The 66769-nt window shown below is 41.9% G+C and overlaps 1 protein-coding gene across 1 annotated transcript; it reads left to right on the top strand.

Annotated features, from left to right (window-relative positions):
• Positions 1-10640: 10640 nt before the first annotated feature.
• Positions 10641-62407, top strand: LOC121549549 (coagulation factor XIII A chain-like). The gene is made up of 11 exons (XM_041861348.1): positions 10641-10734; positions 11150-11262; positions 11428-11535; positions 15350-15521; positions 55651-55798; positions 56194-56303; positions 58695-58783; positions 60367-60529; positions 61254-61547; positions 62029-62189; positions 62375-62407. Exons 1-11 carry the CDS (start codon positions 10641-10643, stop codon positions 62405-62407), a joined length of 1485 nt encoding a protein of 494 aa, XP_041717282.1.
• Positions 62408-66769: the final 4362 nt, after the last annotated feature.

The following is a 66769-nucleotide window of genomic DNA, read 5'->3' as shown; positions in this document are numbered from 1 at the left end:
TACAAATATGTTTTACAAAGACACGGCGGTTGGAACCAAAAATATCAATTTTGGACTCCAGACCAAAGGACAAATTTCCACCAGTCTAATGTCCATTGCTCGTGTTTCTTGGCCCAAGCAGGTCTCTTCTTCATATTGGTGTCCTTTAGTAGTGGTTTCTTTGCAGCAATAGTGGTTTCTTTGCAGCAATTCAACCATGAAGGCCTGATTCACACAGTCCCCTCTGAACAGTTGATGTTGAGATGTGTCTGTGACTTGAACTCTGTGAAGCATTTATTTGGGCTGCAATTTCTGAGGCAGGTAACTCTAATGAACTTAACCTCTGCAGCAGGGGTAACTCTGGGTCTTCCATTCCTGTGGCGGTCCTCATGAGAGCCAGTTTCATCATAGCGCTTGATGGTTTTTGCGATTGCACTTGAAGAAACTTTCAATGTTCTTGACATTTTCCGTATTGACTGACCTTCATGTCTTAAAGTAATGATGGACTGTCGTTTCTCTTTGTTTATTTGAGCTGTTCTTGCCATAATATGGACTTGGTCTTTTACCAAATTGGGCTATCTTCTGTGTATCCCCCCTACCCTGTCACAACACAACTGATTAGCTGAAACGCATTAAGAAGGAAATAAATTCCATACAGTGCCTTGCAAAAGTATTCATCCCCCTTGGCGTTTTTCCTATTTTGTTGCATTACAACCTGTAATATATATTGATTTTTATTTGGATTTCTTGTAATGGACATACACAAAATAGTCCAAGTTGGTGAAGTGAAATGAAAAAAATAACTTGTTTCAAAAAATTCTAACAAATAAATAACGGAAAAGTGGTGCGTGCATATGTATTCACCCCCTTTGCTATGAAGCCCCTAAATAAGATCTGGTGCAACCAATTACCTTCAGAAGTAACATAATTAGTTAAATAAAGTCCACCTGTGTGCAATCTAAGTGTCACATGATTTCAGTATATATACACCTGTTCTGAAAGGCCCCAGAGTCTGCAACACCACTAAGCAAGGGGCACCCCCAAGCAAGCGGCACCATGAAGACCAAGGAGCAAGCCAAACAGGTCAGGGAAAAGTTGTGGAGAAGTACAGATCAGGGTTGGGTAATAAAAAAATATCAGAAACTTGGAACATCCCACGGAGCACCATTAAATCCATTATTAAACATTTTTAAGAATATGGCACCACAACAAACCTGCCAAGAGAGGGCCGCCCACCAAAACTCATGGACCAGGCAAGGAGGGCATTAATCAGAGAGGCAACAAAGAGACCAAAGATAACCTTGAAGGAGCTGCAAAGCTCCACAGCGGAGATTGGAGTATCTGTCCATAGGACCACTTTAAGCCGTACACTCCACAGAGCTGGCCTTTACGGAAGAGTGGCCAGAAAAAAAACATTGCTTAAAGAAAAAATTAACTAACACGTTTGGTGTTCGCCAAAAGGCATGTGGGAGACTCCCCAAACATATGGTAGAAGGTCCTAAAATTGAGCTTTTTGGCCTTCAAGGAAAGCGCTATGTCTGGCGCAAACCCAACACCTCTCATCACCCCAAAAACACCATTCCCACAGTGAAGCATGCTGGTGGCAGCATCATGCTGTGGGGATGTTTTTAATCGGCAGGGACTGGGAAACCTGTCAGAATTGAAGGAATGATGGATGGCGCTAAATACAGGGAAATTCTTGAGGGAAACCTGTTTCAGTCTTCCAGAGATTTGAGACTGGGACGGAGGTTCACCTTCCAGCAGGACAATGACCCTAAGCATACTACTAAAGCAACACTCGAGTGGTTTAAGGGGAAACATTTAAATGTCTTGGAATGGCCTAGTCAAAGCCCAGACCTCAATCCAATTGGGAATCTGTGGTATGACTTAAAGATTGCTGTACACCAGCGGAACCCATCCAACTTGAAGGAGCTGGAGCAGTTTTGCCTTGAAGAATGGGCAAAAATCCCAGTGGCTTGATGTGCCAAGCTTATAGAGACATACCCCAAGAGACTTGCAGCTGTAATTGCTGCAAAATGTGGCTCTACAAAGTATTGACTTTGGGGGAGTGAATAGTTATGCATGCTGAAGTTCTGTTTTTTTGCTTATTTCTTGTTTGTTTCACAAAAAAATGTTTTGGGTAGGCATGTTGTGTAAATCAAATGATACAAACCCCCCAAAAAATCCATTTTTAATTCCAGGTTGTAAGGCAACAAAATAGGAAAATGGCGGGTGAATACTTTCGCAAGCCACTGTACTTACTATGTTCTTACTTCTATCTCAGGATTGTGTCATGTCATCTAATGGCCGCTTCTCTGCTTCAACAGAGAAACACAACCCCTGTCTCCAACCAGGATACTTCTACTTCAACAAAAAGATCCCAATCGAAGATACATTGGAGATAATATAAGGCAAGTATTGGAAAAAATAGAACACTATGGAAAATCTGGGAAACCAGGCCTGCTATTCATAGCAGACTTTGAAAAGGCATTTGATAAAGTACGACTGGGGTTTATATATAAATGCCTGTTGCATTTCAATTTTGGAGAATCTCTTATAAAATGGGTCAAAATCATGTATAGTAATCCTAGGTGTAAAATAGTAAATAATGGCTATTTCTCAGAAAGTTTTAAACTGTCAAGAGGAGTGAAACAAGGTTGTCCACTATCGGCATATCTATTTATTGTGGCCATCGAGATGTTAGCTATTAAAATCAGAACCAACAATAATATCAGGGGATTAGAAATCCAGGGCTTAAAAACAATCCTGCAATTTCCATACAACTGACTTCCTGCAGACAACGGTGACATCAGCATGATGTTAAACTGCAGTCAGGTCAAGACCCTGGTGAGGACAACGTGCAAGCAGATGAGCTTCCCTGACAGTTTGTGCAGAAATTCTTCGGTTGTGCAAACCCACAGTTTCAGCTGTCCGGGTGGCTGGTCTCAGATGATCCCGAAGGTGAAGAAGCCGGATGTGGAAGTCCTGGGCAGGTGTGGTTACACGTGGTCTGCGGTTGTGAGGCCGGTTGGACGCACTGCCAAATTCTCTAAAACAACGTTGGAGGAGGCATATGGTAGAGAAATTAACATTACTGCAGTCAGCATGCCAATTGCACTCTCCCTCAAAACTTGAGACATCTGTGGCATTGTGTTGTGTGACAAAACTGCACATTTTAGAGTGGCCTTGTATTGTCCCCAGCACAAGGTGCACCTGTGTAATGATCATGCTGTTTAATCAGCTTCTTCATATGCCACACCTGTCAGGTGTATGGATTATCTTGGCAAAGGAGAAATGCTCACCAACAGTGATGTAAATACATTTGTGCACAACATTTGAGAGAAATAAGCTTTTTGTGCATATGGAAAATATTTTTGTTCATTGTAGTTCTGACTATGCTCTTCAAGAGGTGATGATATTACAATCAAATAGTTAACATTTATTTTAAATGAAACACTTCATGTGAGCCAATGAGCTCATGTTGTGCAACATTTCTATAGGCTATGCAATTGGGCGAGAAAACAGAGTGATGGCCTCTACTTAAATGAGGAGGATCCCATCAGCTTTCTATAGGCTAGGCCTACTAAATTAATTTCTCAACTTTCCTAATATTAAGCACATTGCTTATATTTACAACAGGAAAATAGCCTACCTGGCTGGCATGAAAATGAACCATGCTAAAAGCGTCCTCCATTCGCTATTTAAGTGCATAGATGACATGTATTTTTTCCCACTGCCCCTGTTTCGACACAGGTGCATGATAATGGTCCATTGTAAATCAAAACAAATTTCACACATATATTATTTAGGATATATAAAGACAAGATTAAATCAAGAATAGTCTGATTGGTGACAATATTAGCCTATCACTTGTGAATTATATATTATCACTTGTGAATGATGCCCAGCATAAGAAACAATGCCTTTTTTTTGGCTGCTTTTTCTAATCATAGTCGCACACCTCATGTAGCCTAGCCCATACTCCTACAGTGGGGAGAACAAGTATTTAATACACTGGCGATTTTGCAGGTTTTCCTACTTACAAAGCATGCAGAGGTCTGTCATTTTTATCATAGGTACACTTCAACTGTGAAAGGCGGAATCTAAAACAAAAATCCAGAAAATCACATTGTATGATTTTTAAGTAATTAATTTGCATTTTATGGCATGACATAAGTATTTGATACATCAGAAAAGCAGAACTTAATATTTGGTACAGAAACCTTTGTTTGCAATTACAGAGATCATACGTTTCCTGTAGGTCTTGACCAGGTTTGCACACACTGCAGCAGGGATTTTGGCCCACTCCTCCATACAGACCTTCTCCAGATCCTTCAGGTTTCGGGGCTGTCGCTGGGCAATATGGATTTTCAGCTCCCTCCAAAGATTTTCTATTGGGTTCAGGTCTGGAGACTGGCTAGGCCACTCCAGGACCTTGAGATGCTTCTTACGGAGCCACTCCTTAGTTGCCCTGGCTGTGTGTTTCGGGTCGTTGTCATGCTGGAAGGCCCAGCCACGACCCATCTTCAATGCTCTTACTGAGGGAAGGAGGTTGTTGGCCAAGATCTCGCGATACATGGCCCCATCCATCCTCCCCTCAATGCGGTGCAGTCGTCCTGTCCCCCTTTGCAGAAAAGCATCCCCAAAGAATGATGTTTCCACCTCCATGTTTCACGGTTGGGATGATGTTCTTGGGGTTGTACTCATCCTTCTTCTTCCTCCAAACACGGCGAGTGGAGTTTAGACCAAAAAGCTTTATTTTTGTCTCATCAGACCACATGACCTTCTCCCATTCCTCCTCTGGATCATCCAGATGGTCATTGGCAAACTTCAGACGGGCCTGGACATGCGCTGGCTTGAGCAGGGGGACCTTGCGTGCGCTGCAGGATTTTAATCCATGACGGCGTAGTTTGTTACTAATGGTTTTCTTTGAGACTGTGGTCCCAGCTCTCTTCAGGTCATTGACCAGGTCCTGCCGTGTAGTTATGGGCTGATCCCTCACCTTCCTCATGATCATCGATGCCCCACGAGGTGAGATCTTGCATGGAGCCCCAGACCGAGGGGGATTGACCCTCATCTTGAACTTCTTCCATTTTCTAATAATTGCGCCAACAGTTGTTGCCTTCTCACCAAGCTGCTTGCCTATTGTCCTGTAGCCCATCCCAGCCTTGTGCAGGTCTACAATTTTATCCCTGTTGTCCTTACACAGCTCTCTGGTCTTAGCCATTGAGGAGAGGTTGGAGTCTGTTTGATTGAGTGTGTGGACAGGTGTCTTTAAAACAGGTAACGAGTTCAAACAGGTGCAGTTAATACAGGTAATGAGTGGAGAACAGGAGGGCTTCTTAAAGAAAAACTAACAGGTCTGTGAGAGCCGGAATTCTTACTGGTTGGTAGGTGATCAAATACTTATGTCATGCAATAAAATCCAAATTAATTACTTAAAAATCATACAATGTGATGTTCTAGATTTTTGTTTTAGATTCCGTCTCTCACAGTTGAAGTGTACCTATGATAAAAATGATAGACCTCTACATGCTTTGTAAGTAGAAAAACCTGCAAAATCGGCAGTGTATCAAAAACTTGTTCTCCCCACTGTATATGTTTTGATAAGCTTTGTATCACAACTAAAGTGGCCAAATAACTTCTTAAAATTAACTACATTAATCAGTTTTACAAGGGGTGTGGAGCCTAACTGGCATACATAAGCAGCGTGTGAGTTTCATGTTTGGGGAAGATCATTTTCACCATAAAAATGCACCTTTATAATAAAAGCATTAAATGCATAATTGCATTTGCGGTCACTTTTTATAACGGTGTTTTCCGCTAATGGAACATTCGCGCTTATAGCCTACTATCATGTGCGCATTGCTGTGCTTATAATGTGAAGGAACAGTCTAATAATCTATCAACATTTTAAATTCAACATTCTGATCGGTTGCATCAGCCACATTGCGTAAACATTTTTGGGGGATGCTAGTGGTTGTATTAATGTGGGATCTATCGCATCCCACAACTGTCCCAGACTATTTTTGGAATATTTATTTCTCGCACAGAATAGAATAGGTCAAATTTAGTACTATGGGGGATAGTGGATTGACATAGGCTAGTGCTTTTGCTGTTCATTAGGTCTACTCATCTTGTTGGCTGACGATAAGTAAATGTGGACAGTTCTTCCGATATCTTCAATATGCACCTCGGAATTGGATAAGGACGCGTTCAGTTGCGTCCCTGATGTGTCTGTCTTCACTTGTAGCCTGTGAGAAAAACCCGATCACGTGATGGAGAGCCATGTGAGTGAGAAGTGATTCGGAGCGCTCAAAACTCAGAACGGCCACTGGCCGCAAAAGGCAATTCTTTTTTTAGGGTGCATTACGGCCACACAAAGGGGATGCCTCTAGGCATTATCAAGTGCTTGTCAAATTGTGAATGAGTGACTGGAGTAGTGTGTACGTCCTGCGCAAAAAACTAAGCAGAACTCATGCCTTTCAAGCGTCTTTTTTCAAATCATCATTAGAGTCACATCATGCAGCCTTACAATGTATCAAAATTCACAACATATAGCCCATCTTTTGTAGAACAACTAAAGTTACATTAATAACTCTAAATTAAGCATATAGGAATGCCTATTTCTTTGTTAACTGCTCAACAAAGAATTGCCATATGTGCGCACTCCCTCAAAACGTTTGGAGAAAATATCCTTTCTATTTTATTCAGCTTTGTTCAATTATATTCTTCATGTTTTAAAATAATGCCACAGAATTCTAAGCAAATCTTGTCTGCTAAGTGAACTAGTGTAGCCCACAGCTATTTGGCATAGCCAGATCAGGACCTCACATAAGGACAACTCAGAGTATGCTATTTTGTTCTTCTGAAATAGACTACATTTTCTTCATATGATGCTTCTTTAGACCTGTCTAAAATAAATAATGGATTTATTTTGAAGGTGTAGGCTATATTACATGGATTTATTAGACTTTTTAAAATGTAAATGTTCCAAAGGTCTGCATCAGTGGCTTTTAGGCTATTTGTGGAAGCCAGCAGATGCTAAATGTGTTTATGTTCATTAACGGTAAATGACTGTGAGACTGACAGTTATTTGCTTGACAATCACCGGCTGACGGAATTTCGTGACTGCCACAGTCCTACATGGGACCAACACTTTACATTTGTAGATGAAGTTGACCATTTTTAACAGATTGACCAATGGTGTCTATATAAGTAGTGAAGAGAACAGTTCCCAACATCGGGTTTTGAAATGTAGGACCCCTTTAAGTATCTATTTAATTTAATTTTGATCAAATATTGAATTTGGCCTTTACTACTTTAGCCCACAAAAACGTATTGAATAACAAATTCATAAATGGCAAAAAAAGACGTTTAAAAAATCATAAGGAATAAGGTTTTGAAGTGTCTGTCCTTTATCTAGGAGATATAAGAAAGCTCAGGATTCAATTTCATTTTTTTACACATATTGAACCCCTTTTTTTGGGTTGGCACAAAACTACATCCATACTTCCATTCATTTTTTTAACCGGTACCGGTTACCTTCAGACAAGTCCCGTGACACTTGTGGGGGCTATAGAGCAAAACGGAAACCACCATGGTATTCATGAGAGTCTCATAATTGTTTGTAGGTTTACAGACGTTTTCATGAGAAGACAGATTTTCGGGATGTCTCATGGTTTGACAAACACCGCTCTAGCTCTGCCACCTTTCACCGCAGATGCGGAAGTGCGACATCGGCGGATGCAGTGGATTGAGATGCATCCAATGCTTTTCTAGCTTAAACTGACGGATTGTTACTTAGATTGACGCACCGGTGTGTCAATCGACTCTAGGGGGTTAATAACCAAAGTTGAACCAAAACCACACCCATCATTATCATATTTCCAAGCATGTTCTACTGCAGGTGGATTTTTTTTAATTGTTTGTTTCAATATCTATGTTTTTGCTCATTGTACATTGATTGATTCAACCCTAGCAGTCATTCTGAATGCAGGTTGCGGGTGAATAAAAATTCTAAATGTTGGATATCCCCACTCTGGCTGGATTCCAATAGAAATTACAAGTCACTTTGCAAGCCAGCATAATGTGACTTGTAGGCCTGATGTGGGCTGTAAACTATGAATTGCAGGCCACTGTATTAGGGTAAAACTAGGCCCAAAAAAGGTGTTATAAAATATGGATTGTCTTAAAGAATTTAATTTTAATGACAACATATTCACTTAGGATCTCACTTGGTAAAGGACAAAGGACTGAAAATGAATGAATATAACAACCATATCTCTATAACTAGCAAACGCAGGTGGTACTGGTAACTCTAAAATTAACTCGAAAGGCACCTTGGGAAATATGCAAATAAGGCTTAAAACCGTACAGCAGGGCTATTCAAATTTGGTCCTGGAGGGCTGAAACATATCTGGTTTGAGAGTTTTGTATGGTTCTTCAAAGAACCATCCCATTTATGGTTCTTCAGGGTACCCTAAAATGGTTACCCTATGGCATTGCTCTCAATAACCTTATTTGCTTCCAACGTGCACCTTTATTTTTTAGTGTAGAGCAGCCGCGCAACATCTATGCTTTACACACACGCCGATGTAGCAGGTAACATTGACTACAGGAGGACTCTATCAACTCCATATCACACAAGTCTCACAGATGTGGATTTCACGCACGGTGCAGCTGGGCCATAAACGTTAGCCAATAGTGTTAGCGGGACTCTCTAAAAACTTGCCACTTCGATACATCTACGACCGGAAGTGACTTTTTGTAGCAGGTTAGGAGACCTTTTTTTCGATAACCCTAACCCTTTTCGAAGTTGAAGTTTAATTAATGGAACGGGTGTGTGGTATATTGTATATCTTAAATGTATGCCTACATTCAGATATACTGTAGATCTCTCTGTTTAATATCACTTACACTTACATTTCTTGACCAGTTGTCTGGGACAGGAATGTTGTTTCGATGTGCCAGTTCGTAGGCAGGTTCTCTGCATTTGAGGCTACTATGTCATCAGATAAGAATACCTTGTGTGCCTCTACTACTCTATCATAGTCTCTCATTCATACAGGTACATGTTTTTTTTAAATTATTGTCAATGTACCTCTTCAGTGTCATTCAGTCTATTTTTATACAGAATACAGTACCATACCATAGTTTTGGAATCTAAAAACGTTCCCTGTAAATCTACAGTAATTTACTGGCTACTGCGCTGTCAATAATTTATTGTTGTTCAGTACCATACTGTATTTTTGGAGTGCCAAAAACCTTTTGAACAATAGTGGATGCATGGTATTGTTGTTTCTGGCTCATTAACATAGTGAAAATGCTGTACTAATTGAACTGATATGTGGTAGTAGTGCCTTAACAATTTAATGTCTATAGGCGACAGATCAGAGTGGCAGCAAGTCTTAAACCATTCCCGGTTGAGTGTTTTGCCAATTCCTTTTGGTCTGTTTTGCCCTGTAATCACGGTCAGTTTGGAAGCCTTTGTTTAGGTCTCTAGAAGTGCAAGTGATATAAAACACAAAATATTAATAAATATGCTGTAATATACAAATACCTAGCAACCAACCAACAATTACAGTAGAATTTACTTTCTTACAGTATATTAGGCTAATTATACAGTATTGTACTGTTGCGCTGATATTACAGGAACTTTCAGGAAGCTGATGGCAAGTAACTGTGAATATTACTGTAAAGTACTTTGTACTAGTCAGAGATGGGCAAAGATATTTTGTTACAAATACAAAATACCTTGAAGACCAGTGTATCCTTAACTGCAAAAACATTCTCAGTAACAGTTACAGAAATGTTTTACTGTAAGTCGCTCTGTACAAGAGCGTCTGCTAAATGAACAAAATGTAAATTTTCAAATGAATACTTGCAAAGCACACTGTTGGGTATTATTCTAATGAGCTGCACCCTCAAACTATTTGTATTTTTATCAAATTTGGCATTGTTAGGGGGGCAGAGCTCATTAGAATAATACCCAGCAGCGTGCTTTGCAAGTGTTCATTTTTGCATTTACATTTTGGTCATTTAGCAGACTTGCAAAAAAATACAAATTAGATCAATTATAATTACACTTTTAAAAAAATAAATAAATTGTACTTCAAGCCAGTGAAAAACAAATTACAATATAGGTATTGAAACTATTGAAACACCCATATCAAATACATGTAACCAAACTATTACCCATCATTGGCACTAGCTGCTTGCACTGTAACAAAAAAAAGCACTGTAAATTCTAGAGATACAGAATGTTGATGTAGTCAGGTGTTCCAGTAATATGCTGTAAATTTGTGCACGCAGAGGCCCACAGTCATTAGGGAGACGCATCCCCAAGGCCTCCTTCGGTTCCACATTCATAAAGAAGTCGCACACAAAAAGTAGCTGGTAGCATAGTTCTCCAACGCAGCACACAGGTAGGCAGCTCCATCCATCCCATTTGGATAACCAGCACGTCAGAGAGCAGAGTTCTCCCACTCGAGCATGCCCCAATCAGCCACGTAGCAAGAATTGTTGTCGCATCCAAGTTATAGAATCCAAGGCTCGGGCCTGTCCAGAATGGCGGGAGAAGCCCCATTCCCATTACATCCACAAAGCAAAAGAAAGGTCCAATATGTGTAAAAGTCTGGGTAAAATGTATTTAGTTGGTAATGACGTTTCAGAGATGTGGACAGTCTAGTACCCGTCCGACAGCTAGCAGTGAGGGAGATGATAGTGCAGAGAAAGCTGCCCACGCTCCACTTCGTATGCTAGCTCCACAGGGCTAGTAGTGGGCCTGCATGCAGCCTAGCGTGGTCACGTCCCACAGAGGTTAAAAAAGCTCAAAAACACAGCTGCCATCAATGTAACGCGCCATTTGGAGGCTTAGGAGAGCGGAACATCAGCTCTATGAAAGCTAAGACTTGGACACCAGACAGCATACGGAGCTCAACAGGACGTTACTTTATTCCAGGACATGCGACCACCATCTCAATTAGGTTATGTGACACAAATGAATTTATAGACACAGGTCTGGCATTAGTAATCAATGATGATCATCCGATTTTCATCCTTACGCTTAAGGTCAATTCTTTGGACAATTGAAGAATGAAGTCACATCTAAAGCAACAGATGACCAGATTCTGGTAATAAGGCTGCAATTTATTTCTGTTTTCTGTAGATGATGAAGTGTACATGCCCAATGATACAGACAGGCAGGAGTATGTGATGAACGAAAATGGCTGCATATACCAGGTGGAATCAGGTGGTGGAAGGCAATGGTTTTATGGTCAGGTACAGTAAAAGGCTACACGCCCCACGCCCACACTCGCTCGCATGCACACACACACGCACACACTGATCAGATACTGTAATATACTGTATACTTTACACACACATTTACAGTTGTGTCTATATTGTTCCTTTTTTAAGGTTGGGGGCTCTATTTCTCTCTTGTAGTTTGGGGAAGGGATTCTCGATGCCTGTTTCCAAATCTTGGATGACTCACACATGCCTCTAGCAAACAGGGGTGATGCTGTCAAAGTCTGCAGGAGAGGCTCTGCAATGGTGAGTGATATTTGCTGATAACATAAGCACACTACACAAATTCCAAAATGAGCCCTAGTAATTTATAAGCACTAAGAAGAGCCAAGTGCTTTTCACACCCACAAGACATACCAAGCATTTAACCTGTACTTCAGTCTGCATTCACAGAATGTGATTTGCAGTAGATACTGTACATATACATATTGAATGAGATATTGCCTCAATTGTATAGTTTAATATACACTACCATTCAAAAGTTTGGGGTCACTTATTTGTCCATTAAAATGACATCATATTGATCAGAAATACAGCGTAGACATTGTTAATGTTGTAAATGGCTACTGTAGCTGGAAACGGCAGTTTTTTAATGGAATATCTACATAGGCGTACAGAGGCCCATTATCAGCAACCATCAGTCCTGTGTTCCAATGGCACGTTGTGTTTGCTAATCCAAGTTCATAATTTTAAAAGTCTAATTGATCATTAGAAAACCCTTTTGCAATTATGCTAGCACAGCTGAAAACGGTTGTGCTGATTAAAGAAGCAATAAAACTGGCCTTCTTGAGACTAGTTGAGTATCTGGAGCATCAGCAATTGTGGGTTCGATTACAGGCTCAAAATGGCCAGAAACAAATAACTTTCTTCTGAAAATTGTCAGTCTATTCTTGTTCAGAGAAATTAAGGCTATTCCATGCAAGAAATTGCCAAGAACCTGAAGATCTCGTTCAACGCTGTGTACTACTCCCTTCACTGAACAGCTCAAACTGGCTCTAACCAGAATAGAAAGAGGAGCGGGAGGCCCCGGTGCACAACTGAGCAAGTGGACAAATACATTAGAGTGTCTAGTTTGAGAAACAGACGCCTCACAGGTCCTCAACTGGCAGCTTCATTAAATAGTACCCGCAAAACACCAGTCTCAACGTCAACAGTTAAGAGGCGACTCCGGGATGCTGACCTTCTAGGCAGAGTTGCTAAGAAAAAGTCATATCTCAGACTGCCTATCTTAATCTTTTTTTTTTATTGGCCAGTCTGAGATATGGCTTTTTCTTTGCAACTCTGCCTAGAAGGTCAGCATCCCGGAGTCGCCTCTTCACTTTTGACATTTCTCAGAACAAGAATAGATTGACAAGTTTCAGAAGAATGTTATTTGTTTCTGGCCATTTTGAGCCTGTAAACGAACCCACAATTGCTGATGCTCCAGATACTCAACTAATCTCAAGAAGGCCTGTTTTATTGCTTCTTTAATCAGCACAACAGTTTTCAGCTGTGATAACATAATTGCAAAAGGGTTTTCTAATGATCAATTAGCCTTTTAAAATGATGAACTTGGATTAGCAAACACAACGTGCCATTGGAACACAGGACTGATGGTTGCTGTTAATGGGCCTCTGTACGCCTATGTAGATATTCCATAAAAAATCAGCCGTTTCTAGCTACAATAGCCATTTACAACATTAACATGTTGTAAAATGTTATTTTAATGGACAAAATAAATGCTTTTCTTTCGAAAACAAGGACATTTCTAAGTGACCCCAAACTTTTGAATGGTAGTGTATATACACTGCTCAAAAAAATAAAGGGAACACTTAAACAACACAATGTAACTCCAAGTCAATCACACTTCTGTGAAATCAAACTGTCCACTTAAGAAGCAACACTGATTGACAATACATTTCACATGCTGTTGTGCAAATGGAATAGACAACAGGTGGAAATTATAGGCAATTAGCAAGACACCCCCAATAAAGGAGTGGTTCTGCAGGTGGTGACCACAGACCACTTCTCAGTTCCTATGCTTCCTGGCTGATGTTTTGGTCACTTTTGAATGCTGGCGGTGCTTTCACTCTAGTGGTAGCATGAGACGGAGTCTACAACCCACACAAGTGGCTCAGGTAGTGCAGCTCATCCAGGATGGCACATCAATGCGAGCTGTGGCAAGAAGGTTTGCTGTGTCTGTCAGCGTAGTGTCCAGAGCATGGAGGCGCTACCAGGAGACAGGCCAGTACATCAGGAGACGTGGAGGAGGCCGTAGGAGGGCAACAACCCAGCAGCAGGACCGCTACCTCCGCCTTTGTGCAAGGAGGAGCAGGAGGAGCACTGCCAGAGCCCTGCAAAATGACCTCCAGCAGGCCACAAATGTGCATGTGTCTGCTCAAACGGTCAGAAACAGACTCCATGAGGGTGGTATGAGGGCCCGACGTCCACAGGTGGGGGTTGTGCTTACAGCCCAACACCGTGCAGGACGTTTGGCATTTGCCAGAGAACACCAAGATTGGCAAATTCGCCACTGGCGCCCTGTGCTCTTCACAGATGAAAACAGGTTCACACTGAGCACATGTGACAGAGTCTGGAGACGCCGTGGAGAACGTTCTGCTGCCTGCAACATCCTCCAGCATGACCGGTTTGGCGGTGGGTCAGTCATGGTGTGGGGTGGGGTGGGGTGGGGTGGCATTTCTTTGGGGGCCGCACAGCCCTCCATGTGCTCGCCAGAGGTAGCCTGACTGCCATTAGGTACCGAGATGAGATCCTCAGACCCCTTGTGAGACCATATGCTGGTGCGGTTGGCCCTGGGTTCCGCCTAATGCAAGACAATGCTAGACCTCATGTGGCTGGAGTGTGTCAGCAGTTCCTGCAAGAGGAAGGCATTGATGCTATGGACTGGCCCGCCTGTTCCCCAGACCTGAATCCAATTGAGCACAACTGGGACATCATGTCTCGCTCCATCCACCAACGCCACGTTGCACCACAGACTGTCCAGGAGTTGGTGGATGCTTTAGTCCAGGTCTGGGAGGAGATCCCTCAGGAGACCATCCGCCACCTCATCAGGAGCATGCCCAGGCATTGTAGGGAGGTCATACAGGCACGTGGAGGCCACACACACTACTGAGCCTAATTTTGACTTGTTTTAAGGACATTACATCAAAGTTGGATCAGCCTGTAGTGTGGTTTTCCACTTTAATTTTGAGTGTGACTCCAAATCCAGACCTCCATGGTTTGATACATTTGATTTCCATTGATCACTTTTGTGTGATTTTGTTGTCAGCACATTCAACTATGTAAAGAAAATAATAAAATAAGATTATTTCATTCATTCAGATCTAGGATGTGTTATTTTAGTGTTCCCTTAATTTTTTTGAGCAGTGTATATATATATCTACAGTACAAGTGAAAAGTCTGGACATTCAAGGGTTTTTCTTAATTTTTTTAAACAATTTTCTACATTGTAGAATAATAGTGAAGACATCAAAACCCTACATTGTCACAACACAACTGATTGGCTCAAACGCATTAAGAAGGAAATAAATTCCACAAATTAACTTTTAAGAAGGTACACCTGTTAATTGAAATGCATTCCAAGTGACTACCTCATGAAGCTGGTTGAGAGAATGCCAAGAGTGTTGAAAGCTGTCATCAAGGCAAATGGTGGCTATTTGAAGAATCTCAAATTTAAAATATATTTTGATTTGTTTAACACTTTTTTGGTTACTACATGATTCCATATGTGTTATTTCATAGTTTTGATGTCTTCACTATTATTCTACAATGTAGAAAATAGTAAAAAATAAAGAAAAACCCTTGAATGAGTAGGTGTGTCCAAACTTTTGACTGGTACTATATATTTTTGTGTCTACATTTAACTGGTAAATGTTGATTGTGATATGAATAAAGGAAAAAAATTACCCTATTAGTGATGTGGTACTTGGCCTTAATAAACACAATTTCCTTTTGCGTGCTTTTATCAATTTATTGTGAACATTTAATTTCAATCCTTATGCCTGGGGCACTAATCTCTTTGTTTTTTTGGTCAATATTTTTCCATTCCTTGTGGAACCAGATGAATTCCCAAGATGACCACGGGGTCTTGGTGGGCAACTGGAGTGATGACTACTCCCTTGGCACTGCACCAACATTCTGGATTGGCAGCGACCAGATCCTGCTCCAGTACGCCAACCAAGGGCCTGTCAGCTATGCCCAGTGCTGGGTCTATGCCAGGACATTCAACACCTGTGAGTGCCCCATCAAATACCCTTTTCATTTTCAAATTCAGTCAACTTTATTATGCCCACCCCACAACATCATGTCTTCCATATCACCTGTGTTTATAATGGTCAATTGAACACATAGGCCCATTCGGTTATAAACTGCAGTTTTCAACTAAGAAAAGGTTGCCTTGATGTTCAGCAGAGATAAATCAATCTGCAGCGCATTTATAACTTACAATGCACTGAAATTACTCAAATATAAATGTCAAATACTTACTTATTTACTAAATGTAATCTGTTATAGTTACTAGTTACTGGTCCAAAATTGTAATCAGTCATGTAAATTTTGGATTAAGTAACGCAATCTGATTACTTTCAGATTACTTTAATATAAAAAAATGTATATTACCAATTGAACGACATCTATTGCAGGATAAATCAATGTTAGAGTTTACACAGCTGGCCATACATGGATGATGCATTTTACTCTATGGGTTAGGCTTCTTCTAACCTATTGCTTTCTATATACTTCAATACCAATACTAAAACGAATAGGCTATATATTTTCATTAAAAACTCAAGTCTGTCAGATTTCCAGTCATTCCAATTAATTGAATACCCCTTGATCTTCAAGAATAAGACTTGTAAATATGAAAATATAGATTAGCCAAATTGTCTTAGCCAAAACTAAAGACTAATTAACTTACTCTGTTTTTTATGATTTTGTTGTCATGGAGGACTAATTGGGCTCATTGCTTCAAGTTGAAAAATAAATGCTGCTCTCATGAAATGGCATGCTTTGAGCAATACCGAAAAGTGCTATTTGCATGTGAAAAATGAATGCCAAATGCTGCATTTGCTATAGGTCTATTGTTGACACTTTGATATTTCGATAATTTGCAGCTGTTTAAGTCTATCAAATGTCTGCGAGTATGAGCATGTGTTCATTAGGCCTATGGATTTTTTTTATCAGCACAAATTGAGCAATACAAGTCCCACTTGTGGTCTTCTTTAATTAAACTAGTTTTTCACAATATGTGGAGCACAATACTATAACAACACTGGATGAGACCCAGATGCAGACACGGGAGACAGATGGTTTGAGTCTCTGAGATGTATTAATATAGAAGGGGCAGGCAAAAGGCAGGTCCAGGGCAGGCAGAGAGTTGTAATCCAAAACAGGGTCAAACAGGGGCATAACGGCAGGCAGGCTCAGGGTCAGGACAGGCAGAAAGGTCAGATCTGGGAAAACTTGCAAAACAAACTTGAGAGCAGGAGAAACGGGAAACACGCTGGTAAGACCTGACAAGACAAAACGAACTGACAACAGACAAACAGAAAATGCAGGTATAAATACACAGGGGATAATGGGGGGAAATTGGAGACACCTCAGGGTGACACAAGCACAAGACAGGGGAAACAGCTCAGGGTGTTACAAATACCAAATAGGAGTTTAGAAAGGAGGAGCTCCCTCAAACTTTTATTCCATAGGCTGGGATCAGCACTATGCTGCTGTTGCAAGAGCGCATTTTTCACTGTCTGTCAACTAGTCGCAAAAACAATAATTGATAGGCAGCTTAAACTTCTTCAATTCAACCATTATTGGGTTAAAATACACATATACAGTACCAGACAAAAGTTTGGACACACCTAGTCATTCAAGGGTTTTTCTTAATTGTAAAAAAAAAAAAAATACATTGTAGAATAATAGTGAATACATCAAAACTATGAAATAACAAATATGGAATCATTGTCACACCCTGATCGAGAGAACTCTCGTTGGTTGGGTCAGGGTGTGAGTTTTCTGTTGAGATCTATGTTAGTGTATTTCTATGTGATAGATCTAGGTTGTATTTCTATGTTTGGCCTTGTGTGATTCCCAATCAGAGACAGCTGTCGCTCGTTGTCTCTGATTGGAGATCATACTTAGGTAGCCTGGTTGCCTACCTTAGTTGTGGGATCTTGTTCCGTTTGGGCTTGTATGTGTATAGCCGGAGGACTTCACGTTACGTTGTTTCTTGTTTTGTTGTATGTTTATTTAGTTAATAAACATGTATGCTTTTCATGCTGCACCTTGGTCTGACCCGTCTCTCAATGATCGTGACAATCATGTAGTAACCAAAAAAGTGTTAAACAAATCAAAATATATTTTATATATTTGAGATTCTTCAAATAGCCACCCTTTGCCTTGATGTCTGTTTTGCACACTCTTGGCATTCTCTCAACCAGCTTCACCTGGAATGCTTTTCCAACAGTCTTGAAGGAGTTCCCACATATGCTGAGCACTTGTTGGCTGCTTTTCCTTCACTCTGCCGTCCGACTCATCCCAAACCATCTCAATTGGGTTGAGGTCGGGTGATTGTTGAGGCCAGGTCATCTGATGCAGCACTCCATCACTCTCCTTCCATAACATCTCCTCCTCCATGCTTTACGGTGGGAACTACATATCAGGACCTGAAGCAAGGATATGCATATTCTTGATACTATTTGAAAGGAAACACTTTGAAGTTTGTGGAAATGTGAAATTAATGTAGGAGAATATAACACATTAGATCTGGTAAAAGATAATAATAATAATAATAATAATGTTAATAAAAAATGAATAAATGTTCCATCATCTTTGAAATGCAAGAGAAAGGCCACAATATAATATTGCAGTTTAGGTGCAATTTGGATTTTGGCCACTAAATGGCAGCAGTGTGTGTACAAAGTTTCAGCTTGATCCAGTGAAGCATTGCAAAACTGGACTATTTTGGCATTTTTCCTATTTTGTTGCATTACAACCTGTAATTTAAATTGATTTTTATTTGGATTTCATGTAATGGACATACACAAAATAGTCCATATTGGTGAAGTGAAATGAAAAAAATTACTTGTTTCAAAAAATTCAAAAAAATAAATAACGGAAAAGTGGTGCGTGCATATGTATTCACCCCCTTTGCTATGAAGCCCCTAAATAATATCTGGTGCAACCAATTACCTTCAGAAATCACATAATAAGTTAAATAAAGTCCACCTGTGTGCAATCTAAATGTCACATGATCTGTCACATGATCTTAGTATACAGTGGGGAGAGTATTTTGATACACTGCCGATTTTGCAGGTTTTCCTACTTACAAAGCATGTAGAGGTCTGTAATTTTTATCATAGGTACACTTCAACTGTGAGAGACAGAATCTAAAACAAAAATCCAGAAAATCACATTGTATGATTTTAAGTAATTAATTTGCATTTTATTGCATGACATAAGTATTTGATCACCTACCAACCAGTAAGAATTCCGTCTCTCACAGTTTTTCTTTAAGAAGCCCTCCTGTTCTCCACTCATTACCTGTATTAACTGCACCTGTTTGAACTCGTTACCTGTATAAAAGACACCTGTCCACACACTCAATCAAACAGACTCCAACCTCTCCACAAAGGCCAAGACCAGAGAGCTGTGTAAGGACATCAGGGATTCCCCTTAAACCACTAAAATGTTGTTTTAGCAGTATGCTTAGGGTCATTGTCCTGCTGGAAGGTGAACCTCCGTCCCAGTCTCAATTCTCTGGAAGACTGAAACAGGTTTCCCTCAAGAATTTCCCTGTATTTAGCGCCATCCATCATTCCTTCAATTCTGACAAGTTTCCCAGTCCCTGCTGATGAGAAACATCCCCACAGCATGATGCTGCCACCACCATGCTTCACTGTGGGGATGGTGTTCTCAGGGTGATGAGAGGTGTTGGGTTTGTGCCAGACATAGCATTTTCCTTGATGGCCAAAAAGCTCAATTTTTGTCTCATCTGACCAGAGTACCTTCTTCCATATGTTTGGGGAGTCTCCCACATGCCTTTTGGCAAACACCAAACGTGTTAGCTTATTTTTTTCTTTAAGCAATGGCTTTTTTCTGGCCACTCTTCCGTAAAGCCCAGCTCTGTGGAGTGTATGGCTTAAAGTGGTCCTTTGGACAGATACTCCAATCTCCTCTGTGGAGCTTTGTAGCTCCTTCAGGGTTATCTTTGGTCTCTTTGTTGCCTCTCTGATTAATGCCCTCCTTGCCTGGTCCGTGAGTTTTGGTGGGCGGCCCTCTCTTGGCAGGTTTGTTGTGGTGCCATATTCTTTCCATTTAAAAAAAAATGGATTTAATGGTGCTCCGTGGGATGTTCAAAGTTTCGGATATTTTTTTATAACCCAACCCTGATCTGTACTTCTCCACAACTTTGTCCCTAACCTGTTTGGAGAGCTCCTTGGTCTTCATGGTGCCGCTTGCTTGGTGGTGTCCCTTCCTTAGTGGTGTTGCATACTCTGGGGCCTTTCAGAACAGGTGTATATACAGTGGGGAGAACAAGTATTTGATACACTGCCGATTTTGCAGGTTTTCCTACTTACAAAGCATGTAGAGGTCTGTAATTTTTATCATAGGTACACTTCAACTGTGAGAGACGGAAAACAAAAATCCAGAAAATCACATTGTATGATTTTTAAGTAATTAATTTGCATTTTAAAATGCCAATTAGTCCAGCAGGACAATGACCCTAAGCATACTGCTAAAACAACATTTGAGTGGTTTAAGGGGAAACATTTAAATGTCTTGGAATGGCCTAGTCAAAGCCCAGACCTCAATCCAATTGAGAATCTGTGGTATGACTTAAAGATTGCTGTACACCAGAGGAACCCATCCAAATTATTTTATATTTTATATTTTTTTGTCATTTAGCAGACGCTCTTATCCAGAGCGACTTACAGTTAGTGAGTGCATACATTTTTTTTTTTTTTTTTTTTTTTTTTCTTACTGGCCCCCCATGGGAAACTTGAAGGAGCTGGAGCAGTTTTGCCTTGAAGAATGGGCAAAAATCCCAGTGGCTAGATGTGCCAAGCTTATAGAGACATACCCCAAGATACTTGCAGCTGTAATTGCTGCAAAATGTGGCTGTACAAGGTATTGACTTTGGGGGGGGTGAATAGTTATGCATGCTCAAGTTCTGTTTTTTTGTCTTATTTGTTCTTTGTTTCACAAGAAAAAATATTTTGCATCTTAAAAGTGGTAGGCATGTTGTGTAAATCAAATGATACAAACCCCCCAAAAATCCATTTTAATTCCAGGTTGTAAGGCAACAAAATAGGAAAAATGCCAAGGGAGTGAATACTTTCGCAAGCCACTGTAACTATAGAGAACATACAAAAATGATATGGTAATACAAAATGTAAGTAATACACACAAGTAATAAAATAGTATGGTAATACACACTCCCAGGAATGTCATACATGATGGATCATTAGCTTATACACTAACTTTCACACATCTAAATGGCCGGGCGGGGTGGGTGTGGAGCCAGAGACAGCAGGGGTTCAAACTGTAGAACCCAATTCCTACATTTGAATATAAAAATGGATTTTATCAAACAAAACTATGCTACAAGATTACTGAATGTAAGTACATTATTTACTTCAGAGGTGAATGTATCCAACCAGTTGCCGTGATAAATGTGTTGTTGTTGTGCACTCTCCTCAAACAATAGCATGGTATTTATTCACTGTAACAGCTACTGTAAATTGGACAGTGCAGTTAGATTAAAAATAATTTAAGCTTTCTGCCCATATAAGACATGTCTATGTTCTGGAAAGTTTGCTGTTACTTACAACAGTCATGCTAATCACATTAGCGCACGTTAGCTCAACCGTCCCGTATACGGGACACCAATCCCGTAGAGTTTAATTCCAATGCACCGTACAGTCATTCTGATTCACATGTAAAATAGTATTTTGAGTGACTAACACATCACCCAAAAGTATATTTTCTCTCGTATCAAACTACCAGGAAGTCTGAAAAAACAGACTGAGTGGGCGGGCGGGCAGGGAGCTAGTAGGCTGAATGGGCAGGGAGCTCAACTTGACTGATGGTTATTTGAAAACGCCTATGCCAAGCAACATGGATGCAGTGAGCAGTTTTGCAGTGAGATTATTTGAAGCAAATTTGCTGATACACAAAGCAACTCAAACAACGGGCAAGACCTCCCCTGCTTCCAGGCACAGGATACTGAAGCGGGGGGGGCTTCCTTGCATTGGTCTCTGGTGGCAGTGGTCTCCGACCGTGCTCCCGGACAAACGACAGCCACTGTTCAGGAGGGGCTCGTGGGTGACCACCCAGGATGGACTTCTGCACCGGCTCGGTCGAGCAGGACGGAGCAAACTGTGCAAGATGTTGGCACGATGGACCCGTTTGCTCCCAACCCTACACAGAGAATCAAAAAGAAGCTGTTAGACAAGGCCACATTTGAACACACACATATCACAACCAATACTCTGGTTTCCAAAGTTAAAAATTGATTGTGACTGAGGCTGATGCGGTGACCATATTTCCACCACACCGGCAGTCAAGAGTCATGACAACAGTAAAATTCCCGTTGACAGTCACGGTAGTCTCCTCTTATGCTCTCTGGACATGCGTTGGTTCTACCCAACTTGCTAATGACCATCAAGTCGCTAATGGCCTGGTACTCAGGGCTCTATTGTCCCTTTAACCACTCTGACATCAATGCAAATGCAATTGAAAATCACATCAAAGAGTTATCATCCAAACAGTATTGCGCTTTTAAAACTGATCATCAATTTGAAGAAAGAAGTTCAACAACAGGTTGAAACTGAGTGGAAAACATGGACGTTGTGAATGTTGTTTATTGGGGAATTTTTTACCAGAAGAAGAGAGACTGTAGATTCTTCAAACAACAACTTTATTATAATATTTGCAAAAATGGAGCGGTTAACAATCACTCAATGGTGCAGAGTTAAGAGCCCAATGAACAGAGTTGGGTCTCAGCTTTTATAGGAAAGTACAACCTCTTTGTTTACGTGGAAGTTAGCAGATGTGTGGAAGCAGAGGCGGGGAACATAGTGTAAAAGGTGATTCACTTGTCTGTGCAAATTAAGATAGCTGATGTTGCCACAGCTCACACCATTGTCTGTTCATTTCTGCAAGTTCCTGCAGATAGTAAAACACGGGATGTGTCACATGCTGCGGTCGCACCCAAACAGCTCTTAGTTATACACCCAGTCTTATGACTAAGTCACATAAAGACAAGTTTGTATCAGGTTAGAAAAAAAACTAGCATATAACAAGAGACAATTCTCTAAGTAAAAAACAGCATAGCATGTCTGAATGTAATTTCCCCCCACATTTCCTCCCTTTTGCGTCTCAACCTAATAGAAAATTACTTACAAGCATTTTCATCAAACAAGCAACATGAGGGGAAAGAGGGAAAAGGGAAGACTTTCTTACACTTAGTACATTACAGTCACAAATTACCTCCGTTGTCATTGAGTTTCAAACCTTCACAGTGCAATTCATTCTTGCAAGGGGGAAAGGAACATATGAATTAAACATCAGTACATGCTTCATCACCACACACAAGGCAATCGCTTCGTTGACACTGTCCACATCGCCAGTGGCCCCTATTACTATCCTGGGAGCACCATTTACAGAACCCCTGCTGTGGGCATGGCCTATGGACATGCTGCACCATTAATTCAATGTTTTCACCTTGGTGTTCTGGATTATCATCTTCATCAGACATGTAATCAGGCATAGGGAATAAATCAGGTAAATAGGGTTCTGGGGCATGGCGAAACAGTGTCAATGGCTTTGCTGCACAAATTCTTAAACAAAAGCTATAATAAGCATTATTGCAAAAAATATAACTAAGCCATAAATAAACCAATGAAATATTGTAGCCCCCCAAACACCAAACAAAGACTGAACCCATCCAAACAGATTCCAATCGTTGTCCGGTTGGTGATCATTTGTGAGATCACTGCTGAGCTCTTTCAAATGTTCCACTACAATAGTCAAGTTACCCTCACCCTGGGGTATGAATATACAGCAATGGCCACCTATCATTTAGCACACTCTGCAGGATATGTGATGCTACTACTACAGCGAATTTCCCTTCCGGTGAGGTGGCTTCCTGTATACAGGGATCTGTAGCTAGTCTTTCAAGCATTGCACCTTCTTTGATGAACCCCTCCCTGAAAGTTGACAATAGTGTATGACATGACAACACTATCTCTGCTAGAATCTGCAACGAACACCCTTATGCAAACATTCTGTCTCAAACACATGCCCCGTATGTACTTAGCCTCCGGTTACAAATACATTTGCACATAAATCATTCCATCTATCCCATAACACGTTAGTCACTACTGCTAGTCCACTTATATACAGTATCAGTCAAAAGTTTGGACACGCCTACTCATTCAAGGGTTCTTCTTTATTTGTACTATTTTTTACATTGTAGAATAATAGGGAAGACAGCAAAACTATGAAATAACACATATGGAATCATGTAGTAACCAAAAAAGTGTTCAACAATTTGAGATTCTTCAAATAGCCACCCTTTGCCTTGATGACAGCTTTGCACACTCTTGGCATTCTCTCAACCGACAGACTATGAGCCTTGTAAGTAATTAATTGTACTGTATCATCCAGAAAGCCATATGTATTGATGCGCTTTAACATTAGAATAATGATAACATGATAAATCAAAACCCCAACTATCAATATATACAGTGGGGGAAAAAAGTATTTAGTCAGCCACCAATTGTGCAAGTTCTCCCACTTAAAAAGATGAGAGAGGCCTGTAATTTTCATCATAGGTACACGTCAACTATGACAGACAAAATGAGAATTTTTTTCTCCAGAAAATCACATTGTAGGATTTTTTATGAATTTATTTGCAAATTATGGTGGAAAATAAGTATTTGGTCAATAACAAAAGTTTCTCAATACTTTGTTATATACCCTTTGTTGGCAATGACACAGGTCAAAAGTTTTCTGTAAGTCTTCACAAGGTTTTCACACACTGTTGCTGGTATTTTGGTCCATTCCTCCATGCAGATCTCCTCTAGAGCAGTGATGTTTTGGGGCTGTCGCTGGGCAACACAGACTTTCAACTCCCTCCAAAGATTTTCTATGGGGTTGAGATCTGGAGACTGGCTAGGCCACTCCAGGACCTTGAAATGCTTCTTACGAAGTCACTCCTTCGTTGCCCGGGCGGTGTGTTTGGGATCATTGTCATGCTGAAAGACCCAGCCATGTTTCATCTTCAATGCCCTTGCTGATGGAAGGAGGTTTTCACTCAAAATCTCATGATACATGGCCCCATTCATTCTTTCCTTTACACGGATCAGTCGTCCTGGTCCCTTTGCAGAAAAACAGCCCCAAAGCATGATGTTTCCACCCCCATGCTTCACAGTAGGTATGGTGTTCTTTGGATGCAACTCAGCATTCTTTGTCCTCCAAACACGACGAGTTGAGTTTTTACCAAAAAATTATATTTTGGTTTCATCTGACCATATGACATTTTCCCAATCCTCTTCTGGATCATCCAAATGCACTCTAGCAAACTTCAGACGGGCTTGGACATGTAATGGCTTTAGCAGGGGGACACGTCTGGCACTGCAGGATTTGATGCCTGGCGGCGTAGTGTGTTGCTGATGTTAGGCTTTGTTACTTTGGTCCCAGCTCTCTGCAGGTCATTCACTAGGTCCCCCCGTGTGGTTCTGGGATTTTTGCTCACCGTTCTTGTGATCATTTCTTTTCATTTCCAGATCGAGGGAGATTATCAGTAGTCTTGTATGTCTTCCATTTCCTAATAATTGCTCCCACAGTTGATTTCTTCAAACCAAGCTGCTTACCTATTGCAGATTCAGTCTTCCCAGCCTGGTGCAGGTCTACAATTTTGTTTCTGGTGTCCTTTGACAGCTCTTTGGTCTTGGCCATAGTGGAGTTTGGAGTGTGACTGTTTGAGGTTGTGGACAGGTGTCTTTTATACTGATAACAAGTTCAAACAGGTGCCATTAATACAGGTAACGAGTGGAGGACAGAGGAGCCTCTTAAAGAAGAAGTTACAGGTCTGTGAGAGCCAGAAATCTTGCTTGTTTGTAGGTGACCAAATACTTATTTTCCACCATAATTTGCAAATAAATTCATAAAAAATCCTACACTGTGATTTTCTGGATAGTTGACGTGTACCTATGATGACAATTACAGGCCTCTCTCATCTTTTTAAGTGGGAGAACTTGCACAATTGGTGGCTGACTAAATACTTTTTTCCCCACTGTATATAGACAGTATGTACTACTTATTTTACCAGTATTAACTTTTCTCATTACAGCCCCCGTTTATCCCTGTCTTACACTGACGCGGCATGTTAATGACAGATCGACATCTCAATGCATTTTTTAACCAAAATTACCATACATTTCCCTGTGTGCAGACCTCCACAATCAACCTGATTCACAAAATAAACAGTTTAGAGCATTCCTAAATCAATTTACGGGCACAGTTGACCACCTGCCTCTTTCCCGGCACTCTTCTTCTGGCGTCTCCTAATTTTCTTCGTCAGATAGCGTTAAAGTTCCTCCTCCCAATGGCACATATGTAACTCATGTCTGTCAAAGTGGATGGCCCTCGATAATGTCTCTCACCTGAGCTGCCACTGTCCTTTACAGTCCATTATCGTCTTGTCCATTTTCCTACCAGTACACCAGCAGCATGAGAGAAGTTTGGACAGGATCTCTCTCCCTGCTCACTCCACGTGGACTCATTTCGCACTCCTTCGAGAAAAGGCATGAGAGAAAAGGCAGTTGATAGCTTCGACTGGATTCTGTGTACAGGTTGCTGGCTCTGACTCAGGTCTTACAGTAGAAGTGGTGATGACAGGGCCATAGTGAACGTCATTTTCGCCATTACTTCAGCCGGTTAGAGGGGGTGAAGTTCACATTGTTCTCCATCAATTTATTCCTTCCATGCATCAAGATACCATCTGTAGTCACTATCGCCATAACTTTGAGAGAGGACAGACCAAAACAACAGTTTAAGACGTTTCTGATTCTGGAAATCCAGACCAACTATTCAACTATGACAAATTATTACATTCCCAATTTTCTAAAACAAATGTCAAAGAGAATTACAACACATTATTGAAACAATTTTATACTCCACTATCATCTTGGCGATCTCACTGCAAAGTTACAGGGTCAGGGAGTTAGAGCCTAACCCTTAGGGAGAAATCCCGACCATACAGCAGACCCAATCTGGTGAGATTTGTATCGAAATAAAGACAAAACAAGTACAACCAAAACAACAGCAATACACATCTTCATATTATACTTAAATCTCACCCAATGTCTCTATCATTTCTAGTGAGGGTGATCAGGCCTTACCAGAAAGTCAGGACAAAGGTCATTCAACACCATTAAGTATTTTTCTTTCCCTTTTCTTTCCCTGTACTTCCGAAACCTTTTAAAAACATTTCAAACATTTCCATCATTTTGCTTACCCGGTTTACAACCAAATTAAAAAGACACCACACAATAAATCAAACACGGTATTAACACCACTAACAAATATTCAAAACCGGTAGGTTGTGTGTGCATGTGCTGGTGTGTGTGGTAAAACGTAGGGCAAAAACAAACACATTTCCAGGCCTTACTTATTTGGGAGCTCCCTCTACGGCCGGATCCGGAAACCTTTATACTTTATAAAACTGCAGAATTTCACTAACTGCTCTCCCAAGACAACAACCTCGGGAAACATTTCAAAGAGAAGGAACATAAACATTTCGTTAGTTTTCACTTTGTTAAATCTTAATCAGTCCAAACAATTCAAAATTCTAATTCCAATTAACTTCCCATTTCCTTTGTTACCTTCACTAATCAACATATCTGTTTCCTTCAACTCAGAAAGCCCTCTGTCTTTCCGTCTAACGTTACTTTACCAGATGAACAAAACATTTTAAATTTCAGACAAAACAAAACATGATAACTTCTGTTCACAGGGAGGCCACTGTCCTCCCTCCACTCATTAATCGTTTGTGTTTTAATCCAACCCAACATTTATGTACCCTTTATGTAGCCTATACTACACTTAGACACGGCGGCATTTATCTCGCCACCCATTCTAACGATTTACTCCCGTATATGACTGGTCTCTCTTTTCCCCCATGATTTTATGTAACCACCGCACTACAATGCCCTTCATGTCTATGAACAAAACAATTTTAAAGGTAATTTTAGGTTTGGCAATCCCAATGCTGGTGCCTGACAATTGCTTTTTCAAAACTCTACAAACAATTACTCACAATATTAACTCCACTCTAATTTCTCGTGACCCCTCCTCCCATTCGTCAATTCTATAAAGTGTCTCACGAGATTGAAAAACACCTAGAGTTTTCTGAGCTTGCAAGGAGTGTTTGGCCTGGTAATTTTAACTTGTTACCTTTTAGAATCCATTCCCCTGGAATTTCGCATAGATTCTTCAAACCCCAAAATTGGTTTTACACCCGTTGCCATGTAACATTATCCGGGTATTGTTACTGGTCCTATGGTCAGAAACATGGGGTAGTAGTTGTATCGCTTTCGATTCTGCCCGTTTCCCCACTAAATATAATACTTTTCCTGTTGTAAATGTAGCCAATTTTGAGCTCCCTTGCCCCATCACACTCACTTTTCCAATGACTAACGGGCCCCTCATCAAAAACAGGGTTCTGACGCTCTGTACCTGGGGATAGATTCACTGCTCTTTCCTCCCTGTTTCTTTGTCTTACCTTGGCCGTTAAAACCACAGTTAGTGACTTTCACTGTGGCCCTATTAACCACACGCACGGCTGCGAAGTGAGCGGAATTAGATTCCATTCTCAAAGCCTCCTTTACTATTTCATCCCAATTTAAAATGCTGGTCCACTACCCCCGTAATATCCAATTTGATAACAGGTTTCAAACCTGCCATCAAAGCATACGTACACATTCTATCAACATACTCACAAACCCAGTCTTTTTTATGTTGATTACAGCTACTCATTTTGGTTTTGTCGGTTTTGTTTTTCTGTTGATAGAACACTAACATCAAAACGCTGGTGTACTGAGCTTTTGATATATTTTTTAATGTTATTGTTCCAACTCACAATAGCATCTCTAAATTCTTTATTAGATTGGAATTTTCCGTCAGCAGGGAAATGCTGCCCAATTTTATCCATGATTGGAATTTTTCTCATATTCGAACTGAATTGGTAGAATGCGCCTACACTTCTTTTAGTGCCTCTATGGCTTTGCTATAGTTTACCTCTTCTATTCCCCCTTTTATGGATGGTTCAGAAACAACAGATGACATTTCAATGGTGGTTATTTCTGCACCTCTCTCGACGGTGTCCAGAGTGTTTAGATTTCCTCACTCACGGTTCTAATGCATTCCAGGTGACTACTTCATGAAGCTGGTTGAGAGAATGCCAAGAGATTTGTTTAACACTTTTTTGGTTACTACATGATTCTGTATGTGTTATTTAATAGTTTTGATGTCTTCACTATTATTCTACAATGTAGAAAATAGTAAAAAATAAAGAAAAACCCTTGAATGAGAAGGTGTGTCCAAAATTTTCACTGGTACTGTATGTCAATTTTAACAATTTTCCAAGGTAGTGATACCCACTTCCCCGGAGAGTAGTTATGGTATTTGTGACTTTTAATTGGTCACGGCACCTGATACCTTGCATTAGAACCAATACTGAAGTGTTTGCCAATTTACTACTGGAGAATATGTGAGACCTAATGTCTTATACAAGTTTCAAGCTTCAAATATCACTGTTGTTGACAACACATATTACCAAAATTAGGGTCCATCGTCCGCCCGTAATATAAATCTCTCGTCAATACACACACACTCAGGAAACAAAAACAAACACACAAAACAAACAGTATTTGGTTAGGAACGTCTTCCTTTCTTATAATTTAAAAATAGTAATTTATTCTCCATGAAAACATTTTTAATTACTCTATTACTCAAATTTCTCACCTGCAGGAATATTTTCTTACTTCTACCTCAGGACCCTGTCCTGGTATCTCTATAGTACCTCAGGATCTCCCCCCCCTCCTCTCTCTCTGTGGATGACTTCGTCAACCACTTTGAAAAGAAGGTTGACGACATCCGATCCTCGTTTGTTAAGTCTAATGACACTGCTGGTCCTGCTCACACTGCCCTACCCTATGCTTTGACTTCTTTCTCCCCTCTCTCTCCAGATAAAATCCTGCGACTTGTGACTGCAGGCTGCCCAACAACCTGCCCGCTTGACCCCATCCCCTCCTCCCTTCTCCAGACCATCTCCGGTGACCTTCTCCCCTACCTCACCTCGCTGATCAACTCATCCTTGACCGCTGGCCATGTCCCTTCCGTCTTCAAGAGAGCGAGAGTTGCTCCCCTTCTCATAAAACCAACACTCGACCCCACTGATGTCAACAACTACAGACCAGTATTCCTTCTTTCTTTTCTTTCCAAAACTATTGAGCGTGCCGTCTTTAGCCAACTCTCTTGCTATCTCTCTCAGAATGACCTTCTTGATCCAAACCAATCAGGTTTCAGGACTGGTCATTCAACTGAGACTGCTCTTCTCTGTGTCACGGAGACTCTCCGCACTGCTAAAGCTAACTCTCTCTCCTCTGCTCTTGTCCTTCTAGACCTGTCTGCTGCCTTTGACACTGTGAACCATCAGATCCTCCTCTCCACCCTCTCCGAGCTGGGCATCTCCGGCGCGGCTCACTCCTGGATTGCGTCCTACCTGACCGGTCGCTCCTACCAAGTGGCGTGGCGAAAGCTGTCTCCGCACCACGTGCTCTCACCACTGGTGTCCCCCAAGGCTCAGTTCTAGGCCCTCTCCTTTTCTCCCTATACACCAAGTCACTTGGCTCTGTCATATCCTCACATGGTCTCTCCTATCATTGCTACGCTGACGATACACAACTAATCTTCTCCTTTCCCCCTTCTGATAACCAGGTGGCGAATCGCATCTCTGCATGTCTGGCAGACATATCAGTATGGATGACGGATCACCACCTCAAGCTGAACCCTGGCAAGACGGAGCTGCTCTTCCTCCCGGGGAAGGACTGCCCGTTCCATGATCTCGCCATCACGGTTGACAACTCCGCTGTGTCCACCTCCCAGAGTGCGAAGAGCCTAGGCGTGACCCTGGACAACACCCTGTCGTTCTCCGCCAACATCAAGGCGGTGACCCGCTCCTGCAGGTTCATGCTCTACAACATTCGGAGAGTACGACCCTGCCTTACACAGGAAGCGGCACAGGTCCTAATCCAGGCACTTGTCATCTCCCCGTCTGGACTACTGCAACTCGCTGTTGGCTGGCCTCCCTGCCTGTGCCATTAAACCCCTACAACTCATCCAGAATGCCGCAGCCCGTCTGGTGTTCAACCTTCCCAAGTTCTCTCACGTCACCCCCTCCTCCGCACACTCCACTGGCTTCCAGTTGAAGCTCGCATCCGCTACAAGACCATGGTGCTTGCCTATGGAGCAGTGAGGGGAACGGCACCTCTGTACCTTCAGGCTCTGATCAGTCCCTACACCCAAACGAGGGCATTGCGCTCATCCACCTCTGGCCTGCTGGCTCCCCTTCCTCTGCGGAAGCATAGTTCCCGCTCAGCCCAGTCAAAACTGTTCGCTGCCCTGGCACCCCAATGGTGGAACAAGCTCCCTCACGACGCCAGGACAGCGGAGTCACTCACCACCTTCCGGAGACATTTGAAACCCCACCTCTTTAAGGAATACCTGGGATAGGATAAAGGAATCCTTCTACCCCCCCCAATTGTAAAGTGGTTATCCCACTGGCTATAGGGTGAACGCACCAATTTGTGAGTCGCTCTGGCTAAGAGCGTCTGCTAAATGACGTTAATGTGCCCTTGAGCAAGGCACTTAACCCTAATTGCTCCTGTAAGTCGCTCTGGATAAGAGCGTCTGCTAAATGACTAAAATGTAAAATGTAATGTAAATGTTATCCTGGAATCGCTTTCATCAGGACTCTGTCCTGGTATCTCTAACACGCGTGACCTATTCCCAGAACAGAATTTTGAAAAAGTTCCCAGAACTTACCCCAATTGGAGGTTGCGTTTAAGAAAATCAGTCTCACCCTTAATTTATTTTGTCTGCTCGGGATGGCGTATCCGTCCACTGATGCTCCCTACCGGGTCCGAGGCGGATCCCTTTCTGCTTTGCTTAATCAGAGTGTGGGCTCCTTGAGCCACGTCTACTGTAGCCCCCCTGCACGGTTAACCTTGGTCTGCCCGGGAACAATCAGCAGGCAGAGTTAGCCATCCAATCCTCGTCGCCAAATTGTCATGGAAATTCTAACCAGAAGAAGAGAGATTGTAGATTCTTCAAACAACAACTTTATTATAAGATTTGCAAATATGGAGCGGTTAACAATCACTCAATGGTGCAGAGTTAAGCTTTTATAGGAAAGTACAACCTCTTTGTTTACGTGGCAGTTAGCAGATGTGTGGAAACAGGGGAGGGGAACATCGTGTAAAAGGCGTTTAGCTTGTCTGTGCAGATTAATTTTCCACACAGCTGAGTTCCTGCAGATAGTAAAACACGGGATGTGTCACATTCTGCGGTCGCACCCAAACGGCTCTTAGCTATATGCCCAGTCTTATGATTAAGTCACACAAAGACAAGTTTATATCAGGTTAGAAAAAAAACTAGCATATAACAAGAGACAATTCTCTAAGTTAAAAACAGCATAGCATGTCTGAATGTAATTCCCCCCCCCCCACATGTTTTAAAGCCTAACACAACAAAAAGGACAGTGCTGTGTAAGGTGATGATTAATTACAAACATCCATACACATATTAGAGCTTATGCATACGCATAGGCCTATAGATGAACCCAAGCCCCCCCAAAAAACAGAATTAAAATAATGATTGTGCCGTTATACAATACATAGACTACTGCATATTACACACGGCAGAAAAATATTTAAATAAAAAACATTTTTTTCTTTGGTACATAATTGGTCTAGCCTATACTCCAAAATTAAACAAATTCTAGTAAATTGCCTTTGAGTGTGGACTGTATTATTGTGTATACTTGATGGACTGGCTACGCTCCAAACTTTCTATCCATGTATCTGGGAGAGAACGTATAGGCCTATTCGATGCTGTTGGTTCATTGATTGTGCATGGTGGCTTACAGAGTTAGCCTACAATTATAGAGAATTTGTATTTGATTTTGAATAGCCTACAAATAGGGCATTTTGTTATATTTTCATAATTAATAGGCTGAAATATTACCTTTAGCTACAGAATAACTCACCACCTTGCGTTTCCATCTCCTCCTCACTCTCCATCATTCCTTCAATACTTTCTCGAGCGGGCAGAGAAAGGGTCTGTCAACAGTTTAATTAAATATACTATACAGTGCATTCGCAAAGTATTCAGACCCGTTTACTTTTTCCATATTTTGTTACGTAACAGCCTTATCCTAAAATGGATTCAATTGTTTTTCCCCTCATCAATCTACATAGAGTAAAAACAGTTTTTTTGACATTCTTACAAATATATAAAAAAAATTAACGGAAATATCACATTTACATAAGTATTCAGACCCTTTACTCAGTACTTTGTTGAAGCACCTTTGGCAGCAATTACAGCCTCGAGTCTTCTTGGGTATGACGCTACAAGCTTGAAACACCTTTATTTGGGGAGTTTCACCCATTCTTCTCTGCAGATCCTCTCAAACTGTCAGGTTGGATGGGGAGCGTCGCTGCACAGCTATTTTCAGGTCTCTCCAGAAATGTTCGATCAGGTTCAAGTCCGGACTCTGGCTGGGCCACTCAAGGACATTCAGAGACTTGTCCCGAAGCCAATCCTGCATTGATTTGGCTGTGTGCTTAGGGTCGTTGTCCAGTTTGAAGCTGAACCTTCGCTCCAGTCTGAGGTCCTGAGCGCTCTGGAGTAGTTTTCATCAAGGATCTCTCTGTACATTGTGCCGTTCATCTTTCCCTCGATCCTGACTAGTCTCCCAGTCCCTACCGCATAAAAACAGCCCCACAGCATGATGCTGCTACCACCATGCTTCACCGTAGGGATGGTGCCATGTTTACTCCAGATGTGAAGCTTGAAATAACACATTTGGAATCATGTAGTAACCAAAAAAGTGTTAAATAAATCAAAATATATTTTATAGTTGAGATTCTTCAAATAGCCACCCTTTGCCTTGATGACAGCTTTGCACACTCTTGGCATTCTCTCAACCAGCTTCACCTAGAATGGTTTTCCAACAGTCTTGAAGGGGTTCCCACATATGCTGAGCACTTGTCTGCTGCTTTTCCTTCACTCTGCGGTCCGACTCATCCCAAACCATCTCAATTTGGTTGAGGTCAGGGGATTGTGGAGGCCAGGTCATCTGATGCAGCACTCCATCACTCTCCTTCTTGGTCAAATAGCCCTTACACAGCCTGGAGGTATGTTGGGTTATTGTCCTTTGAAAAACAAATTATAGTCCCACTAAGCCCAAACCAGATGGAATGGCGTATCGCTGCAGAATGCTGTGGTAGCCATGCTGGTTAAGTGTGCCTTGAATTCTAAATAAATCACAGACAGTGTCACCAGCAAAGCACCCCCACACCTTAACACCTCCTCCTCCATGCTTTACGGAGGGAAATACACATGCAGAGTTAATCTCTTCACCCACATCGCGTCTCACAAAGACACAGCGGTTGGAACCAAAAATCTCCAATTTGGACTCCAGTCCAAAGCACAAATTTCCACCGGTCAAATGTCCATTGCTCGTGTTTCTTGGCCCAAGCAAGTCTCTTCTTCTTATCGGTCCTTTAGTAGTGGTTTCTTTGTAGCAATTCGACAATGAAGGCCTGATTCACACAGTCCCCTCTGAACAGTTGATGTTGAGATGTGTAACCAAGTTAGCAAGCGTTACTCATACAATATCTTACGAATTTCCAATACAGCCAATACGTATGAGGTCATGTCTACACTTGACACTTACATGCGACTTCTGCTATCAGAATACGAAGCTCGCAGTGAAAAGACGGGTCTAGACACACAAAAGTCGCTGCGTGGTCGGATTGTATTCAGATCTGTCTGACCACTTCAGGAGGTGGTCAGGGATGCATTGTGTGTGGATTTCTCCTCAGTCTGCACTCAATCAGGCTACCGAAAACGCATACAGTGGGAGACATCATCAGCACTCCTCCCACAAGTCTCCAGAAAACGTGTGTTTTGTGACTGAGAGGCACCTTTTGATTATAACATTGGAGGAAATAAGTTCCTAGCATGTGGGGAACGTGTTTGCTGGCCTCATAAATGCTAGCCAGCTAGCTAATACTTAGAAAAACAATGTTTTGTTTGGCTAGAGTTATGCTAACTCATTTGCAATCCCTTTAGCATTGCTCACTAGCTTGCTGTCTAGCTACAGAGGTTAGCTGGCTACTTAGCTACAGTAGTTAGCTACTGCCATCAGTTGTTGTTGTGTTATCATATTTTGCCTATTCCACCGTTTGTAGAGTACAAACTGGCATTTGAATATAACACGGGAACGGACACAATGTGGACACATTTAAATGTAGATGTAGACACATGACGTGTTCGGAATTCCAAGATCAGAACTCTATGATCAGAGTACAAAAGCTGCATGAACTGTCAAGTCTAGACATGGCCTGAATGTTAGCTAGGTGGCTAAAGTTAATGTTAGCTAGGTGGCTAACATTAGCTAGGCTACGGGTTAGGGTTAACGTTAGTGTTATGAGTTATGTTAAAGGTTTAAGGTTAGTTTTAGGGTTAGGGTTAGGGGAAAGGTTAGCTAACATGCTAAGTAGCAGCAAAGTAGCTAAAAAGTAGCAAGAAGTTGCAAAGTTGATAATTAGCTAAAATGCTAAAGTTGTCCATGATGAGATTGGAACAGTCAACATTTGGGTTGCTAGACATTCGGGTTATATGCCCATCCTTCCAACCAGACCAACCACCCTCGTTTTTTTTGGGTACTTCCTATGACTGGCAGTGGCAGCATGGTGCAAGTAGCTGTGTTGTTGCCGAACAACCAACATGGTGTTAGAACTGAATTTCGCTGAAAACGATGTTAGCATTGTCAGAAATGCTACAAAAAGGTAGCACATCGTTGGTTCTTAACGGACAGAAAAGTGTATGTGAGAGCGATAAATTATGCATTTAATAAAAACAGTTGCACCTTCAAACCTTTTTTGTTTGTTTAAAAAATATATATATATATTTCCCTTTATTACTTTCCAACCCCACCCCCACTCCCCTATTTGGAGTAAACTAGTGAACAACCACACTTAAGCCTCTACTTCCAGCTTATACATACTATACAGTGGGGGAAAAAAGTATTCAGTCAGCCACCAATTGTGCAAGTTCTCCCACTTAAAAAGATGAGAGAGGCCTGTAATTTTCATCATAGGTCAACTATGACAGACAAATTGAGAATTTTTTTTCCAGAAAATCACATTGTAGGATTTTTTATGAATTTATTTGCAAATTATGGTGGAAAATAAGTATTTGGTCACCTACAAACAAGCAAGATTTCTGGCTCTCACAGACCTGTAACTTCTTCTTTAAGATGCTCCTCTGTCCTCCTCTCATTACCTGTATTAATGGCACCTGTTTGAACTTGTTATTAGTATAAAAGACACCTGTCCACAACCTCAAACAGTCACACTCCAAACTCCACTATGGCCAAGACCAAAGAGCTGTCAAAGGACACCAGAAACAAAATTGTAGACCTGCACCAGGCTGGGAAGACTGAATCTGCAATAGGTAAGCAGCTTGGTTTGAAGAAATCAACTGTGGGAGCAATTATTAGGAAATGGAAGACATACAAGACCACTGATAATCTCCCTCGATCTGGGGCTCCACGCAAGATCTCACCCCGTGGGGTCAAAATTATCACAAGAACGGTGAGCAAAAATCCCAGAACCACACGGGGGGACCTAGTGAATGACCTGCAGAGAGCTGGGACCAAAGTAACAAAGCCTACCATCAGTAACACACTACGCCGCCAGGGACTCAAATCCTGCAGTTTTTTTTATTTTATTTCACCTTTATTTAACCAGGTAAGCCAGTTGAGAACAGGTTCTCATTTACAACTGCGACCTGGCCAAGATAAAGCAAAGTAGTGCAATAAAAACAACACAGATTTACATATGGGGTAAAAAACATAAAGTCAGAAATACAACAGAAAATATATATACAGTGTGTGCAAATGTAGCAAGTTATGGAGGTAAGGCAATAAATAGGCTATAGTGCAGAATAATTACAATAGTATTAACACTGGAATGCTAGATGTGCAAGAGATTATGTGCAAATAGAGATACTGGGGTGCAAAAGAGCAAAATAAATAACAATATAGGGATGAGGTAGTTGGGTGGGCTAATTTCAGATGGGCTGTGTACAGGTGCAGTGATCGGTAAGGTGCTCTGACAACTGATGCTTAAAGTTATTGAGGGAGATAAGAGTCTCCAGCTTCAGAGATTTTTGCAATTCGTTCCAGTCATTGGCAGCAGAGAACTGGAAGGAATGGCGGCCAAAGGAGGTGTTGGCTTTGGGAATGACCAGTGAGATATACCTGCTGGAGCGCAGACTACAGGTGGGTGCTGCTATGGCGACCAATGAGCTAAGATAAGGCGGGGATTTGCCTAGCAGTGATTTATAGATGGCCTGGAGCCAGTGGGTTTAACGACGAACATGTAGTGAGGACCAGCCAACAAGAGCGTACAGGTCACAGTGGTGGGTAGTGTATGGGGCTTTGGAGACAAAACGGATGGCACTGTGATAGACTACATCCAATTTGCTGAGTAGAGTGTTGGAGGCTATTTTGTAAATGACATCGCCGAAGTCAAGGATCGGTAGGATAGTCAGTTTTACGAGGGCATGTTTGGCAGCATGAGTGAAGGAGGCTTTGTTGCGAAATAGGAAGCCGATTCTAGATTTAACTTTGGATTGGAGATTCTTTATGTGAGTCTGGAAGTTGAGTTTACAGTCTAACCAGACACCTAGGTATTTGTAGTTGACCACATACTCTAGGTCAGACCCGTCGAGAGTGGTGATTCTAGTCGGGTGGGCGGGTGCCAGCAGCGTTCGATTGAAAAGCATGCATTTAGTTTTACTAGTGTTTAAGAGCAGTTGGAGGCTACTGAAGGAGTGTTGTATGGCATTGAAGCTCGTTTGGAGGTTTGTTAACACAGTGTCCAATGAAGGGCCAGATGTATACAAAATGGTGTCGTCTGCGTAGAGGTGGATCTGAGAGTCACCAGCAGCAAGAGCGACATCATTGATATACACGGAGAAAAGTGTCGGCCCAAGAATTGAACCCTGTGGCACCCCCATAGAGACTGCCATAGGTCCAGACAACGGGCCCTCCGATTTGACACACTGAACTATATCTGAGAAGTAGTTGGTGAACCAGGCGAGGCAGTCATTTGAGAAACCAAGGCTATTTAGTCTGCCAATAAGAATGTGCCAGACGTGTCCCCCTGCTTAAGCCAGTACATGTCCAGGCCCGTCTGAAGTTTGCTAGAGTGCATTTGGATGATCCAGAAGAGGATTGGGAGAATGTCATATGGTCAGATGAAACCAAAATATAACTTTTTAGTAAAAACTCAACTCGTCGTGTTTGGAGGACAAAGAATGCTGAGTTGCATCCAAAGAACACCATACCTACTGTGAAGCATGGGGGTGGAAACATCATGCTTTGGGGCTGTTTTTCTGCAAAGGGACCAGGACGACTGATCCGTGTAAAGGAAAGAATGAATGGGGCCATGTATCGTGAGATTTTGAGTGAAAACCTCCTTCCATCAGCAAGGGCATTGAAGATGAAACGTGACTGGGTCTTTCAGCATGACAATGATCCCAAACACACCGCCCGGGCAACGAAGGAGTGGCTTCGTAAGAAGCATTTCAAGGTCCCGGAGTGGCCTAGCCAGTCTCCAGATCTCAACCCCATAGAAAATCTTTGGAGGGAGTTGAAAGTACATGTTGCCCAGCGACAGCCCCAAAACATCACTGCTCTAGAGGAGATCTGCATGGAGGAATGGGCCAAAATACCAGCAACAGTGTGTGAAAACCTTGTGAAGACTTACAGAAAACGTTTGACCTGTGTCATTGCCAACAAAGGGTGTATAACAAAGTATTGAGAAACTTTTGTTATTGACCAAATACTTATTTTCCACCATAATTTGCAAATAAAATCATAAAAAATCCTACAATGTGATTTTCGGGATTTTTTTTTTCTCATTTTGTCTGTCATAGTTGACGTGTACCTATGATGAAAATTACAGGCCTCTCTCATCTTTTTAAGTGGGAGAACTTGCACAATTGGTGGCTGACTAAATACTTTTTTTTCCCCACTGTATAAGGGGCCTACCATTTTTTTAATTGACTGCATCTTTTTATTTCCCACTTGTATCCTGTTTCAGTAATAATGTAATCAGACCTTCTTCTTGAGTGTCTGATAATCTACCATTTACATATGAGTGGTTAAAACATGCTAATAACGGTCCTCTGAGTATGTCAAAAAAGGTTTGGTATACCTCGACTGGTATGCCATCCAACCCTGGAGTTCTCCCAGACTTAAAGTCTTTAATTGCATCCAGAAGTTCCTCCTCTGTAATTTCACCTTCACATGAGTCTTTCTGTATGGCTGTTAGTTTTATATTATCAATAGAAAAATAATCCCTACAATTAGCTTCAGTTAGAGGAGATGGAGGCGACTGAAACGAAAACATATGCTTAAAGTACTTTGCTTCCTCCTTCAAAATATCATTTAGTGAATCATGAGTGACTGTCATTTGAAACCAGTTTCAGTAAGTTATTTTTGGTAGCATTTCTATGTTGGAGATTAAAACATTATTTGGTGCATTTTTCCCCATATTCCATCCAGTTTGCTTTATTTTTTATAATATATTACACTTGATCTTTCTTGAATAAGTTTCTCCATTTCTTTTTGTTTTTCCTCTAATTTATTCTGAGCCTCTATGTTACAGTTTTTATTGCTATCTATCTGTTCTGTTAGACCTTCTATTTCCTTTGTTAGTATGGATTTTTTTACCTAAATTGCTTTTGTTTTCGAGATAAGTACTGAATTGCATGGCCTCTAAAGGCACATTTAAAAGTGTCCCATACAATAAGGGGATTTGCTGTACCTATGTTATGTTGGAAAAAATCTGTTATAAATTCCTCTGTCCTCGTTAAAAACAAGTTATCATCCAATAGGCTTTGATTAAATTTCCAATATCCTCGCCAACGTGGAAATTCAGTAAGACTAATGTATATGCCAATTATATGATGGTCCTACCGCATTCTGTCCCCTATCAACACTTTTTAAACTTTTGGTGCCAACGAGAATGACATAAGAAAGAAGTCAAGACGACTAGCTTGATTGAGTCTCCGCCATGTACAGTGGCTTGCGAAATTATTCACCCCCCTTGGCATTTTTCCTATTTTGTTGCCTTACAACCTGGAATTAAATTTGTTTTTTGGGGGGGTTGTATCATTTGATTTACACAACATGCCCACCACTTTGAAGATGCAAAATATTTTCTTTTGTGAAACAAACAAGAAATAAGACAACAAAACAGAAAACTTGAGCATGCGTAACCATTCACTATTAATGCCCTCCTTGCCTGGTCCGTGAGTTTTGATGGGCGGCCCACTCTTGGCAGGTTTGTTGTGTTGCCATATTCTTTAAATTTTTTAATAATGGATTTAATGGTGCTCTGTGGGATGTTCAAAGTTTCTGATATTTATTTATAACCCAACCTGATCTGTACTTCTCCACAACTTTCTCCCTGACCTGTTTGGAGAGCTCCTTGGTCTTCATGGTGCCGCTTGCTTGGTGGTGCCCCTTGCTTAGTGGTGTTGCAGACTCTGGGGCCTTTCAGAACAGGTGTATATATACTGAGATCATGTGACACTTAGGTGCACACAGGTGGACTTTATTTAACTAATTATGTGACTTCTGAAGGTAATTGGTTGCACCAGATCTTATTTAGGGGCTTCATAGCAAAGGGGGTGAATACATATGCACGCACCACTTTTCTGTTATTTATTTTTTTGAATTTTTTGAAACAAGTAATTATTTTAATTTCACTTCACCAATTTGGACTATTTTGTGTATGTCCATTACATGAAAACGATTTAGATTACAGGTTGTAATGCAACAAAATAGGAAAAACGCCAAGGGGGCTGAATACTTTTGCAAAGCACTGTATATTTATTATAGTCAGGATATTTAAGCCTCCATATATCTACTAGTTCTAATGTATCCATGACATTCATGATTTCCTTAAGAGCATGAGGGTGATTGTTACCTATAACCCGGATTGCCATTGTATTACATTACATTTTTGTCAAGCAATTATTATTTTAGCAAACAATTATTGTGGTTCATCCTATATTCTCCCTAACATCCTTACCCCCTTGCAACAGATGTGGGATACACACACACACACACACACACATACTCTAACACACTCAACCCCTTTCTTCCACAATCAACCATAAGCTCAGATGCTCAACAGTTGTTACATTCCAGAGCCCAACTCAAGAAAGGACCTGATTTACGAATGCATATTCAGTTACAGCTGTTTGAGAAAGCATGCAAGATTGAGCAAAAATTTACAAAAATGTGAGATTTGATGAACCTATGTCAAGTCCTAGGTGATGGAGATCAGATCCACCCTCTTCCCCTGAGACACTCTGGTCCCCCGTTGTAACCATTTTTCCCAAGCATCTCCGTGCAGTCAGATCTTTGATTATTTTCTGCCACCAGGGCCACAATAATATGCCCCCTCTCGGATTGTCCGAGTGTGACCCCCTCCCCATGGGTTACTGCATTTATCTTTCTGTTTTGGCTGCATATAGGCAACTTACAGCAGGGTCATAAAACAGATGGGGACTTCTCTTTGGTGTATGGGTCGCTCAGGTGGGTGTCTAGGATATAGGGTTGGGGACCGTTCCATCATGATAGGACAATTAAATGTATACTTTATTTTATCCCTCATCTGCACAAAATTGAAAGCTCTCTCTCACAACCCCTGCTCACAGACACACGTTGGTTCTGGGATATGCAACCATTTCCTTTCTCACTCACTTAACGCCACACTTTTCCAAACACAAAAACGCACACCACACCTTCCATCACAATACATCCACACATACCCACATACTGTGCCTTCTATGTCTTCTGTTTGCTATGTTTTTATCTCCACTATGTTGATTGAGTTCTTGTGTTCTAATTAGTTATATTTGAAGATGTATTATTTCGCTTGTTATCCTTTCTTGTAATACCGTCTTATCCCTTTATAAAATGCTATAAATACTATAAATGTGTTTTATTATTACAATCCCTACCATTGCTAGTATTGGGTGTTCCATTATTCGACTCCTCTATTAGAACTTTCAGAATAGCCATGGAGCAGTCTTTGTGTCGCGGAACATTTGGTTGTCAATATACAGTTTATCGACTACGAGAGCAACACGCTTCCCTTTTAATCTATTTTCCTTGACGATTGGGTACAGAACTTTGCGCCGTTCTGCAATCTCCCTCGGGAACTGATCATTCATGCCTATTTTCGTGCCAGCAAGTCTTTTACCTAGGCTTTTAATCATTACTTTATCCTTAAAGAAAGCAAATTTGGCAACGATTGGACGCTCATATCTCTGTCCTCTTTGTCCGAAACGGTGTACACGTTCGAGTTGGATTTTATCGACAGCATCGAGTGGGATTTGAAGTGCTGTAAGCAAGAACTCCTTCACAATTATTTAGGTAACCTTTCCTTTTTCTTGTGTCGTGATGTGACTTACTTTAATGTATGACTGTTATTTATCGAATCACCTAACTATGTTTAATTGTCACTCGATTAAATGAATGATGTAACAATTAACTCATTAGGAATTTGGGGCACCACGGAAGAAGTTGTTTAACGAGTTACCATCTCCCGAATTAAACTCTTAGAAGATATATGTTATATATATATATATATATATATATATATATATATATATACACTGCTCAAAAAAATTAAGGGAACACTAAAATAACACATCCTAGATCTGAATGAATGAAATAATCATATTAAATACTTTTTTCTTTACATAGTTGAATGTGCTGACAACAAAATCACAAAAAAATTATCAATGGAAATCAAATATATCTACCCATGGAGGTCTGGATTTGGAGTCACCCTCAAAATTAAAGTGGAAAACCACACTACAGGCTGATCCAACTTTGATGTAATGTCCTTAAAACAAGTCAAAATGAGGCTCAGTAGTGTGTGTGGCCTCCACGTGCCTGTATGACCTCCCTACAATGCCTGGGCATGCTCCTGATGAGGTGGCGGATCCTCCCAGACCTGGACTAAAGCATCCGCCAACTCCTGGACAGTCTGTGGTGCAACGTGGCGTTGGTGGATGGAGCGAGACATGATGTCCCAGATGTGCTCAATTGGATTCAGGTCTGGGGAACGGGCGGGCCAGTCCATAGCATCAATGCCTTCCTCTTGCAGGAACTGCTGACACACTCCAGCCATATGAGGTCTAGCATTGTCTGGCATTAGGAGGAACCCAGGGCCAACCGCACCAGCATATGGTCTCACAAGGGGTCTGAGGATCTCATCTCGGTACCTAATGGCAGTCAGGCTACCTCTGGCGAGCACATGGAGGGCTGTGCGGCCCCCAAAGAAATGCCACCCCACACCATGACTGACCCACCGCCAAACCGGTCATGCTGGAGGATGTTGCAGGCAGCAGAACGTTCTCCACGGCGTCTCCAGACTCTGTCACGTCTGTCACGTGCTCAGTGTGAACCTGCTTTCATCTGTGAAGAGCACAGGGCGCCAGTGGCGAATTTGCCAATCTTGGTGTTCTCTGGCAAATGCCAAACGTCCTGCACGGTGTTGGGCTGTAAGCAAAACCCCCCACCTGTGGACGTCGGGCCCCTCATACCACCCTCATGGAGTCTGTTTCTGACCGTTTGAGCAGACACATGCACATTTGTGGCCTGCTGGAGGTCATTTTGCAGGGCTCTGGCAGTGCTCCTCCTGCTCCTCCTTGCACAAAGGCGGAGGTAGCAGTCCTGCTGCTAGGTTGTTACCCTCCTACGGCCTCCTCCACGTCTCCTGATGTACTGGCCTGTCTCCTGGTAGCACCTCCATGCTCTGGACACTACGCTGACAGACACAGCAAACCTTCTTGCCACAGCTCGCATTGATGTGCCATCCTGGATGAGCTGCACTACCTGAGCCACTTGTGTGGGTTGTAGACTCCGTCTCATGCTACCACTAGAGTGAAAGCACCGCCAGCATTCAAAAGTGACCAAAACATCAGCCAGGAAGCATAGGAACTGAGAAGTGGTCTGTGGTCACCAACTCCAAAACCAGTCCTTTATTGGGGGTGTCTTGCTAATTGCCTATAATTTCCACCTGTTGTCTATTCTATTTGCACAACAGCATGTGAAATTTATTGTCAATCAGTGTTGCTTCCTAAGTGGACAGTTTGATTTCACAGAAGTGTGATTGACTTGGAGTTACATTGTGTTGTTTAAGTGTTCCCTTTATTTTTTTTAGCAGTGTATATATCGATAACAGTCACTTATCAAATAATGACCTCTTATCAGTCTCATTCTGAACGTCGCATAATCCTTGAACCTGCAAGAACCCTAACCTTATTGATGAATCAGCAATACACAAATTGGCTTAATTATTTATTTACTAACTAACTAAATAATAACACAATGCAAACACACACACATAGGTTATTGATTACTAATGTAATACAACGAAAACAGGTCCCTAGTGGACTGGACTAACATTAGCATGAATGCTTGGGTAGCAGGAGGGTCAGAGTGGAAGGGAGAGACAGAGATTCAAACTATCGTAGTTACTTTGGAAACTACGCTCACAGTAACCATAATACTTATGCACCCTAATAACGCTCATTCGGTTTAGAAATGCAACATGTATTTACGTGTTGCTGTCCTCGATAGTTGAGTTGATGATGTAGGACTCTGGTTTGCCCACCAGAGATCTCAATGTCCTTGGTAGAGTTTCTGATCGTAGTAGTGGTTAGAATGGATACTTCAAATGTACCAGCGGTTGTCTGAGAGGGATTGTCCTCTATCTCGTGTCTTTAGTGAAAGTTCTCTAGACGACTATACATGCCAGCTGCAGACTGAAATGATAAGGTCTAGTGCATTCTCTTCTTCTTCACCTCGTGTAGAGGTTGAGAGTTTCAGAGCTTCTCCATTTCAAACGTGTGGACTAACGTCTCACGTTTTCTGGTCTTTCTAGTCTAACCATTTTGTAATGTGTAGCTTCAGCTTCACGCTTCTTGGTCTTGTGGAGTGTCAACCATTTTAAGCCGTAGGGCTAACTGGTCTGGTAGAAATTCAACCATATGCAACGTTTGGCTCACGCTTCACATCTGCTGGTCTAAAGGTTGATTTGTTTTTCAAGGCTTTTTATGCCCTCTGGGTAAAAGGGGCGTTCCATCATGTTTCTGCTCATCTGGGCGTGGCCACTGACAGAGAACAAATCAATATGGAAAACAATCATCTCATCTAGAATGCTAAAATCACATTGTTATCTTCACAAAGGTATTATTATACTTAATCATTCGTTTTATACAACAAATATATGCAAACCTCAAAACTGGGAAGTGTACACCCCCCCAGAGATACAGTTATGTTGTTCCACCGTCTTTAATGACATCACAACATAGTAACGAATTTGACATGATTGTTCTTTAAGTCCCCACCAACCATTTCCCACATACTTTTAAGTAGGAATGTTATTTCATTATCCACTTTTGGATATTGGAGTTTTGGCGGGAAGACTTCCTTTGTTAACAAAGGGGTCCTTTCTCCCAATACTTCATGGCAAGGAAGAGAAAGTCTCTGCAAGGAATTTACGACCAGTCATAAAACTGGCCCCCAGGAAAGGGGGTGTTCAAACCTTTTCCTAGCAGGAATCTTTGATCCTCAGTCCATGAGGGCAAGTCATGTCACTTGGATAAGTGCTAGATTTTCTCTCATCGATCTAGTCTGTATGTCTAGTAAGGCTTCCCTCAGAAAGTTGTTCTCCTTTCTAAGTTCCTTAACGTCCGTTTCTATCTTAGTGACTGTCCCTTTTTGCTTTTTTGTATCCTTCTCCATTATCGCAGCTTTTTCGTCACTCATTTCAAGACTCGCCTTCAACTCCTTTATATCCTTACTGACCAACTCTAGTATGCCCAGTTTGTCATTTATCGACTTCAACAGATCGCTTTCCACACTTACCAGTCCCAGTGGTGAAAAGCATAAATCATCTGTATCCGTCGAGGAGTCGCGTTTTCTCTTGGAGATTGATTCTCCTCATTTATCCTCAGTCATGTTTGAGTGTTGCTTGTTGTTGTAATATTTGTTGATACATTTCTCTAGCCTTTTGATTTGTTTTGTGTTATTATCCGGATTGAATGTTATTACCCACGAGTATATGAAGTGCTAATATTTAGTCTAACTTACTGATATTGAATATTCCGTTTTTATCTTGAGGTGATTCGCACCGCTGTGTGTTCAATACGCCATCTTGTCACGTGACTACCCCTTTACAAACGTTCTTGGCCTAATTCTAATACTTCCAAAGTATACCTACAAACTTAGTAAATCCAGCATTTTTTAAGTCCAACTGTCACTTTATGGACGCTATAGTCTCATTTTAATCTGCCGTCTAGAATTTGAGCTAGGTAGGAACAATAAATATTCTTAAAACTCTATTGCTATCGACCATGTTAGAAAATCCGATATATGGTTCTTGGTAACGGCCGGCTCATGATGAGAGGTGGGGAGTGTGTTGTGGACCTCCAATCAAGTTGATGAGCAAATTCATATTGGCTTATATATGATGATAGGGAGATTTTTTATTTAACACTGAGCTTCAACCAATACCTATATATACGATAGTCGCGTCTATAATATATTATTACAACAGTGCTATGTTTGCATCCTATAGATCGTTATTAATAATACGTCACAATAAGGTGCGTTCGAATTTGGCTGCTGGGGGCCGTTTTCAAGGGATTGTTAAATAAATGTTAACTATTTGGTTGTAATATCATCACCTCTTGAAGAACATAGTCAGAACTACACTGAACAAAAATATACAAAAATAAATATAAACGCAACATCTAAAGTGTTGGTCCCATGTTTCATGAGCTGAAATAAAAGATCACAGAAATGTTCCATACGCACAAAAAGCTTATTGCTGTCAAATTTTGTGCACAAATTTATTTACATCCCTGTTAGTGAGCATTTCTCCTTTGCCAAGATAATCCATCCACCTGACAGGTGTGGCATATCAAGAAGCTGATTAAACAGCACGATCTTTACAAGGCCACTCTAAAATGTGCAGTTCTGTCACACAACACAATGCCTCAGATGTTTATAGTTTTGAGGTAGCATGCAAATGGTATGCTGACTGCAGGGATGTCCACCAGAGCTGTTGCCAGAGAATGTAATGTTCATTTCTCTACCATTAGCCGTCTCCAAACTTGTTTTAGAGAATTTGGCAGTACGTCCAACCGGCCTCACAACCGCAGACCATGTGTATGGCGTTGTGTGGGCGAGCGGTTTGCTGATGTCAACGTTGTGAACAGAGTGCCCCATGGTGGCGGTGGGGTTATGGTATGGGCAGGCATAAGCTACGGACAATGAACACAATTGCATTTTAGCGATGGCTATCTGAATGCACAGAGATACCGTGACGAGATTCTGAGGCCCATTGTCGTGCCATTCTTCCGCCGCCATCACCTCATGTTTCAGCATGATAATGCACGGTCCCATATCGCAAGGATCTGTACACAATTCCTGGAAGCTGAAAATGTCCCAGTTCTTCCATGGCCTGCATACTCAAAAGACATGTCACCCATTGAGCATGTTTGAGATCCTCTGGATTGACGTGTACAATAGCGTGTTCCAGTTCCCGCCAATATCCAGCAACTTCGCAGAGCCATTGAAGAGGAGTGGGACAACATTCTACAGGCCACAATCAACAGCCTGATCAACTCTATGTGAAGGAGATGTGTTGCGCTGCATGAGGCAAATGGTGGTCACACCAGATCCTGACTGGTTTTCTGATCCACACCCCTACTTTTTGTTAAAGATATCTGTGACCAACAGATTAATATCTGTATTCCCAGTCATGTGAAATCCATCCTAATGAATTTATTTCAATTGACTGATTTCCTTATATGAACTGTAACTCATTAAAATATTTGAAATTGTTGCATGTTGCGTTTATATTTTTGTTCAGTATACACATTTCTGATTACTCCATGCAAAACGATTGCACACATTGAGCTCTATCAGAGTTATAGCCTACAGCAAGTAAATGCATTCTGTTCATGATCAGTAAATATCAATTGATACTGTACTTTCAGATATGTGAGGGTAGCCTGACGATATCTCTCAATATTGGCCATCATTTGCAACATACCTGGTGCCGACGAAGATGGCAGCCTCGCAACTAGCTCTTAGGAAACTTTTCGGTATTTTGTTTCTTTATGTATTATTTTTTACTTTATTAGCTCAGAAATGTTTTCTATCAATACATACAAGCCAGGAAAAACTATTGGATATCAGAGTGGCGGTAACTCACCAGAACTACCAGCATTACGACCAGGAATATGACTTTCCCGAAGCAGATCCTTTGTTTGGGCAATTTAACTGATTCCAGCGGCTGACCCAAAACATCGCCGGCGGAGGAGTGGCACTCGGAGTGGCCTGCTGGTTCGACTTAGGAGGCGCGCACACCACACACCTCTTCCAAGTATATTACTCACTAATGTTCAGTCTTTGGATAACAAAGTCGACGAGCTCAGGGAAGGATTTATTTCCAGAGAGACATCAGGGCCTGTAACATACTTTGTTTCACGGAAACATGGCTCTCTCGTGATATTCTGTCGAAATCGGTCCAGCCAGATGGGTTCTCAGTTCATCGCGCAGACATAAATAAATATCTCTCCGGGAAGCAGAAGGGCGGAGGTATGTGTTTCATGATTAACGACTCATGGTGTAATTGTAGTAACATACAGGAACTCAAGTCCTTTTGTTCACCCGACCTAGAATACCTCACAATCAAAGGCCGACTGTATTATGTCCCAAGATAATTTTATTTGGTTATAGTCACGGCCGTGTATATCCCCCCTCAAGCCGATACCCCGACATCCCTCAAAGAACTTCACTACACTTTATGCAAACTGGAAACCACATTTCCTGAGGCAGTATTTATTGTAGCTGGGGATTTTAACAAAGCAAATTTAAGGACTAGGCTGCCGAAGTTCTATCAACATATCGACTGTTGTACTCGGGCTGCTAAAATTCTCGACCAATGCAATTTGAACTTACGGGATGGTTATAAGGCCCTTACCAGCCCTCCTTTCTGCAAATCTGACCACGACTCCATTTTGCTCCTCCCTTCCTATAGGCAGAAACTCAAACAGGAAGTACCCGTGCTAAGGACTATTCAACGCTGGTCTGACCAATCAGAATCCACGCTTCAAGATTGTTTTGATCACATGGAGTGGGTTACGTTCCGGGTAGCTTGCGAAAATAATTTAGACTGAGTTTATCAGCAAGTGTATAGGAGATGTTGTGCCCACTGTGACTATTAAAACCTACCCTAACCAGAAACCGTGGATAGATGGCAGCATTCGCGCAAAACTGAAAGCCAGAACCACTGCATTTAACCATGGCAAGTTGACTGGGAATACGGCAGAATACAAACAGTATAGCTACTCACTCCGCAAGGCAATTAAACAAACAAAACATCAGTATAGAGACAAAGTGGAGTCGCAATTCAACGGCTCAGACACGAGACGTATGTGGCAGGGTCTACAGACAATCACAGACTACAAAAGGAAAACCAGCCACGTCGCCGACACCGACGTCTTGCTTCCAGACAAGCTAAACACCTTATTTGCCCGCTTTGAGGATAACACTGTGCCACCGACGCAGCCCACTACCAAGGATTGTGGGCTCAGCCCCCTCCTGTACTCCCTGTTCACCCATGCCTGCATGGCCAAGCACGCCTCCAACTCAATCATAAAGTTTGCAGACGACACAACAGTAGTGGGCTTGATTACCAACAATGACAAGACAGCCTACAGGGAAGAGGTGAGGGCTCTGGGAGTGTGGTGCCAGGAAAATAACCTCTCACTCAACGTCAACAAAACAAAGGAGATGATCGAGGACTTCAGGAAACAGCAGAGGGTGCACCCCCTTATCCACATCGACGGGACCACAGTGGAGAAGGAGGAAAGCTTCAAGTTCCTTGGCGTACACATCACTGACAAACTAAAATGGTCCACCCCATGCAGACAGTTTGGTAAAGAAGGCGCAACAGAGTCTCTTCAACCTCAGGAGGCTAAAGAAATTTGTCTTGGCACCTAAAACCCTCACAAACTTTTACAGATGCACATTTGAGAGCATCCTGTCGGGCTGTATCACCGCCTGGTACGGCAACTGCACCGCGCGCAACCGCAGGGCTCTCCAGAGGGTGGTGCGGTCTGCGGAACGCATTACCGGGAGCAAACTACCCGCCCTCCAGGACACCTACAGCACCCGATGTCACACTAAGGCCAAAAAGATCATCAAGGACATCAACCACCCGAGCCACTGCCTGTTCACCCCCCTATCATCCAGAAGGCGAGGTCAGTACAGGTGCATCAAAGCTGGGACTGAGAGACTGAAAAACTGCATCTATCTCAAGGCCATCAGACTGTTAAATAGTCATCACTAGCACATTAGAGGCTGCTGCTACCTATGGAAATCACTGGCCACTTCAAGAAATAGGAACTCTAGTCACTTTAATAATGTTTACATATCTTGCATTACTCATCTCATATGTATATACTGTTTTCTGTAATATTCTACTGTATCTTAGTCCATGCCACTCTGTCATTGCTCGTCCATATATGTATATATTGTTAATTCCATTCCTTACTTAGATTTGTGTGTATTGGGTGTATGTTGTGAAATTGTGAGATATTACTTGTTAGATATTACTGTACTGTCGGAGCTAGAAGCACAAGCATTTCGCTACACCCGCAATAACATCTGCTAAACACGTGTATGTGACAAATACAATTTGATTTGATTTAATTGGCTATTTGAAGGATATAAAATAAGTGAACTATACCTGACAAGTATAGTGGTTTAGGTTAACTTCCCATGCCTGTCAAGCAGCAGAAGGGTGCATTTGCCGATACACTGTTAGCTTATAATGTTTACATTTACATTTACGTCATTTAACAGACGCTCTTATCCAGAGCGACTTACAAATTGGTGCATTCACCTTATGATAGCCAGTGGGACAACCACTTTCCAAGTATAAAATGCATTATTTTATTTTTTATTTTATTTTTTGTGGGGGGGGTAGAAGGATTACTTTTATACTATCCCAGGTATTCCTTAAAGAGGTAGGGTTTCAAGTGTCTTTGCAAGCTACCGGTAGAAACTTAGTGGTAAGTAGACCTAATGTACTTTTCTCTCCAACCAGCGTAGGCCTACTTAGCTAACTTTGCTAACATCCCTTTTCAACATCGTTCTCTTTCAATCAATTCAGTTTGAAATCTCATTAATGGGATACGCCCTCTTTTACATGTTATTGGTTGAAGCCTTATTCAATCACACCTAACAGGCCAATCAGAGCTTTGTGGGTGTACGCCCTGCGTTTCCTCATTCTTCGCCTCTTAACAAGTATATTTGGTTACTATTTGGTTATTAACCCATTAAGCAGCTTTCATCAGAAAACTAGCTCTCAACTTAACTGTTCCTTTCAGTGTGGGAGCGTTGAGTGGCTCCTGCTAACTTCAGTTTCACTTTACGTAGTGAAGTTACCTCAGTTAGCTTGTTTGTTATTGGCTAGCTACAGCACATAAATAGCGTTGTTAATTTGCTAGCTACACTGCTTTAGCATCCTGATAATAGCAGGTTTTTGAAAAGATTTAGCTACTTCTACCCATGGTTTCTAGCTCTACGTCGGTTCCCAGTTTTTGGAGTTAGCTTAAAGAACTTTCGAGTGACTTAGCTAGCTAGTGGGCTAACGGCACCATAGGTGTTTTAGCTATCAACCTCTGTGCTAAACCCCCATTCGGTTTGTTTGGCTAACACAAGCGGTGCTGTTTCTTTACAGTGTGTTGCCCCACCATTACAAGCACCATTCCGTTTACATTCTCCTGTAAAAGATAACCTAGCCATGCATTTTTACCTCAAGTAACTTGGTTTACACACCGAGTCGGCACTTGGTACTTCACTCAATGTCTCGGCTAGCTGGTTATCGTCACTCAGGTGAAGATAGCCAGCTAATTAGCTAGCATCCCTGTTAGCTCTACTTTCACTACACCAAAAGTATAAAGACGGTATTTATTTCCCACCACCCTGATAAATAAAGCTTTCTGGTTATGCTTACCTGGCTCAAGCGCATGTTACCCTGTGTCTCTCCCGACTTTGCGACGTAGTAGCAGCACGTGGAGTAGCTAGCTAGCTCCCTGGTAATTCCATTTGCTTTTGTCCGTCTGATCGAAACGAGATTTCGGCCAAGTCGTCAGGAAAGGGGGAGAAAAAGCAGTGCACACCTAGCAAAGCTTGCCCTGGCAATTGTGGGCATTACATTTCCCAGATGCATCCCCATCCCTTCTGTACTACCTGCCTCGGCATTGAACACGCTATGGAGGCTATCGTCAACCCTGCTAGTTGTGTGCATTGCGCTCAGCTGGGCTCCAGTGTCCTTAGATGTAGAGTGAAGTACATGGAAAGTATTGCCCAGGCCTCATCTTTGCTCGAGGATGACTCTGTTATCAACAAAGTCCCAGAGGAGGGAAAAGCTACTCAGGCTTCCCCTCCGCTCGTGCTTCAGGCTGATTCGGAGGACCCCCATATTTCCGGGGGGGGCAGACCTTAATTCCGACAAATCCGGAAGTGAGGACAACAGCATATCTCTTGCCGCATCAGGCAGTGCCCTCTCTGACCAGGAGATGGATTACGTCTCTGAAGAAGAATTTCTCCCTTCTGCTCAGTTTGTGCTACCCAGCCAGACTGAAGAGGTAGGGCAGGAGTCAATAACTGACCTCCCCTTCTTCGAGGCAATCAGACGTCCTGCCACCAATCTTGATGTTGAGTATCCCATGCCGCCCCCACCTTCCTAGAAAACTAAAATGGATGGAATCTCCTCTGAGTAATTCTACATCCGTCCGACAGTGTGTACCAGCCTTCCTAGACTGTATGGCGTTGTTGGAGTCTTCCTGGGCAGAGCCACTCAAGTCACCTTCTCCTGTGACTGGCTACCACCACTTGGATGTGCACTGCATGGAGTCGTCGGGATGGCTCAGGCAGGGCGCTCCATGAACGCAGCTGCCCTTGGCACTGTCGACCGGGAGAAGCTAATGGAGCCAAGTCACCTTCCCAACCATACCACCTGGACCCTCAAGTGTACCGAGAGCCCTCTGACTGAACAATGCAAGGGTGTCAGAGGGAGAAGGGAAAGATCCTGAATGGGAAGATCGATCCCACCAGACTGTTTGGACCAGCCATATCGGAGATACAGGCCAGGTTTGAGTCTAAGAAAAAGGAGACTGAGGCACTGGGCTCCCTGTTACCATGGAAACAGGCTGAAAGCCCCAACCCAGGTCATCACCATGAGACCTCACACCCAGAACTGGAGGATCCCTAAGAAGCCTCAGCAGCCTTCTCCGGCAGCTCCGACCCAGGGACGGACACAGGGTATAGGCCCCCTCGGCTCCATCCAGAGGGAAGGGGAAGAAGCGTCACACCGAACACAAGGCATGGGGCTCAAGGAGCCGGCAGAGCTCTTCCGACCTCGACGACTACATTCTCCTCAGGAGTCCCGCGTCAGGCCACACAAGCACGTTTACAAATGGCAGAGGTATAGCACAGGAGCCCCCTACCTCAAAACCCAGAATCACCCGTTGGGGCAGGCCAACACCACTGTTCCCCAAGTTCAATTCTCAAATAAAGAGTTCACATCACATCCAGGCCCATGGGCCGAGGGTGATGGTTCAGAATGTTCCCATTCAAATCAATCAACCTCTCGAGGGCGTCCTCGTCTGGCCACCAGGTTGCCCACATGCGGAGACGCTACAGTGGAGCAACTTCCCCCCAGGGGACAGGCGAATTCCCTTGCTCCTCACAGAGAGCAGTGCAATCTCCCCTACGCACCGTAGACCAGGGGTACAGACTACAATTCGCAGGGGTCCCCCCACGTTTTATGGGAATAGTGCAGTCCACTGCACAGGGGGAAGCGGACCGAGTCCTCAGTTGAAATACAGTCTCTGTTGTCCAAGGGACCGAGGGAGGAAGCTCAACACGGCTTCTTCGGAAGTTACTTCTTGATCCACATGCCCCATCCTGGATTTACGGCACCTCTAAAAGCATCTGAGGGTCTACAGATTTCGAATGCATGCGGTTAGATTCGATTCGGCCAAACAAGTGGTTCACCACAGTAGACCTCAAGGATGCTTGTTTCCACATCAGAGTTTATCCTGCACACTTGCCATTTGGTCTGTCCCTTGCCCCACGGACATTCACAAAGTAAGCTCTTGTCACACCTGCTCGCTCTAGGCTTCAGGATAAATAGTGCCAAACCCAGCAGAAACTATTTTTGGGATTGTCTCTGGACTCTCTAGCCTGTCGAGCAGCCCTCACCGTGGAGAGAGTGACAGCTTTTCACCACTGCCTCTCAGGGTTTCGCCCGGCAACGTCAGTCACGTACTGGATGTGTCTGCGGATTCTTCGGCTCATGGCCTCCATGATTGTGGTAGTTCCGCTTGGTCTCCTCCTCATGAGAGACTTCCAACGTTGGTTGACCTCACTCCGCTTGGACCCGTTTCTCCACAGGCACAGGCGAGTGATTCTCTCTCCAAAGTGTCTATCGGCACTTAAATGCTGGAGCGACCCATCCCTGTTGACGCAGGGCTGCCCTAGTGGGAGAGTCTCCATGACGGATGCGTCACTACAGGGATGGGGGGCAGTCCACGAAGGGCGTACGGTCAACGGTAGTGATGGGGAAACGAAGCTTCCTGAAGCATTCATCATTTCCAACCAATTGTGTCGAAAATAGGTTCATTACTTGAAGCTTGAGGCTTTGATCAACACTAGTGTCACCTGCTGGTCAAACTAATTTAGAACAGCCAAATTATGATAGATGACGTCACACAAACCAATCAGGTGGTTGTTCGATAAAGCGAAGCTTCGGACGTCATATTAATGTTCTCGAGTTCTACACTGTGTTACTAGCCCTCAGGCATTTCCGTCTATTCCTACAGGGCCAACATGACCTGGTTAGGTCGGACAATACGTCTACGATGGCGTATATCAACCGCCAAGGAGGAAGGCACTCCCGCCAACTCCACTCTCTGGCGAAAGAGTTCTTGCTATGGAGCAGCGAACATCTGTTGTCTCTCAGAGCAACACGTGCCAGGCAGACTAAACGCAGGTGCAGATTTACTGTCGCGGGGAACCCCTTACCAGGGGAGTGGTGACTTAATCTCGAAGTCGTTGAGGAGGGATGGGGACATTACGGCAGGGCTCTATGCATCGCAGGACAACGCACACTGTCGCTTGTTCTTCACGATGAGAGATCACAACGCTCCTCTAGGCGTGGACGCGCTGGCACACAAGTGGCCAGACATGCTTCTGTATGCCTTCCCTTCAGCAGACCTGATCACCAAATAGTTATACAATTTATTTAACAATCCCTTGATAAAGGCACGTAGTTGTCAACGATTTTAGCAGAGCTGTGGGTCTCCTTGCCCCCCAGCAGCCAAATCGAACGCTCTGCACAGTATTGTGACATTTTATTGATAATGACCTATAGAGGCCATTTGTTTTCTTGGAGTCAGTCCCTTAGAGGGATATTAGTTATTTTGAGATGATTAGCATGTGTGCTATCTAGATTAGAACATGCTTACAGGAGTTCTACTATCCCCATTGTTTTGCACCTATAGATGCTAATGCTAAGCCGTAGCTCAATACTGCTTTCTGACTAGTCTGGCCCATAGGCCACTTTCTAGGTATGCAAAAGCTGTGGAAAATTGGTAATTTGGGTGAACAAACCCCAGGGCCCATTTCCTATTGACAAAAAAAATAGGTAGCAGTTTCCTCACACAAGGCCCGCTGCTGTGCAAATGAAACACACTTTGATTGAATACATTGAATGTATTAGTTAAAAATGTTCTCCTTTTAACGACTGCATGTTAATTGATATGCTTATTTTGAAGTGTTGCCTAGCCTCTTTAACGGTGTCCCCTCCCCTTCCCCAGTCTTGCGGTGCCTGGGAATCCCTGCCAGGGTGATCACCAACTTCAACTCCGCCCACGACAACACAGGGAACCTAATCACGGATCTCAACTTCAACGTCGTGAGAAATCGACTTGAACTGAACGAGCGCCTTACCAGGGACTCTTTCTTGTAGTTATATTTCTGCTTATTCATTCGCATTGAATGAAATGAAATCCCAGAATGTAGGTTTCTATATCTTCATATTTATATATCTCACTGTACGTACTGTAAAAACAGTTTAGTCATAGCGTGGTGGGGGGTGAAATAGACTAGAGGCTCCTGTTATCTTTATATCACTGGGTCGTGCTTCAAGAAGAAAATGGTCATGCAGGATGACAGATAGTGTTCCTGAGTGGTGCAGGATGCTATATAGTGTACCTGAGTGATGCAGGATGACAGATGGTGTACTTGAGTGATGCAGGATGCCAGATGGTGTTCCTGAGTAATGCATGATGCCAGATTATGTCCCTTAGTGGTGCAGGATGCCAGATAGTGTTCGAGAGAGGTGTGCATTGTCTCCACAGGAACTACCACTGCTGGAATGAGGTTAACATGTCCAGACCTGACCTCCCCGCAGGCCATGACTTAGGTGGCTGGCAGGTGGTGGATGCCACCCCCCAGGAAACCAGTGATGGTAAGAGAGAAAATAAGATAATTAAGTAGGGCCCACACACATTATTGCTATACGATGGGAGAGGGCGACGTCATTTTCATTTCTTTATGCACATTTTGTAGGCTTAGAATGGGCTTCAAAATTGCATCGTCAAATTTATGACAACGCATCCATTTAAGATACAGTGGGGTCCATAATTATTGGCACCCTTGATAAAGATGAGCAAAAAAGTCTGTATAAAATAAATAATACAAATACTGAGCTATAATGTAAGCGTACATTTTTTGGGGAAATTATATTATCTTATACTAATACAATTGCTCAGAGAAAGAGATTTGGTTTAACAAGTAATAAAACAAATCTAAAAAAGTTTTCAATACTCCAGCACCCAACCCTTGTGAGGGTAACAACACTGAGCCTTTTTCTAAAATGTTTTATGAGATTGGAAAACACATTGGAAGGGATCTTAGACCATTCCTCCATACAGAATCTTCCCAGATCCTTGATATCCTTTGTCTGCACTTATGGTCTGCCCTCTTAAATTCAAACCACAGGCTTTCAGTGGGGTTCAAGTCCGGAGACCGAGATGGCGATTGCAAAATGTTGATTTTGTGGTCAATTAACCATTTCTTTGTGGATTTTGACTAAACAAGTTAAATGTCTTACGTGTGATGAAAGGTTTTCCACACACATAGCTACATGTAGCCTACTTGGACACCAGGTCCCCATATTTCCCACTCTCCCACTCCAAATAGCCTGAAGCCACAGGGCTCTTCTCGCAGGCTCTATTTCCCTACATGGGAGCATTGCGAACCGTAGGTCGGGATTTTTGACCTGGTTACATGTACATTGAAAACACAGCAGCTTTTCGGCATAATTTGTTATTTCTGTATAACAAAAAAATCTACGACAAAGTTATTTTTTTGTAAAGAAAGAATGTTTGTTTTCCCCAATTTGTGGGTGTGGTTGAGGGGAATTCCTTCTTATGTTGTGAATATCACCTTGGTGTATGGCTGCCAAAGAATGTTGTTGTGTCATGTAAACGCATCATAATGCAGAAACCTCAATGTCCCAACTCTCTAAACACATGGCTCTGGATATAGCACATTTTGGTATGAAACAAGTGTGTCGGATATCTCGGTTTGCAACAAAACACATTCTAAAGCACATCTAAAGTATATGTTTTAAAAGTATGAGAACAACCATAATTCATACACATAGAAAGGGATCCATGAGCATTCATTTCAGAGGAAAAAATGTATATGTGAAAAATTTGTGTTTATCGCATTTTGGAATCAAACCCTTCATATACAGTGGGGTCTATAATTATTGGCACCATCGATAAAGATGAGCAAAAAAAACTGTATAAAATAAATAATACAAATACTGAGATATATTCTATTCTAATTCCTTTTTGAAAATTATATTATTTTATACTAATACAATTGCTCAGCTAAACAGATTTTGTTTAACAAAAAATACAAAAAAATCTCACAAAGATAGGGGATGATTAAACCTTTGTTTTCAGTACTCCAGCACCCTATCCTTGCGAGGATAACAACACTGGGGATTTCATTTTTATGAGATTGGAGAACACATTGGGAGGGATCTTAGACCATTCCACGAAACAGAATCTTTCCAGATCCTTGATTTCCTTTGTCTGCCCTTATGGAACTGCCCTTTTCAACCCAGTGCCCAAAAACTGAGTCTCTGTCAAAGGTGGTGGGTTTTCCAATGACCCCAAACACATCAAAAAGCACCCAGGACTGGTTCAAGAAGAAACACTGGACTGTTCTGGAGTGGCCAGCATTGAGTCCATGTCTGAATCCCATCGAAAACTTATGGCAAGTGGGCCAAACTTCCAGTAGAAAGCTCGATGGCTACAAGAAGCATTCATGGGCAGTTACCTTGGCCAAAGGCTATGCAACCAAGTATTAGCTCTTGGTTGCTAATAATTTTGTCCCTACCATTTCACCAAAAGTTTTTTGCAATTTAAATTTATTTTAGAAGAATTTGGGAATTATTTATGAAAGTGCAAGGGTGCCAATAAAATTAATAGAAATGAAGAAAATGGCTCTCAAAAGCATTGATTGCACCTTGACAATGTTCACTAGGTTATTTAATAAACAACGTCTATAATCTCCTGGCTAGCATTTTTGGGGAATGTAGCAATCCCCTGATACAATCCACAAATACAAACCTTTTTCCAATAGCATTGGAATATTCTCAAAACAATGCTAGCAAATATATTCTAGACAATGCTAAATAACCAGCTAATGAATATCAAAATTTAAAAATGTAAACAACAGCACCCTAGGGAAGTCGAAAATACGCAAAAAGATAAATAAAAATGAACTATCCCTTTAAATGTCAAACAGATGGGTTGATGGGTTGTTGACATTATTTTTGCAGGATATTACCGCTGTGGACCTTGCTCTGTGAAAGCCATCAAGGAAGGAATGCTCAGCTATCAATTTGATGCCCCATTTGTTTTTGCTGAGGTCAAACAATACTTTTATTTATATATACACTACCAGTCAAAAGTGTTGACACACCTACTCATTCAAGGGTTTTCTTTATTTGTACTATTTTTTACATTGTAGAATAATATTGAATACATCAAAATGATGAAATAACACATATGGGATCATGTAGTAAACAAAAAAGTGTTAAAAAATCAAAATATATTTTATATTTGAGATTCTTCAAATAGCCACCCTTTGCCTTGACAGCTTTGCACACTCTTGGCATTCTCTCAACCAGCTTCACCTGGAATGCTTTTCCAACAGTCTTGAAGGAGTTCCCTCATATACTGAGCACTTGTTGGCTGCTTTTCCTTCACTCTGCGGTCCGACTCATCCCAAACCATCTCAATTGGGTTGAGGTCGGGGGATTGTGGAGGCCAGGTCATCTGATGCAGCACTCCATCACTCTCCTTCTTGGTAAAATAGCCCTTACACAGCCTGGAGGTGTGTTGGGTCATTGTCCTGTTGAAAAACCAGATAGGATGGCGTATCGCTGCAGAATGCTGTGGTAGCCATGCTGGTTAAGTGTGCCTTGAATTCTAAATAAATCACAGACAGTGTAACCAGCAAAACACCCCCACACCATAACACCTCCTCTTCCATGCTTTACGGTGGGAAATACACATGCGGAGATCATTCGTTCACCCACAACGTGTCTCACTAAGACACAGTGGTTGGAACCAAAAATCTCCAATTTGGACTCCAGACCAAAGGACAAAGGACACAAAGCTGTCAAGGTAAAGGGTGGCTATTTGAAGAATCTCAAATATAAAATATATTTTATTTTTTTTACAGTTTTTTGGTTAATACATGATTCCATATGTGTTATTTCATGGTTTGATGTCAACTACAATATAGAAAAAATATTTTTTTATTTATTATCACAATTTTCTTTAACCAATTTTGGTTTTTAATGTAGGGTCGACAGTTCCTTATCTTCTCCCCCTTCCACTTGCCCCCTCTATTTTTGTGGTAATGCTGCAATCAGTTGGTTATAATTTTGTATAGAGCAGACATTTCCATATATTTTTGTTAGCTGCGTGACATAACTTCACCGGTCCTATTTATGATGTCATTAATAAAGATGATACCTTTATTCTTTATTTTTCTCCAAAAATAGTTTTATTTGATCAAATACTATATTTGTGTTTAACCATAATATTTGTTGTAATATTTGTTCTGTCTTTTCTGGTGGATTAAACAGAAATTGCGGTAAAACCATACATTTTCTTTGAGCTTGACAAGTAACACTGTTCTAACATAATGGTCCTCTGTAGCTCAATTGGTAGAGCATGGCACTTGTAACGCCAGGGTAGTGGGTTCGATCCCCAGGACCACCAATACATAAAAATGTATGCACACATGACTGTAAGTCGCTTTGGATAAAAGCGTCTGCTAAATGGCATATTATTATTATAATGCCTTCATCATCTATACCATTATGAAGCATAACACACTTATGCTTTATAACTGTATATGCTTGCACACACTTGCATTACATTTTCTTTATTTTTTAAACAATCACAATATTGACATTTATCTCTTTCTTTTAACCTCAGGTGAATAGCAACGTTTACTACCACAAGCTAAATCCACAAACTGGGAAAACTGAGTTACTAAGCGTGGACACAACCTATGTCGGCAAGAAAGTAGTGACGAAGTCCGTTGGTGGAAAGAATTATGAGCCAATGGACATTACAGAGACGTACAAATACCCAGAAGGTATGTGGCACCTGGACAAGGGAGTAGGCTGGCAAGGGTGCAACTGCACATTTAATGCTACATTTTACTGAAAGTCCGTTTGTTATTGGCAGTTTGTACAATTTCTCATGAAACTAATGCAACAAGAATGAAGTATAGAAATGACTACGCTACCACTGCTTTTCAAATTACTTTTCAATTACTGCTGTATCGATGCAGTAATTTCTATTGTATTGTTTTTTGGCTATTGTATGGAATAGAGAGAGAGAAAAGATAGAAGGGAGTTGCTAAAATAGCAGTGGGCCGGTTTCAAACCGTTGATGCAGCGATATATGTGTTCTCTCTCGCTCTCTCTCTACCGCACCTGCTGTCTCAACCTCTGATTGCTCGGCTATGAAAAGCCAACTGACATTTACTCCTGAGGTGCTGACCTGGTGCACCCTCTATAACCACTGTGATTATTATTTGAGACTGCTGGTCATCTATGAACATTTCAACATTTTGAAGAATGATCTAGCCTTAATGGCCATGTACTCTTATAATCTCCACCAGCCAGAAGAGGACTGGTCACCCATCAGAGCCTGGTTCCTCTCTAGGTTTCTTCCTAGGTTCCTTTTTCCTAGCCACCGTGCTTCCACATCTGCACTGCTTGCTCTTTGGGGTTTTAGGCTGGGTTTCTGTTTAAGCACCAGACCACCAGTCCCATGTTAACTCTATTCCCCTCCATCTCCCCACACACGCACAGGCAGCAGTAAGGATGAAGTGACCATGAAGAAAGCCGAGAGTACCTACAAGATGGATATGCAATACGACGACGAGCAGGAGATCCCAGAGGCTAACGTGGAGATGACGCTGGAGACACCAGTGGAGCAGGTGAAGATTGGCCATGACTTCCAGATGGCTGTGGTCTTCAGGAACCTGAGTGAAGACACACGCATCATCCGTGGCTTCCTGGTGGGCTCCACAGTCTACTACACTAACATCCAAAGAGCTCAGTTCAAGCAGGAGAGCTTTGACGTCACTCTGAACCCCATGGAGTGTGAGTGGAAACCGGGGTGACCCTTTACATACGTACTGTACTGTATGTCTTTTTGGGCTTGAGAATGTCTCCATGTATCACAACTTTGTACGATAGTCCTGCAAAGCTTTCAGACCACTCCTCTGAAATAAAATCCTCAACTGCTTATAGGAAATGCTTTACTTTACAGTCCTTAGAGATTTATGTTACCATCCTGTTTCAGCAGGTATGTGTGTATGTATTGTATTGTAAGAGATTGTGAGGTAATGATGGGATACTCTCCAGTACGTACTTCAAAAGGCTTTACAGGTAACAACCTGGTACCAAATGGTAAGCAACGGTGAATCCCGAATAATCAAAAGATTATTATAAAAGTGATATGCAGACAAACATACTAGAGTTTTATTAGAGTATTAGAGTTAGTATTAGAGTTTTCCTGTTGCTGATTGAATTTGTCCGGTTCGGGTTTATTGTCAAAACTCTTTCTCCCTGTGACCAACAGTATCGAGGGTGCAGGTGGTCGTGCTGGCCCAGAAGTACATGCCCAAGCTGGGTTGCCAGTCCAATCTGCGCTTCATGGTGACAGCCAAGAGCATGGAGAACAACCAGGACATGACGGCCATGCAGATAGTGAACCTGGAAGGCCCCGAGCTGGTCTTTTCGGTGGGTCTGGAAGTTCCATTAGTCCTCTTTATTAGGATGTATTTCCTTATTCCCTTAAAGGGATAGTTCGCCCCCCCCCCCAAAAAAAAACATTTTGGTTTCCTTACCCTGTCAGCAGTAATTTGGTGACAGTGGCCAGGTAAACAAAACCAAATCATGGATTGCTCTCTTACGTTGTTCCATAGACTGCTGACATGGAAAGAAAAACTGATCGGTGACAATATTAGCCTATCACTTGTGAATTATATATTATCACTTGTGAATGATGCCCAGCGTAAGGCAAGAAACAATGCCTTTTTTTTTGGACTTCTTCTAATCATAGTCAAACATCTCATGTAGCCTAGCCCATAAGCCTATATGTTTTGAAAATGTTTGTATCACAACTAATGTGGCCAAATAACTTCTTAAAATTAAGCACATTAATCCGCTTTTACGGTAAAACCCTGAATAATCAAAAGATTATTATAAAAGTGATATGCAGACAAACATACTAGAGTTTTATTAGAGTATTAGAGTTAGTATTAGAGTTTTCCTGTTGCTGATTGAATTTGTCCGGCAACATTATAAAATGCACCTTTATAATAAAAGCATTACATGCATAATCGCATTTGCGGTCACTTTTGATAATGGTGTTTTCCCGCTAATGGAACATTGCCGTGTGCGCATTGCTGCGCTTATAATGTGAAGAAATAGCCTAATAGTTTATCAAAAGTATAAGCTAAAGGTTCTGATCTGTTGCGTCAGGCTCATTGCGTAAAAACGTTTTTTTTAATGCTAGTTGTTGTCTTAATTTGGGATCTATCGCATCCCACAACTGTCCCAGACTATGTTTGGAATATTTATTTCTCGCACAGAATAGGTCAACTTCTGTACTATGGGGGATAGTAGATTGTCATAGGCTAGTGCTTTTGCTGTTTGTTAGGCCTACCTGGCTGACGAAAAGTAAATGTGGACAGTTCTTCCAATATCTTCACCTCGGAATTGGATAAGGATGCACGCAGTTTTGGCCCTGATGTGTCTGTCTTCACTTGTAGCCTGTGAGAAAGACCCGATCACGTGATTGAGAGCGATGTGAGTGAGAGGTGCTTCAGAGTATGCAGCACTCATGGAGAAGAGAATTATAATTATTAGATTTAGCCCAAGGGCACAACTGCCACTGGCCGCAAAAGGCATGGATTTGTTTAGGGTGCATTACGGCCACACAAAGGGGATGCCGCCAGGAAATTCGAGGCATTATCAAGTGCTTGTCAAATTGTGAATGAGAGACAGATGGAGTGTGTACAGCCTGTGCAAAAAACAAAGCAGAGCTCATGCCTTTCACGTGACTTTTTTCAAATCATCATTAGAGTTGCATCATGCAGCCTTACAATGTATTAAAATTCAAAACATTTAGCCCAACATTTGTATCACAACTAACGTTACATAAATAACTCTAAATTAAGCATATAGGAGGAACTATTTATTTGTTAACCGCTCAACACAGAATAGCCGCATGTGCGCACTCCTTCAAATCGTTTGGAAAAAATATCCTTTCTATTTTATTCAGCTTTGTTCAATTGTATTCTTCATACTATAAAATAACCAAATTCATACTAACCAAATCTTGTCTGCTAAATGAACTAGTGTAGCCCACAGCCATAGCCAGATCAGAACCTAACATAAGGACAACTCAGAGTATGCTATTCTGTTCTTCTAAAATAGACTACATTTTCTTCACATCATGTTTCTTTAGACCTGACTGAAATAAAGAATGCATTTATTGTGAAGGTGTATTTTTATTTTTTATTTAACTAGACAAGTCAGTTAAGAACAAATTATTATTTACAATGACTGCCTACCCCGGCCAAACCCGGACGACATTGGGCCAATTGTGCGCCGCCCTATGGGACTCTCAATCACGACCGGATTGTGATACAGCCTGGAATCGAACCAGGGTCTGAAGTGACACCTTGTGACGCCTAGCACTGAGACGCAGTGCCTTAGACCGCTGCGCCACTCGGGAGCTTACACCTATTAGACCTTTTATAACGTAGATGTTCCAAAGTTCTGCATCAGTGGCTTGTAGGCTATGTGTGGAAGCCAGGAGATGCTAAATGTGTTTATGTTAATTAAAGGTCAATTACCATTAGACTGGCAGTTATTTGCTTGACGATCACCGGCAGATGACATTTTGTGACCGCCACAGCCTTAGTAGTGTACCCAATTAAAGCCTTACTTGTGCTGCTAGAAAGCTGCATCTCTCCTCACCTTTGATCAAGCAGACATTCCAAAAACCATCCATGCAGCCAACGCAGTGGAGTTGATAATCCCCAGATCATTATAATTTATTATATGACCATAGATTGTTGTGATGTACTAGCTCTATTTGAACAGATGAGTGGACCAGCGCAGGTGAACCAGGAAGTAGTTGTCAAGGTGGAGTTCACAAACCCATTTCCATTCAGCCTTCATGACGTGAGGATGGCCATGCAAGGGCCTAATTTCATGTCATACCGGGAAAAGTTGTACAGGTAACAGGATTTACAACTGCAAGATCTCACATCATGATGATGTTCACACTTACATTAACCTCACATTCACAAAAACAGAGCCAATATGGTATATTTAGTATGCCAATCTGTGTGTGTGTGTGTTTGTAGTGAGATCGCTACCGGCGCCTCCATCTCCTGGATGGAGTCATGTGTCCCTACGAGGTCTGTGGATACAATGATCTATGCTGTCCTGGACTGCTCGGTCCTTGGGAATGTGCAAGGCAATTGGGCCATCTGCGTCCAGGCCTGATCATTGCCCAGGGAATTCCCTCCCACCTGCTAATCACCTGCCATCGACCGGAGAACCATGGACGACTAGAGGCTCTTGTGTAGATCTGAAAGGATTTGATTGGTGGATAAGCAATTCCACCTAGCCTATGAGAGGGCGAGATCGAGCTAATTCCATATTGCAGATTTTTTCCAGAAATGCCTGGGGCTAGGGGCTAAGAGTTGATTTGGAATTGGGCAGAAGAGGGAGGGCCAAACAGCAACAAGCACATACGTTTATCTTATTATTTCTTCTGCAATGCCAAATATCAATCAAATCAATGTATTTTCAGGCATTGGTGACACTTAAAGTTGAACGGCACCTACATAAGGACTTCATAACACATTCCTTAGCAATTAATGACACATTCATAATCAGTAGAACTGCAAGCTGACGTTTTTGATGTCACAGTATCGTCACATAAACTACATGTACAGTGGGGTCCGCCATTAAGATGAGAAATAATGACTGTATAAAATAAATTATTCAAATATTGAGCTAAATTGTATGCTGAAAGAAATTGGGAAATTATATTATGTTATACTAATACAATTGCTCAGAGAAATATTTTTTAAATAATAAGTAACATACATTTTTCTCAAACAGGTAGTCATTAAAATTGACACCCCTAAAGATTGGTATAAATAAAGTAGTCAAAAGTTTAGTATTTGGTCCCATATTCCTAGCACGTAATGACTACATCAAGCTTGTGACTCTACAAACTTTTTGGATGCATTTGCAGTTTGTTTTGGTTGTGTTTGAGATTATTTTGTGCCCAATAGAATTGATTGTAAATAAAAATAAACATATATTACTTGTTAAACAAAATATCTTTCTCTGAGCAATTGTAATAGTATAAAATAATATACAGTGGGGAAAAAAGTATTTAGTCAGCCACCAATTGTGCAAGTTCTCCCACTTAAAAAAGATGAGAGAGGCCCGTAACTTTCATCATAGGTACACGTCAACTATGACAGACAAATTGTGATTTTTTTTTCCAGAAAATCACATTGTAGGATTTTTTATGAATTTATTTGCAAATTATGGTGGAAAATAAGTATTTGGTCACCTACAAACAAGCAAGATTTCTGGTTCTCACAGACCTGTAACTTCTTCTTTAAGAGGCTCCTCTGTCCTCCACTCGTTACCTGTATTAATGGCACCTGTTTGAACTTGTTATCAGTATAAAAGACACCTGTCCACAACCTCAAACAGTCACACTCCAAACTCCACTATGGCCAAGACCAAAGAGCTGTCAAAGGACACCAGAAACAAAATTGTAGACCTGCACCAGGCTGGGAAGACTGAATCTGCAATAGGTAAGCAGCTTGGTTTGAAGAAATCAACTGTGGGAGCAATTATTAGGAAATGGAAGACATACAAGACCACTGATAATCTCCCTCAATCTGGGGCTCCACGCAAGATCTCACCCCGTGGGGTCAAAATGATCACAAGAACGGTGAGCAAAAATCCCAGAACCACATGGGGGACCTAGTGAATGACCTGCAGAGAGCTGGGACCAAAGTAACAAAGCCTACCATCAGTAACACACTACGCCGCCAGGGACTCAAATCCTGCAGTGCCAGACGTGTCCCCCCTGCTTAAGCCAGTACATGTCCAGGCCCGTCTGAGGTTTGCTAGAGTGCATTTGGATGATCCAGAAGACGATTGGGAGAATGTCATATGGTCAGATGAAACCAAAATAGAACTTTTTGGTAAAAACTCAACTCGTCGTGTTTGGAGGACAAAGAATGCTGAGTTGCATCCAAAGAACACCATAC

This window comes from Coregonus clupeaformis, chromosome 34 (genome assembly GCF_020615455.1).
Source record: "Coregonus clupeaformis isolate EN_2021a chromosome 34, ASM2061545v1, whole genome shotgun sequence".
In the NCBI taxonomy this organism is placed as follows: domain Eukaryota; kingdom Metazoa; phylum Chordata; class Actinopteri; order Salmoniformes; family Salmonidae; genus Coregonus; species Coregonus clupeaformis.
The sequence above is the reverse complement of the archived record's forward strand: the minus strand, read 5'-3'. Positions and strand labels throughout refer to the sequence as shown.

Excerpts from the sequence above, each read along its gene's own strand:
- LOC121549549 (XM_041861348.1), top strand. The coding sequence starts at position 10,641 with ATGACGTTTCAGAGATGTGGACAGTCTAGTACCCGTCCGACAGCTAGC. Across the intron at positions 60,530-61,253 it reads GACGTACAAATACCCAGAAG|GCAGCAGTAAGGATGAAGTG; the intron begins GTATGTGGCACC and ends ACACACGCACAG. Across the intron at positions 61,548-62,028 it reads CACTCTGAACCCCATGGAGT|TATCGAGGGTGCAGGTGGTC; the intron begins GTGAGTGGAAAC and ends TGTGACCAACAG.